This window comes from Geotrypetes seraphini, chromosome 10 (assembly GCF_902459505.1).
Source record: "Geotrypetes seraphini chromosome 10, aGeoSer1.1, whole genome shotgun sequence".
NCBI classification, from domain to species: Eukaryota; Metazoa; Chordata; class Amphibia; order Gymnophiona; family Dermophiidae; genus Geotrypetes; species Geotrypetes seraphini.
Genome location: NC_047093.1, coordinates 141,423,864 through 141,491,442, shown reverse-complemented (window position 1 = coordinate 141,491,442; position 67,579 = coordinate 141,423,864). Strand labels below are relative to the sequence as shown.

At 44.7% G+C, this 67,579-nt stretch overlaps 1 protein-coding gene across 1 annotated transcript; it reads right to left on the bottom strand.

The window, feature by feature from the left end:
- Positions 1–13,317: 13,317 nt before the first annotated feature.
- Positions 13,318–62,722, bottom strand: LMTK3 (lemur tyrosine kinase 3). The gene is made up of 15 exons (XM_033962398.1): positions 62,632–62,722; positions 59,659–59,792; positions 57,117–57,267; positions 42,793–42,869; positions 42,373–42,491; positions 39,685–39,772; positions 37,671–37,819; positions 37,086–37,170; positions 32,335–32,456; positions 23,588–23,737; positions 18,541–21,752; positions 16,287–16,636; positions 14,867–14,978; positions 13,445–13,699; positions 13,318–13,334 (listed from the first exon to the last, which is right to left on the bottom strand). The coding sequence occupies exons 1-15, from the start codon at positions 62,720–62,722 to the stop codon at positions 13,318–13,320; spliced, it is 5,112 nt and encodes a 1,703-aa protein (XP_033818289.1).
- Between the last annotated feature and the right edge of the window lie 4,857 nt (positions 62,723–67,579).

Below are 67,579 nucleotides of genomic sequence, written 5' to 3'. Positions count from 1 at the left end.
AGACGCGTGACACCTAGACGCGTGCACCTAGACGCGTGCAAATGCGCACAAGCAAACGGGTCCCAATTTACACCAATAAATGGTTGAAAGCGCCTGTTTGACTAATTAGTTTATGCCTGGGCTGTGCCCCCAATTTTAACCAACCGATACAGAATCAGGGGTTAGCATGCAAAGTTACACACATAAGTTATAGAACGCTTCACTTAATAATTAGCTACTAATTGGTGTTGACAAACTATTACTGGCTCTAATTGGTGTTAATTAGCAGTTACGTGCATGACCGCCTTTATCTGGGATTCTACAAATGGAGTACGCAACTGCGAGGAGGCATGGACCCAGGATGGATTGGGGGGCGCATCTAGGACCCATGCACACAGGTTACAGATTTGTAGCAGTTTCATGAGAACGTTTGCAGCAGCCAATTAACTTGCATAAACGCTCGCACCTAAAGTTAGAAGCGCAACTGGAGACTTACACTAGTATTCCATGGCAATGATTACGTTCGTAATCGCTGATATAGAATTTGTCCATAGCTCACATCATCCCAGCATCTAACTTTAGGCAGTCTGTACCCCCTAATTGTATGGGAGCAACCAGCAGTGTAGCCAACTCTCCAATTTTGGGGGTGGACTGGAGAAGCAAAATATTCTCTCCCCCCACCGCGCACATTAAACAGGTACCTGGAATGCAAGTCATAGATGGTTGAGGGGAGATATGATTGAAGTCTATAGAATCGTGAGTGGAATATAACGGGTACAAGTGGATCGATTTTTCACTCCGTCAAAAATTACAAAGACTAGGGGACACTCGAAGTTACAGGGAAATTTTTTTCACTCATAGAATATTTAAGCTCTGGAACGCATTGCTAGAGTTTGTGGTAAGACCAGATAGTGTAGCTGGTTTTAAGAAAGGTTTGGACAAGTTCTTGGAGGAAAAGTCCATAGTCTGTTATTGAGAAAGACATGGGGGAAGCCACTGCTTGCCCTGGATCGGTAGCATGGAATGTTGTTATTCATTGGGAATTCCGCATGGAATGTTGCCACTCTTTGGGGTTCTGGAATCTTGCTATTCTTTGAGATTCTGCATGGAATCTTTGATACTCTTTGGGGTTCTAGAATCTTTTGTTACTCTTTGGGTTTTTGGAATATTGCTACTCCTTGGGTCTTGACCAGGTACTAGTGTCCTGGATTGGCCACCATGTGAATGGGCTACTGGACTTGATGGACCGTTGGTTTGACCCAGTAAGGCTATTCTTATGTTCTGATGTTACTGCAAGGATGCCAAGGCCCCGCCAGCCAAGGAATACATTTCCTGGGCCACTCACTCCCTTCCTCCTTGTGCTGCTGCTTCTTTAATGCAGAAGCCAGTGGTATGCCGCCAACTGCCTGAGCATGCTCAGTTCTTGGGTGAACTGAGCATGTGCAAGAAGTCCCAGTGTTGGTGGTTGGAAGCAGTGCAAGAAGGAGGGGAGCAGCTCAGGAGATGTATTTCTGTGACTGCCATCCCTACTAGCCTTTTAAAGGGGTGCTTCAATTATGGAGAGGGCCTGATCCCAAAGTGCATGGGGGGGGGGTGGTTCCAGGCCCCCCTGTGACTATGCCTCTGGGTGCATCTGGGAAGAGGGGAGGGAAAGAGGATTCATCAAGTCAACATAATGAAGCAAAAAGGGAAGGGGGGAAGTGGAAGAGATACTGAGGGGAGAAAGAGGAGGGAGAAGAGTGCAGGGTGACAAAAGAAGACTATCTGACCAGGTCTAAAGCAGTCAAAGCGGCAGTCAGAGAGGCCAAGACTCAAACAGAAGAACAACTAGCGAAAAACATTAAAAAAGGGGATAAATCCTTCTTCAGATACATTAGCGACAGGAAACGAAACACAGATGGAATAGTACGTCTCAGGAAAACAGACGGGACCTATGCAGAAACGGATTCTGATAAAGCCAAACTACTAAATGAATACTTTTGCTCAGTCTTTACTTGTGAGGCGCCGGGGACCGGTCCACAACTGCAAGCAAGGCAAACCTCGGAAGACCCGTTTCAAAACTTCAAGTTTACACCCAGCAGCGTCCATGGCGAACTATCAAAACTCAAGATGAACAAAGCCATGGGACCGGACAATCTACACCCCAGGATTCTTAGGGAGTTGTGTGATGTCCTGACGGAGCCGCTATCCGTGCTGTTCAATCTTTCCCTAAGTACCGGAAAAGTCCCCATGGACTGGAAAACAGCTAACGTCATTCCATTGCACAAAAAAGGTTGCAGAACGGAAGCTGCAAATTACAGACCGGTCAGTCTCACCTCAATAGTGAGCAAACTCATGGAAAGACTTATTAAACAAGAATTAGATACGATCCTGACCGAGGAAAATCTACAGGATCCCCAGCAGCATGGATTCACAAAGGGAAGGTCCTGTCAATCCAGTCTGATCAGCTTCTTTGACTGGGTTACAAGGAAACTGGATATGGGGAAGTCTCTAGACGTCGTGTACTTGGACTTCAGCAAAGCTTTTGATAGCGTCCCGCACCGCAGATTGTTGAGCAAGATGACTTCGATGGGATTGGGAGTGATATTGACGACATGGGTCAATGACTGGTTAAGCGGTAGAATCCAGAGGGTGGTGGTTAACGGTACCCCCTCCAATACATCGGAGGTGACCAGTGGAGTGCCACAGGGATCGGTCTTGGGACCGATCCTTTTCAACATATACATAAGAGACCTGACTCAAGGGCTTCAAGGTAAAATAACACTATTCGCCGACGACACCAAACTATGCAACATAGTAGATAACAGCACCTTACCCGACAGTATGGAGCAGGACCTGCTCTTATTGGAACATTGGTCCTCGACTTGGCAGCTGGGCTTTAATGCCAAAAAATGTAAGGTCATGCACCTTGGCAGCAAAAACCCATGCAGAACTTACACTCTGAATGGTAAGACCTTAGCTAGGACTAGGGCAGAACGTGATTTGGGAGTAATCATTAGTGAAGACATGAAAACTGCCAAGCAGGTGGAGAAAGCTGCATCCAAGGCTAGACAAATGGTGGGATGCATCCATAGAGGTTTCGTCAGCCGGAGGCCCGAAGTTATAATGCCCCTGTACAGATCCATGGTGAGACCTCATCTTGAATATTGTGTTCAATTCTGGAGACCACATTATCAAAAAGATGTGCGGAGAATCGAGTCGGTTCAGCGAATTACCACCAGGATGGTCTCGGGACTCAAGAACCTCCCATATGAGGAAAGACTGAATAAACTGCAACTATACTCGCTCGAGGAACGTAGAGAGAGGGGGGACATGATTGAGACTTTTAAATATATCACGGGCCGCATTGAGGTAGAAGACGATATATTCTTTCTTAAAGGACCTTCAACCACAAGAGGTCATCCGCTGAAAATCAAAGGTGGGCAATTTCATGGCGACGCCAGGAAGTATTTCTTCACCGAAAGGGTAGTCGATCATTGGAATGAACTTCCATTGCAGGTGATTAACGCCAGCAGCGTGCTCGATTTCAAAAAGAAATGGGATATGTATGTGGGATCTCTAGCCGGGTGAAGTCTGGGGGTGGGTCATTAGCGTGGGCAGACTTGATGGGCTACAGCCCTTTTCTGCCGCCATATTCTATGTTTCTATGTTTCTATGTTAAGAGAGGCAGGAAGTGACGATGAAAGTAGGTGAGAATGTGATGAAATGTTACAGAGAGAGATGAGGGAGTAGAAGAAAGACATGGAAGACACCAGTAGTCTACTAGCTACTGGTAGAAGAGAAGTGAACTGGGACAGATGCATTTGGAGCAATGTTGAGGAGAGCGACTTGGAAAGCAAAGGGGGGGAGGCACCTAACGTCCCAGACATTTCTCTTCTCTCTGCTGCCAGTTTTTGAGTGGAAAAGGGAAAAGGGTGAGAGAGGAGAATGAAAGGATAGAAATGAGGAGAAAGAGGGAAAAGGAGGAGAGAGGACTGAAAGAAGTGGAAAGAAGGAGAGAAGAGATTGAAAGGGAAGGATAGGGTGGAGGAATTGAGAAAGAAAAATGATGGAGGAATTGGAAGGAAAATCATAAGATTAGAGGTGGAGAAGAAGGGAATGAGGAAAGGAGAGAAGAGAAGGCAGGGAAATAGACATGAAGAAAAAAGGGGAGAGATGGGAGAGAGGGAAGGAGAAAGCTTTTAAAAGAGAAAGGGATAGAAGGATCAGAAAGTCCCTAGGGCCCATTCGTAGTGTCATACCAGATGGGGCTGGATGTGTAGAGGACGTGGGCATCTAGAAGCCAAGAGGATCAGGAGGTCCCCAGTGACTGGGCATAAGGAGGTTCCCAGGACCCAATGACTGTGTGATCACACAGGACGGGACACCAAGAGATCCTCAGGGCCCAGCAGACACTGGAGCAGGAGATCCTCTATTAACCTAGAGAGACACGAATGTCTAGAAATGACTGACATACCCTTTGAGGATCACACGGCGTGACACCCCATGGAACTCCAATGAATATTCATGCTTTACATGTTTTGATGCCATGCCTCCTTGGGGCTCTGTTGAAGACCTGTTCTTCAGTTCTCCATGCTGTATTCACACTTTACATGGGACTCTGAGCCCCCTTAACCAAGAGGACACATTGAAACCCTGAAACATGAAATCCGTCTCCAGAAATCAAGCCAGACTGATAATCATCCCTGTTTTTTCTTCCAGTTTCTGCTGAGAACTGGGTGAAATTCCAGAGATTAACATGTCGTCTTCTTCTTGCTCCTTTGGGGAAGGCCAGTCCTCCATGAAATTCTAAAAAGAACTGTATTGCATGTGTGTGACTCTCCCACCCATCTCCTGTGCCAAACTTTTAATAAATGTCTAATTTAAACTAGGTTTTGTGAACATTTTCATTGGCAATCCTTTCAAGAGGTGATTTATGTTTGAATGTGGAAGCAAAAATGATTTGGGACCAATAGGGGACGCTCACGCCACGCTGAGGGAGTCACAGATTGGATGAGAGGACCCAGAGCTGGGACTACAGAGTGAAGTTGCTTACCTAAAGCAGGGGTTCTCTGTAAACAGGATAAGTCAGCCAAACAACTAGGTGATGTCATCCAATGGCACCAACACAGGCCAGCTCTCTTCGAACTCAGAAAGATCTAGAAAATGTTTACATGCATTGCTGGTGTTTTTAAGCAAGCTCCCTTCACATAGTACAAGGGTGTAGGCATAGGAGCCAGCTCTGTGGGTGCCAATAGCTGCTGAGTACCCCCAATATTGAACAAGTTCCTTCACTATGTCCGAAGAGGGGAAATTGGTATACTGTTTGGCATCCCCGGTCATTTTTAGTGAAGATTTGCAGTGTGTAGTGACGGTTCCCAAGAGTGTTAATAGGAACTGGGCAAATGATCTTTCTGTGCTGAAGACATGTTGGCCTATAGCTTTCAACTCAACTGTCTTCTGGATGGAAGGTCTTCCCTAGAGGTGTCTAGAACACCTACAAATTGATGGATTGAAGTTGAAAACTGGATCATTGATCACAGATCCTCAGGACTAATCTAAGGAAATACTTTTTTACAGAAAGGGTGATAGATAAGTAGAACAGTCTCCCGAAAGAGGTGGTGGAGACAGAGACTGTCTGAATTCAAGAAAGCGTGGGACAGGTATTTGGTATCTTTTAGGTGTAGGAGGAGATAGTGGATGCTGTGGATGGGCAGACTGGATGGCCATTTGGCCTTTAGCTGCTGTCATGTTTCTATAACCATAAATCTCTATGACATCACAATGCAAGTGTAGAGCCTTAGCTTATAACAATGATGCTCTATGACATCACAATGCAGGTGTAAAGAACCTTAGCCTATAGGGAGAGGAGAAGATAGTGGATGCTGCAGATGGACAGACTGGATGGATCATTTGGCCTTTATCTGTCATCATATTTCTATTACCATAAAGCTCTATGACCTCAGAATGTAGGTCTATAGCAGTGGTTCCCAAACCTGTACTGGAGGACCCCCAGGCCAGTCGGGTTTTCAAGATAACCCTAATGAATATGCATGACAGAGATTTGCATAAAATGGAGATGCCAGGAATGCAGATCTGCTCCATGCATATTCATTAGGGCTATCTTGAAAACCCCACTGGCCTGGGGGTCCTCCAGGACAGGTTTGGGAACCACTGGTCTATAGGAAGAGAAGATGCAAATGTTGAGCCTTAGCCAATAGGAAAAGGAGGAGATAGTGGATGCTGCGGATGGACAGACTGGATGGGCCATTTGGCCTTTATTTGCCATCATGGTTCTATAACCATAAAGATCTATGACAGGGGTCCCCAAAGTCTTTTGGAGGAATCTGATTTGTTCTTGAAAGGAAAGGAATATTTTTTTCAAAATCGACTACAACAGCCAAAGGGCAGAGACCTTCTTCACAAAAGTCATTGTCTTTACTGGGTGCAGATTTTGGCTGTGCAGATGAAGATGATTCGTCAGTCTCAGGAATAAAAACTGACAAGATTGAACTTGCAGATGTTTTTGGCACAGTATGTATTCTTGGTTGTTGTGTTTTGTTTTAATAAGAATAGTTTGAAAAGGTTTTTGAGAGACAAGGCAGCGAGATATCCTTGGGTACTCAAAAAGATTTTCTAGATCTGAGCTCTGAGAACTGGTTTGTGTCATCGCCGTTGGGTAATGCCACACACTTGGATGGTCAATTCATGCTGTCTGTCAAAGAATGGAAATATCCCCAGAGAACCTGCGGATGGCACTCTGATGGTGGGGTGTGGAGAGACATTGACAAGGCAGCGGGAGATGTGTCTCTGTAACTGGGAGAGCAAGCAGAAGGCACTCTCACCGGATTGGGAGAGTAATTGATAGCACAAGAAGAATCCCAAGGCAACCCCAGGCAAGAGATATAACATAACACATTTAGTAGACCTTTAAGAGACATCACAATTCTGCAATTATTCAGATCCAGATTTTTACTTTTTTTATTTTCTGGTAGACAAGTCTTTTGGCACTGTTACACACCATTTTCTTTTTAATGAAAAACTTTTAGTGTGTTTTTTTTTTTTTAACTTTAATTTGCGCTTAGCACAGCAAAATGTAAATTTATTTTTTTTTCATATGTACAGGCAACATTGGCAAAATACATCCGCCTTCAACCATGTAAAAAATAAGCGGCAGAGGGCGGAGAATCATGACCACAACCATTCCCTCACCCTCATGATGCATTCCTGCTTTGCTGTACTGACATGCTTCCTGTGGGCTGGGGGTAAACAGCCCCCCGATGCCATTATTTTCAGGCATTTTCTACCACCCCAGAGGCCCTTATTTTGTTTCTGTACAAAAATGCATTAAAAAAAAAAAAAAATTCACAGCAACTCCCCCCCCTCCCTTTTTTGGCACGCTTCCCTGTAATTGGCACGGCACTGGCCCTTGGTTCTCGGCTTTATATACAGATTAAAGTTTTGTGTGTCTCTCCCCCCTTGAAGTGTCCTTTCCCAGGCTTTACATCACGTCCAGTTTATTGCTGTTTGATGGTTGGAAACCACCCGACGAATCTGCCCAGCAAGATTTGCAAAAGTGCCTTTCCTGGCATTAAAAGCAGGAAAGACCCCAGTCCTTCTTCCTCTCTGGCCCTCCACCACTTTGAGTAGATGAGCCACTAAAAATGTCTATTTGTACGCCAAGATTAGCTTCCCCCCCCCCCCAACACACATCCCAACATGTCTTATACTCAGCATTATCAGCCCTGTTCCTACTGTTGTCCCAAGCATGCTTTAATGTCCTTTACAGAGCTAGCCTCCAAACTTTGCTTCTCACAAGTCTCAAAGGTAGTCCAAAATCCAAGCCCTCAGCCAGCCACGGATCAGCTTGCCCGGCCTGCTTGTACATCCATTTGCCACGAGTCGAAGCAAGCATGGCATCTGTTTCCCCTTTGCCCAGTGCAAAGGTTACAAGTGATGAAAACACAATTAGGAGATGCACTCCACAACATTATCAGAAGGCAGACGGTCCATGCTGGATTCCCATCGACTGCATGTAACAGCGGGGGAGAGAGGTGGCTCATTATAACCTACGGTTCTGGTGCCTGGGACTCTCTCAGTCCTTCTTTGCAGCATGTAAGGAAATTATAGCCTTTATCTTGAAGGATTGAAGAAGGGAAAAGGTGGAACACACAGCGGGAGAACGATGTGCAGGCTGCTGTCCATTTCATGTGGTTCTTGCAAAACCCACAATCAATTTGAAAACAAAACAAAACAAACAATTCAAAATTGGGTGGACAGAAGAAACCAAAGCAGCTGTGTTCTATATGTAGAGAACAATCCATGGATGGAACAGGTTCAAAGTGCTTACATTTCTTGGATAAGAGTCTTGAGTCCACAATTCTCCTTGGAGAATATCCTGACCCCACCCACAAGTGACAGAATCCGTCTAGCGGGTGACATAAATTATGTGATAATTATGCCTTGGCTTGAATCCATTTCATGACATCTCTCTGTTGGAAAGAGTGCCTAGCGAGGAAGGGATACCTAGATTTCCACCTCGGATGCACCGATCGCAACTTCCATACTCTTCTCCACCCCCCTTCCTTGATCACGTCAGAGAGCATACACTCCTCGGGCAGGGGATATGTGAAGGGCGTTACCGCCCATAGCTAGATTTCAGCCTTTCTAATCTTAACGCAGAGATTTTGGGAGGAGGGAGCATTCTCTCTGGCTCTTCAGTTGCCTGGGTGTTAGCAGTTAGTCTGATCTTGGCAGTCTGGTTTGATATGGTGAGCAGCGGGGATAAACCCTCCGTGCCCCACATCACACCAGAGAGAGAGACATGCAAAGACACTAAGGCAGGTCATATGTACCACACACATACTCTATAACACTTAAGGGTAATTCTATAACTTGATGCCACGAGGCAGACATCACAATGGGCCTCGCTTAGTCAATTCTTTAAAGGCTTCAGAGCACATCTAGGCCTTTACAGCACAAAGCCACACTGATGCTCCAAAATTAGGTATGCTCACTTCCAACATATCAATGGCAGGCCTAAGTGTGTCATGCGTTGTGCACAACCACAGCCTGCCTAGGTCTATGCCTCCCTCACAATCACTAATCCTTGTCTTTTGTAAAGGTCACTGAAATTTGCACACGATCCTGAGATGTGCTCGCAAAACAATTACTTAACAAGCCAAGTAGCATCAATTACCGGCGATAATTGGTAATTATTTGGATTTGGGAGCTCTATTATATGAGGGTGGTTTGAAAAGTTCGATAAAAGAACCCAAGTGAAAAGAATATTTTTAAAATATTTCTCAGCATAGTCTCCATCGAGGGCTGTACGCTTAGTCCAGCGAGTGTTCAGTTTTTCCATCTCATCGGAAAAATAGGTTTTGTCAAATTAAAAAAAAATATATGTGTTTAACTTGTTTTATTACTGAACTTTTCAAAGCGCCCTCGTATAAAGTGGCAGACTGAAATTTGTCTGGTGTGCAACCCCAAAAGGAGCATTCCAATAATCGAGTCACAATGGTACAGAATTCCTGGATCGCTCCCTCAACCCGAGCGCCAGGATTTACACTGAGTGAAACCTGGCGTGAGTCCGTACACAATAGTGTAAAACAGGAGAACAGATTAACCACTATCGAAGAGATCCACAAAAAAGGTTAATCTATTGAAAACAACAAACCATAAATTCTAATGGTGATCTTATAGCTTTAGAGTAAGTGAAGGAAACGATCTCAGAGTTGCCACTCCCAGGATAATATTGTTATTGTCCAAAAGGGAATTGTGGCATGTGGTTTCTTTCATTGATCAAACCTTCATCCTTAATTTTTATATTGTATTAAATATTCAAACTGATTTTTTATAAAACGTTGTAAATATTACCACTCAAAACTGAATAACTCGTTATAGTTAAAGAGTATTAATCTAGTATTATCTAGTCTTATTTTTTATAAGTAATAAAAGATTGAAAAAAGATAAAAAAATTTTATAAAAAATAAGACTAGATAATACTAGATTAATACTCTTTAACTATAACGAGTTATTCAGTTTTGAGTGGTAATATTTACAACAATGTTTTATAAAAAATCAGTTTGAATATTTAATACAATATAAAAATTAAGGATGAAGGTTTGATCAATGAAAGAAACCACATGCCACAATTCCCTTTTGGACAATAACAATATTATCCTGGGAGTGGCAACTCTGAGATCGTTTCCTTCACTTACTCTAAAGCTATAAGATCACCATTAGAATTTATGGTTTGTTGTTTTCAATAGATTAACCTTTTTTGTGAGTCCGTACACACCCAGAGTTGGTCATGGGAGCTGTCGTTGAGCATTGCTTTCTAAAGAATGCTTGATGTAGAGCAGTGTTCTTCAACCTTTTTACACCTAAGGACCGGAAGAAATAAAAGAATTATTTTGTCGACCGGCATCAGTCCGCGGACCGGCGGTTGAAGAACACTGGGCCAGACCCTGCCCATCTCTATCCAATCTCCACCCCGGACCCTGCCCCCATAGTCCTTATTCTAACACTATTTTTTCCATTCATTTTTCATATATACACATAATATAATCTTATTAACAATGCAACGATCGCACCGCGGACCGGCAGTTGAAGAACACTGGGCCAGACCCTGCCCATCTCTATCCAATCTCCACCCCGGACCCTGCCCCCATAGTCCTTATTCTAACACTATTTTTTCCATTCATTTTTCATATATACACATAATATAATCTTATTAACAATGCAACGATCGCACCGCGGACCGGCAGTTGAAGAACACAGTTTTGGGCCTGATGCGCATGCCGGCCCTGTGGACTGGCAGGAAATTTCTGTGGACCGGCACCGGTCCATGGACCCGGTGGTTGAAGAACACTGATGTAGAGCACCCTTGACAGATTGTAAGCTCTTTCGAGCAGGGACTGTTTTCTTACTCTTTGTGACTCTATGTAGCGCTGCATGTGTCTTGTAGCACTATAAAAATAATTAATAGTAGTAGGAATGCCATTTCAGCATGGATTTTTCCAGCGCTAACTTTCCATGCCATTTACTGGCGCATATCTTGTGGACCAACGGTAGCAGTTAACGCGCCCCTGCGTGCATTACACATGCGTTAAGTGTTAGTATTCTACAACGTAGGAGAAACTCAGGCCTACCTTCAGGCATCAAGTTAAAGAATAAAAGGTAGAGGGCGCACACGCACAATCCATCTGGCCCATGCAAGCTCAGACACATCCACAGCCGGCTCTCTGCACGCATGCTGATGCGTAAGAGGCCCCCCCTCCCCTTTTAAATGACGTTATAACAACGATGATCTGCTCTCCAAGCAGTGCGAGTGGGCTAAGGAAGGTGGGGGAGTCCCTGGAGAAGGCTTAGCAAACTAGATTACTGACTGTGCGCCTTGGCTGCAGTTTCACCTCCATCCTCCTCCTCCCTCCCCCCAGACCTCTCAATAAATAATAACAACAGTTTATATACCGCAGGACCGTGAAGTTCTATGCGGTTTACAATGAATTAGAAAGATTCTACAAATTGAATGGAACATTCATAGTTGGAGATTAGTGGTTAACAGTTTACGAGATCAGATTTGGGGGGTGGGATTGTGATGGGGTCTTTTGTACAGATTCGTTACCTAGGTATTTCAAGAACAGGTATGTTTTTAGGCGTTTCCTAAATTCACCATAATCGTTTGTGTGTGTAATTAGTTTTTCCAGGTCTTTGCCCCATAAGGCCGCTTGATACGATAGAAGTTGTTGATGATGTCTCTTAAATTTGCATCCTCTAGCAGGTGGGGAAACGAACTTCAGGTGTGTTCTTCTCTTATGTCTATTGGTTGAGAAGGAGAAGAGGTCAGTTATATATTTAGGGGCTAGACCAGATAGTACCTTGAAGCAGAGAGCCAGAGAGAAGTCACTACCATGCCTCCACCAAGAGCGTTCCCACCCCAAATCCCAGCAAGCTCCACCCTACCCGCTCGGACTATCGACAATATTCTGGGGTCCAAGCAGCTTTCCCATCCATGGGCGCCGATTATAATGTGTCCACCAGTACCCCAAATCTCCCGTTTCTGCTGCGGTCCGAGTTTGTTCCCCAAGCAAATATCGCTCAGGGGCTGCAGGCTGTAAGGTGGGTCCTCCTGAGCCGTGGGCATGTTGGGCCGCCATCCGGGCACAACGCTGTCACGGGCGCTGCTCAGAGCTCCAGCTTCAGGACACTTGGCACAACCGGTTTGTGGGAGGGTATGGGATGCTGGGAGAAGGGGACGAGAAAGCAGGGACAGGGAAACAGGGGAGAGATAACATGATGGTGAGTTTAGTGGGCTCTCGAGTCCTAAGGAAACTGCAGTATAGAGAAGGGTGTTTTGCTCTCTCCTTACCACCCATAAATAAAACTGGGAAAAAAAATCAATCCTCAAAGCACAGACACGTCATGAAGCTGGAGACGCGTCTTCACACTCTACTCCACACCCTGAACACAAAAGGTTTCTACGGTTCTTTCTAGACTTTTTTTTTTTTAAATACAATGTTTAATTTGAGAAAGGGGGGCCTGCTGAGATCCCCTAGCCCTGTTCTAGATGTCTATCTACACACCTCACTGTAGTGCAGGCTGGTGGCCATCATTAATCTGGATTTCCAAAACTTCCCAGGAAAATAGTGGCAGTAGACCAAAGAAAATGCCAGAAGGGGGGTCTGTAGGTCGAACTTCCCATCCTGTACTGTCTCTGCCCTGGGATACACAGGGGGTTTCAGTCATGGGGTCTGTTTATCTTGTACCACCCTCCCCAAGTCTTTGAGGGGTTCACTGCCCCCCCCCCCCTTTAGGGAGAGGTCTAAAGTAGTCCAGAAGGAAGAGGACTGGGACTGGAGGGTGGTATTGCTCGCCTACATGACCCAGTCAACTCATTTGTTGCATATACCAGAAATGTATCAACTTCTGTCTCGTCTCTTCTGTACCTACATACTGGCCTGTGTGATGCTGTTTTGCTGAAATCTCTTCCAAGCCCTCGGGCTGCGTTGCTGGTCCCTATGGTTGCCTTTGGAGCCAAAACATCTCCCGGTTGAGCAGCAGAACTTTCACATGTTCCCTAGTGTTACTAACAGTTCAACTCTCCTTCCCCCTGCAAGCCCTGCCAGCCTACTGAGTCCCCTTAATTCTTCAGGCTTGACCGAGTGGAGATGAAGGGAAGAAGAGGGGAGGACAGGTGGGAGGGGATTAGAAGGTTGAGTGTCTCTTGGAGGTGTTCGATCAGGTGAAGAGACCCCCCCCCCTCCACACACACATATGAGATGGAGAAAGAGAGAAATGAGGAGAGATGTGGCACCAGGACTGGCCAACGCACCCGTCCTCCCCCAATCCCGTTCACTTTTCGACAGTGCCTGAAAGAGAGCAGAGGAAAAGTATATTACTGAGGGAGCCAGAGAGAAACAGCCAGATAGTGTGCTATCACTCACTTCCCCTACTCTTCAGGGAACAGAGCTGCACCTACCTGCAGCAGGCACCATGCCAGCCTGGGAGCTGGGGAGATGGGGGTCCACCGCAGGGGAAACCGTAAACCGTGAGAACCGCAGGGGATCCAGCAAGCTGGACTCTGCCCCTTTGCCCAGGAGCAGGGGAGGTGGTGTGGACGGAGGCCCCGGGGAGGTGAGTCGGGGTTTGCTCGGGGGTGTTTCAGTCACCGCCGGGAGGAACGAGGCATTCTGAGCCATCAGTGGAAAGTCATCCTCCCATTCAAAGCTCCCACCTGAGACATGGAAAAAAGAACAGGAAACGCTTTTTAATCCTCACTCGTCACAGACACCAGGAACAGCGGGATTGGGGCATTCACTTCTAACAACTACCCCACGCACAGAGCAAGAGGAGCTGGGGGATTCCTTCCTTCACGGCAGTAAGTTGTAGAGATGGGGGGACTCAGAAAACTTTAGTTGTTGTTTTGAATCTTTTAGGTTTCGGTGCCACATGAAAATTGACGAGTACGTGCTACGTGGCCATCCCCTCAAATTCTACAAATGGCGTCCGATCTTTGGCACGCAGTTATATAATAGAGCAAGGTAAGCATGTAACAAGTGGCGATAAATTCCAGTCATTTCCAAGGACTAGTGCTAGTTTGCCGTTGCTTGCACAACTGCCTTACGTCCCTATTCTATAACTGGCGCCTCGCTTCTCTCATGTGCTAATGCAAAGGGGGGGGGGGGCAGAGGGATTACAACTATTCTTGCGCACCTTATAGATGAGTCGCATTTACTCATCCAGCTGCTGTATTTAGGCACTAGATATGGCTTAAGTGGTCACACCTAAAGTTTAGGCCCCCTTTTATGAAGCCATGTTAGCGCTTTTCATCGCCATCCGCAGTGGTAAACGCTCTAATGCTCACAGAATTCCTATGAGTGTCGGAACCTTTACCGCCGCAGCCGGCAATAAAAAACGTTAACGCAGCTTTATAAAAAGGGGGGGGGGGGGGGAGTTAGTGCGTAACTGGATTTAAGCTAGTATTCTATGAGGATTCGGCGAGATTTAAGATCAGACATAATTTTGGCGTGGAACTTTGCCGTTGTAGAATACTGGCTTAGACGTCCTGGTTGTTTGGAGCCTCAATTTCAGCAGTCGTGGAGACTCTTTTCCCGATAAGGCATGCATGCACAAACCATTCAGCGTGCCCATGCGAGCGCCATCAGGAAACGGCATGTGCTGTGTGTAAATAGCGCGCAACATTCCTTTGAAAGACTGCCTATCTCTAGTAGGTTGTGAAGAGCAAATTCTCAGTGAGTTAGGTGAGGGAGAACTCAACTGGTCTCTAAACCATCCTCTCGTACACACCCTATCTGGATCCAGGAGTCACGGCCTCAATGAACAGTGAGATAAAGAGGCGTAGAGAGAGAGAGGGGAGAGGGGAAAGAGGAAGAGCACTCACTGAAGCCATCGGACGAGGGGAACATCTGAATTCCTAGCTCCGTTGAGGGCCCAGGGCCCATCTGTTCACTCTCTGTGGCGCTCTGGGTGCCGAGTTCATTGGTTGGTGTCTCCTGGCAATAGGAAACACCAAGTGAGAACATAACATTAAAAAATGGATTTATGTAATGTAATTTATTTCTTATATACCGCTACATCCGTTAGGTTCTAAGCGGTTTGAAGAAAATATACACTAAGATTATAAATGAGAAGTAAGAAGGTACTTAAAAAATTCCCTTACTGTCCCGAAGGCTCACAATCTAACTAAAGTACCTGGAAATTAATAAAGAAGAGAAAATAAAGATGGTTGAAAAAAGAAAAATTCTATGTGAACTTATAGGATGGAAATTAAACTGACAGTGAAGAACTGTATGAAAAATACATATGGAATTCAGTTAGAGAGGGTAGGTTACAATCTATTTATGGTATTTGTTTAATTGGAAGGTGTTAAGGTGGGTAAAAACTGAACAACCTCAGCGAAACACAAGACATTAAACTTCTAAGAATTTAATAAAACAAGTAGGTTTTTTTAACAATTTTCTAAAAACAGAATCTGCAAAGGGATTGCCTCAGGACCTGCAGACAGTGGCAAAGCCTCCATACCTCTCGTGGTTCACCGCCGTGAGCAGCAAGAACTTCAACCTGCTCCTCGTGACCCCGTCGTCTCTCCCACTGACATCACTCTCTATCACATCACTTCCTATGCAGGGCCGCGAGGAGCACGTTAAAGTTGTTGCTCACGGCGGTGAACAACTAGAAGTACAGGGGAAGGGGGAGGGGCGTGTGTGGCGAGGAGAGGAGTGGGAAGAGGCAGGGACGGAGAGGAGAAGGTCGTGCCGCCCCCCTCCCCTGCAGATGCCTATCACACATTCCTTTTTGAGAGAGCCTTTTAGAGAGTAAAAAAAGAAAAAGATAAAAGAAAAGAGGGTTAGATTTGAAGCAAAAGTAATGGTGAGCACATGTTATGTTATGACATGTTGTTATTTTATTCTGTACTATCTTTTTGCTCCTATCTAATAATTAGTGCTTCTGTCCTATAATTAATGGCGTTCTATTTCTATTTTGCAAATGGCTTTTATTGTACACCACTTTGAACGGTGTAGCAACTAAGGTGGTATATCAAGTTTTAATCAACGATAAGACTCTTCCAACCCCTGCTACAAACCTCTTCTTTTCCTAACGCTAGCAGCCTTTTGAAATTTTATTCCACTCGGTATCCTAATTTTGAAAACCAATGGCATCTGGATTAATACCTCGCTTTTTGAATAAAAGCTGTACTCTTACATTTTAACACCCTTTCCGTGCAGTATTTGTGCGCCTGCATGGGGATGAGGGGGCGCTCTGATTTTGAGTGAAGAAGACCACGGCACCAGCGGCCTCACCTGGTCAAATAAGTAGACCGTAACATCATCGAAGAAAGACACCATCTTCCTCTTCCGGTCCAGTTCATCACCCACCTCATCGGCGGAGCGTGGTGACTTCAGGAGGCTGCGCAGGTGCCGCCCGTCATCTGCCTCTGTCATCACCACAATGGGGACCCCGCCCGACTCTTCCTCGCCTGGTCGGAGTCCCGGACCATCATCTTCCTCCTCCTGAGAGAAGGTGGGATCCCGTTGTTGTCGCTTACCAATCTCCTCTTCCGCGTCGTCCCAGAAGACCTTACGCCCGACTGGGCTCGGAAACGTCTGCAGGGCCAGCGGAGGGAGGGACAGAGAAAGCCTGGCTGCTTTTGCTATGGAAAGGAGAAGACAACTACATTATTATTTCCCCGGGTCCAAGCCCAGAGAGCTAACCTCACGGTCAAAAGGTGACATGGCAAAAGCACTCATCCTAGCCACGGTGAATACTGTGGGAACGAAGGAGGCTGAGCTTCACCCACCAAAATCAAGAAAGTAAGGATCTGATCCCTTATTTGATCCTTTAAAAGAAGGGATAGCTGATGACCAATTTTTTAAATTTATTTTTATGTTGGTTTTATACTTTGAAATTATTTTTTATTATATTAGTTAATTTGCATTTTATTAATTGTAATATATTGTAAACCATCTTGAATGGCATTGCCAAGAAGAGGGTATAGAAATTTTTATTAAAAGAAAGAAGAAATAAATAACAAGTTAGTTCTCTTACTGGTTTGCCAGCAGGTGAGATACTTGTATATTAACAGATTGGCAATCTGTGCTCCCTACCCTTTAAGTCTCCTAGGCCCCGATGCTCAAAAGATTTCCTTGTCAGTAAGATTCATTAAAGCAGTCTTACTCTCCTACTGATGTTCCAAAGGGCTCTCTGTGGCTGCTACCGATCCTCGTAGCAGCCACCAAGGACCCTATTCAAATGCACCTCACCCCCATTTATGCTGAAATTTTTCTGGCAGCTCTGGAGCTGACAGTAGCTCACATAACACACGCAGATATGCCGAACCCCTTTACAAAAAAACTGGAGCCTGCAAGCCGCCATTCTTCCTTCTGCCCAGCTTATGACGGCTGCAGAGCCAGCAGGGGAAGCCCCAATCAGCTGATCACAACTAGCCAGCGGGGGAAGCCCCGATCAGCCGATCGTGGTTCCGCAGCAGCAGGAGAAGCCGCAAATCATTTGAACCAGCAGCTGCCGCTCTCCCCTCTGCCGGCTTTTAGCTGACTGCGGCTCCAGAACTGGGCAGCGGGGAACGGCGGCTGCAGGCAAGAAGATGAGCTGTGCCTAGCGATTGCTCTTCTGAGCAAGCGCCAGGCACATTTCTTCCCCCTTTTACTGGGGCTGCTCCACATACAGTCTGAATGCTATTGTGCCGAGCATCACCCGATAAAAAAAATAATCATTACCAACATGATATTTAATACCATGTTGTCAGAACTTTGAGCATCAGGGCTCTAGTTTTTCTCTGTTAGTTCTCCAAAGTTCTTCTCTTTTAACATCTTTTTTTTAATTATTATTGTTGTCTGCATTGATATTTTAAATGAATAGCGGTAAATCAAATTATTAAATGAAACATAACTTGCCCTGCTGTGCATTGATCAGGCAGAAACCAGCGAGAACGGAAGGTCTATACGGGACACTATTGAAAGCGACCAGAGCCTAACGAGATTCAGGTGGTTGTTAATAGCGCAAGGGATGGAAATGACAGAAAATCCATGCACGCACACTGCTTTCATTTCCTCCCCTGTTAAAAATGACACAGTCACCCCCAAGGGGATATTTCAGCATCCTCCGCGTTTAGGGTTATGAGATGGCTCCCTGTCTTCAGAGCTCAGGCTGATCGAAGCCTGGATGCATCCCTGTTCTCTGCACGTTTGATTTTCTGAAGGAAATCAATACAGGGGGAGAGGTGTAACAAGACAGCTGTCAGCCACTCATCTTTCAATTCAGTGCCCCTTTTAGTAGATACTGAGGGTAAGGCTTGCTGAAACATGGGAAGGGTCGTGTTTTGACTGACTCAAATGTTTAATGGAGAAATTAGGTCTTACCTGCTAATTTTATTTCCTTGTGTCCTACCAGACCAATCCAAAACATGCGGGTTATGCTATGCAGGTCTGGTGAGGACAATAAGGAAGAAAATTTTAAGAACTGTCAGTGGGGTACATCATATTATGTCACCATGACCAATAGTTGCAATAGCAGAAAATAGGCTTTTATTTTTTTTACCTTTGATGTTTTCACTTCCTTGATTCCCTCGTGCACTGAAATCTAGAAAAAGTTTTGACTGTTCCTGTAATCCTTCTGTCACTGGACAGGGGGCTCCAGCTTCCAGCCCTTTCAGGCTGCTGCTCCTAATTGTCTCAGAGCAGTCTCTTGGGTGGCTCTCACTGCATGTCCCATGGCCACTCAGTAACTCCTGTCTCTCCTCCTCTATCAGCTGCCTCTCTCCTCCTGCTTCCTCCTCATTCTTGCTGGATCCCTCAGAGTCATGGTGTGGAGGGGCAACAATGCAATCATTACTGGAGAAATTGGTATGCTCCAGGCCTACCAAGTTTGAGGTTTCAGCTGTATCTGTGATGCCTTGCAAAGGTCCCCCAGATGCTGGGGGCCAAAACATCAACACAGCTTGGTCCTTTATGCAGCTGGGGGGACCACCAGCTCCCAAAGAGTCTGTGCCAGTGAGGAGGTTCCTGGTGATATTTTCCCTCAGAGAGACCACGAGCTCCTCTTTGCAGACTTGCACCAAAAATCCCCCTTCAGTTTGTTGTGGTGTTGTTTTTTCAAAGATGGCAGCAACAGCAGATATACTGGACTGGAACTCATTATTCATCCCATCTTGCCCTCTTGTACTGACCTCCTCGAGAGCCATGCTGTCTTCTTGGCTCCAAGCTCCATCTATATCAGCAAGCTCTCTGCTCTTTCTAGTAGATTGGGACTCTTGGTTGATGTCCACTCTTGTAATTAGTTCATCTTTGTCTTTGTTCCTTGATGTAATATCCTCAGCATCTACTATATGTTCTTCCATAAGTTCTGTGCTATCCCTAGCAGTTGGGTTCTCCTGGTTGACGTCCGCTCTTGTAATTAATTCATCTTTGTCTTTTTTCCTGGAAGCGTCTTCCTCGGCATCTCCTGTATGCTCTTCTGTAAGCTCTCTGCTTTCCCTGACGGTCTGGTTCTCCAGGTTGACTTCCGCTCTCCTAACTAGTTCATCTTTTTCCTTTTTCCTGAATGGAACTTCTTCTGTATCTCCCATAAACGCTTCAACTGTATCCACACTTTTGTGATGACAGACTTCAATTTGTTCTGGCTGCACCACCACTGATGCCACCTCAAGTTGTTTTTCCTCCTCCCGAAATGAACTTTCATCATTCTCTTGGCTGGATTCTGACCAGTGTTTGTCGATCTCATTATCACCATCAGAAAAATAAGCAGAGTCCCGATACGGGGTTCCTGGTGTCAGGGGTCGGAGATATCCCTCGTCGGTTGGCGTGGTCTGTACCTCTGACATATCTTCTGTCAGCGTCAGGTCACTCGTTGACTCTGAGATAGGTGTCAATGGCAGCTTGGCCAATCTTGTTTCTGTCTCATCAACATCCTTGAAAATGAACTCTGGGGAAAAGGTGTTCTCTGTTTCATAGCCGCTGTCTCCAAACTTCTGGCCTGGTGAAGAGTAGTGTGAGGCTGGGCTCCACACATCAGAGGAGCTAGCATTGGAAGGTATATCTAGAGAGTCCACAGAATCCAAGGTACCCCTCTGCCTTTGATATGAGCTCTCCATTGGCCGCAGAGTACCATGGACCACAGGAGATCCCTCGAGAATGTCTGGTAGTATCTCTATGGTTTCCTCCTCCAGAGCCTCTGCCAGAGTGGAAAGTGGAGGAATTTCAATGGGAATAATGGCACTGCAATTGGATATAGCCTTGGAAATGCCAATAAAGGGTGAAGGTGGATGTTGCCCTATGTTCTTATTCAGTACCTCGAGGGCTGCTGGTTGACTTCTCTTTGAGTAGTGCTGGATGTCATAGCTCTTCACTGCTGCACCCATCAACGGGTCAAAGAACTCCTGGTGCCCCATAGACCCCAAGCCATTACCAAAAGTTGCCGGTATGGTATCCCCCTCACCGAATGACCGGATTTGAATAGAACAGTCAGAAAGTGACCCCTGCTCAACCTTCAGTGACGAGTTGTCATCCAACCTGTAACTCTCTTGGCGCATGGTAGCATGGTGTGTCCAATCCATCACCACATCTCCACGCAGCATGGCACATGTACACCGCTGGAGGCCACCTCTGTTGCACAATGGGCAGGAAAGGAGACTACGGTGGCCGCTGCGGTCAGTTCCGATGCTTCCACCACTGCTGCTGCTGCTTTCAGTACTCCGGTCCTCCATCAGTGAAGGCTCACAGTCCCATGGGGAAGCCCGGTCATCCAAAAATTCCACTAGAGAGGATGGATCTCCTGCAAGGGTCTCCCCAGCACCTCTTTCTTCCAAGGTGTCAGAATCCCAGCTCCTCTGTTGATCTTCAATATCTTGATACACATTCAACAGAGAACCTCCTGAGAACACATCCCCCATCAGAGATGTCTCTTGAACCTGCCTTGGCAAGTCTCGCTCTGCTGGTGTCCGGAAGGGGTTGGTGTAACGAGGAAGGTCCCGGGCTATGGTGATAAAGGGATTGGTGCCACTTGGATTCCACACAGGCTTCAGGGGTGGTGCGTCCTGCAGGATCAAGTGAGTCTCAGGACTCTCCCTGTCACTTTCGAGGGTGTCCCAGTTTGAAGAAAACAGTGGCTGTAATGGTGAGTTGGAGCCACCCAGAGACAAGCGCCGATGGCAGCCCCGCAGTGGCTCCTTTATGTCATACTGGCGCTCAAAGACTGGGCTTGGTGCACATACAGTACAGTCCATACTGGTGCCCCTGTCGGTGTGTTCTTCTAGACGAATATAATATTCACTGCTCACGGAAGGGCTTCGGGCACTGATAACAGGGACTACGCTTGGGGTCTCCAAGTTCTGGTGGCAGTGATGGTGACCAGGGTCGTAAAAGGGGTTGGCAGGGACTGTCAAGCTACCGTTGCTGGTGGGGTACTCCAGGGACTGACTGGCTACTTTCCAGCGGCTCTGACGGGCCTTCTCCCACATGTATTCGAAGTTCAGCCCCCGGCTGCTCTCGGTGACTGTCAGGATGTCGTCCACATCAGCGTGGAAGCCGTCCCCACCGGCAAAGCTGTCCAGCAATGGAAAAGCCGAGATCTCATCAGCATGGCGCAGTGAGCCCGCAGGCACCCGGGTAGGCTTCAGTGTGTTCCAGCGCCACTCAAAGCTCTCCTCTGCCTGGTCAGAGCTCTCGCTGAGCAGGTAAGTCAACTGCAGGTGGAGCTCATCTGCCGTGGGCCTCTGCTCTAGGGGCAACCAGCAAGACTGCATCACTTCATACCTAAAGAGAGAGGCAGAAAGAGCAGGGTTATCCATACAGAGACCACATGGCTGACAGGAGTATGCATTTGAAGCTTAAAATCATTAGTCTTGGCTTATCCAAACACTTCAGAAAACATTTGAAAACTTGGCTTTTCTCCAAAATGTAACTACTCCCTCCCTCTCCATTATTCTAAGTCCCCTCTTTCCTTCCTGTTTGCCAAGCCCTTCTTCTTTCCATTGGAGTTCCTTTCTTTTTTAATTCCTGTAAACCGTGTCGAGCTCCACTTCTGTGGAGATGATGCGGTATATAAACTTAAGATTTAGTTTAGTTTAATCCTTAACTCTCGCCTGCTTTTCATAAGAGATTTTGCTCTTGTCATGTCCCCGACCTATTATTATTATTTTTTTTTTTTTATTTATTCAAGTTTTATAACATTATTACATATACATAATAATAAGGTAAGGAACATAAATAAAATTAATACATTATTACAATCAAAAGGCTATCACAAAAATTCCTCTAGTCCTCATAACTATGGGAAGGCAAGTACTATATATTCGTAACAAAAATCAAATAAACATGATCATATAGACCAAACAGTGTAGTGTTTAGAAATTCAAACTCCAAATAATTAATTATGTGGTAACAGAAGAAATACTAATGGATTCTTGATGTTGCAAAAATTGTTCTAATTGAGTTGAGTCCCAATAAACATAATCATTTTCCTTAAATTTAATCAAGCATTTACAAGGAAATTTTAAATAAAATGTGGCTCCTAAAGCCAACACCCTAGTTTTCAAAGCCAAAAAGGATTTTCTTCTCAATTGTGTTGCTTGGGCCACATCTGGAAAAATCAATACATTATCTCCACAAAATTTAGTCTGCTTATTTTTAAAATAAGCTTTCATTATCAAGGATTTATCTATCTCTCTAGAACAAGTTATAAGAAGTGTAGATCTAGTTTGAATTATATCCTGTGAGTCTTCTAAAAAACCAGTTAAGTCAAAGTCAATTTGTTCCAACTGATCTATACCTGATTCTGTGGGAACTTTTTTCCTCTGAGGGATATAATACAAATTTGTCAAAGGCAAATTTTCTACGTCCATCATCCCCAAAATTTCCTTAAAATATTTTTTAACCAATATTTCTGGAGATAATAAGTGTGTTTTGGGGAAATTAACTAGACGTGGAGATGATGCGGTATATAAACTTAAGATTTAGTTTAGTTTAGTTTAGTTTAATCCTTAACTCTCGCCTGCTTTTCATAAGAGATTTTGCTCTTGTCATGTCCCCGACCTATTATTTTTTATTTTAAACTATTATAATTCTACCCCTTTTTTCCATCTTGTTCCTGTCCATTTGTTGTTCAATCATATTTTTATAACTGTCACTCATCCCCTAATTTTATTATGTACATCGCTTAGAAATTTTTATAAGCGTTTTTATCAAATTTTAAATAAACTTGAAATAGAGACAGAAACTGCAAGACTGCCTTTATCAACAGCAGCGTATCGCAAACAGTGTGCCATGGCAGATTCCAGGCGCCAGCAAGGAGGAGAGGCACCGGCTTTACAGTACGTGCCTCTCGTGGCGAGAGGCACGTCCTATAGGCTGTCAGCCGGCGCCGACGACTGTCCTGCTCGCCGGCACCTCTTCTCCTCTCCCCAACCAGCAAAGGGACAGGTTCAAGGTCTGGCCAGAGGGCCTCCGTGCATGCGCGGACATCGACGTGATGATGTCACGTGCCCGCGCACTTCCGGGTGCCTCGGCCGCGGCACCGGTGCCGAAAAGTTTGCGGGTCACTGATCTACAGCACCACCCGCCTCCTCCCCCTTGCCTGTTCTCTGACGCACCAGTAATCAGAGTGGGGCAGCTTGAGACGAGGCTTGGCCGGTTTCATCTGCTGTTCCTTGATGACGAAAGTGAGGACCTCCTCGTCCGACAGGTGCCTGTATGGCTGGCTCCCAAATTCAAACAGCTCCCAGATAGTTACCCCGAGTGACCTGCAACAAAAATAAAAGGAAAAAAAAAAAAAATCACCGCCCACACACGAGCATAAGATCATAGTAACATAGTAGATGACGGCAGATAAAGACCCGAATAGTCCATCCAGTCTGCCCAACCTGATTCAATTTAAATTTTTTAATTTTTTCTTAGCTATTTCTGGGCAAGAATCCAAAGCTCTACCTGGTACTGTACTTGGGTTCCTACTGCCGAAATCTCCGTTAAAACCTACTCCAGCCCATGTACACCCTCCCAGCCATTGAAGCCCTCCCCAGCCCATCCTATAGTAAGGAAGGACGGGTAGCCCGTGTCTTCGAAGCAGTAGTTAATTGACCTCAAAACTATCAGGTCTTTGGTATTTACTGTGCACTTCTAATCTATACAGCCTGTGGCAACACTTTTTCTAATCTTAAATTTCTGCATTTGCTTTCTTTTGATATAAAACTGAGGAGCAAGATTGTAGCATTTGAAGCTGAGTTTAAATCCTAACCCTACCAACGTATCCGTCTGTCATCCCCTCTATTGTCTCCTACCACTACTACTACTACTTATCACATACATAGTGCTGAAAGGTGTACGCAGCGCTGTACAATTTGACATTTAATAGACGGTCCCTGCTCAGAAGAGCTTACAATCTAACTTGGACAGACAGACATGCATGGGGATGCAGAACCCAAGGTGAGAGGAGTTAGGAGATGAAAGCAGTCTCAAAGAGGTGGGCTTTTAACTGGGCCTTGAACACTGCCAGGGACAGAGCCCGCCAGAGAGATTCATGCAGCTTGTTCCAAGCACATGGCGCAGCGAGGTAGAAGGGACAGAGTCTGGAGTTGGCGGAGGAAGAGAAGGGCACAGACAAGAGGGACTTAGCAGCTGAGTGGAGCTCACGAGGGGGGGGCAGACACAGGGGGAGATAAGCAATGAGAGATAGTGAGGGGCAGCTGAGTGAGTGCATTTGTAGGTCAGTAAGAGGAGTTTGAATAGTATTCAGAATTGGATGGGAAGCCAATGCAGTAACTTTAAGAGAGGGGTAACATGAGTATAGCGGCTCTCAGAGATGAGTCGTGCAGCCGAATTCTGGACAGATTGTAGGGGAGCGAGATGTCTAAGCGGAAGGCCTGAGAGTAGCGAGTTGCAGTAGTCTAAGCACGAGGCAATGAGAGCGTGGAGAAGGATTTTGGTAGTATGCTCAGAGAGGAAGGGTCGGATCTTGATCATATTATAGAGGAAGAAGCACCATTTCAGCTCTTCTAGATTCAAACAGTTTTATTGATGCAAACATCATCAGATACAACATCAGGGCACTGTTTACAACATTGGGGAGTGCAGTTTGCATGTATACAAGTGGAACATTATGTGAGATCCCTTGACGGAGCACAGTTGAGTTTGCATTTGGGGGCTAGTTTGAGAGAGTTGTTTGCTCAGGAGGAGAGGATGTCTCTTTCGGTGTCTAGTATTCATGCTATTTTGCAAAAACTACAACCAGACAAGGACTATCAGAAAATTCGGGAGAAATGGGAGAAAGATTTACAGCTTAATTTGAGACATTGGGATGTTGCCCGAACTTTAAGAGCGACACCTGGGGTGACACCCTGTACTTGGTTAAGAGAAACGTATTATAGGGTTACATTACGTGCCTATTATACGTGTACACAATTGTTTTATAGTGGAGGTCCTCCTACACCATTATGTCACAAATGTGGGAGGGATATGGCGATACTCGAAAGGGTTCAGAGGAGAGCGACACGTTTGATAAAGGGTATGGAAAACCTTTCATACGCTGAGAGATTGGAGAAACTGGGTCTCTTTTCCCTGGAGAAGAGGAGACTTAGAGGGGATATGATAGAGACTTACAAGATCATGAAGGGCATAGAGAGAGTAGAGAGGGACAGAAAGAGAGAGAGAAAGGGAGACAGAGAGAAAGAGAAAGATTGGAGGAACTGGGACTCTTTTCCCTGGAGAAGAGGAGACTTAGAGGGGATATGATAAGAGTCTTACAAGATCATGAAGGGCATAGAGAGAGTAGAAAGGGACAGATTCTTCAAACTTTCGAAAAATAAAAGAACAAGAGGGCATTTGGAAAAGTTGAAAGGGGACAGATTCAAAACGAATGCTAGGAAGTTCTTTTTTACCCAACGTGTGGTGGACACCTGGAATGCGCTTCCAGAGGGCGTAATAGGGCAGAGTATGGTACTGGGGTTCAAGAAAGGATTGAACAATTTCCTGCTGGAAAAGGGGATAGAGGGGTATAGATAGAGGATTATTGCCCAGGTCCTGGACCTGTTGGGCCACCACGTGAGTGGACTGCTGGGCACGATGGACCTCAGGTCTGACCCAGCAGAGGCATTGCTTATGTTCTTTTGAGGGTCATACTTTAGGACATGCATTCAGCTCTTCTAATTCCTTACACGAACACTAGGTTCTAACTCCCCCTTTTGTCCTGTGGGTCATAATTACATTGCAAGCTCTTTTGAGCAGGGACTGCCTCTTGCATGTCCAATGTACAGCACTGCATAGGGTTACCAGGTTTTGCATCTGGAAAAAGAGGACACGTGGCCCCACCCCATTCCACCTCAGCCCCAAACCCCAGCCCCAAGTAAACCTCGTCTCTACGGGACGACTCTGGAATGCATTTGCGCCGATGCGACATGATTATGTCGCATGCATGCGTGCTTGCGTGTGATGTCACCACGTCATATGCAGAGATGCACTCCGGATTCGGCCCCAATCTCAACAGCTTTTCTAAACTCAGGTTTTGGAAAAGCCATCCGGATGTTCGGACAGTCCTCTAAAGAGAGGACATATCTGTGTAAATCCGGACGTCTGGTAGCCCTAGCGCTGGGTGCACCTGGTAGCACTATAGAAATAAAAAATTGTTGTTGTTGTAGCAAAGATATGCAAGGTAGATTCTGAACAAATTTCATTTTTTGGCACCAAACCGGTCCAAAATTGGTATACAATAGAGAATGACACGGTAACAAAATTCATTACCGTCCCCGTCCCCGCGGATAACCGCGGGAAATAATCCCATGTCATTTTCTATTGTCTATTTCAACCTCGGTCCTTCTACACCAGCATTCTTCAAAGTGGTTGTGCCCAATTATACTCTGATTCTTCCCTCTCTCCTTAAAGAATGACATGAAGATGGTTTCCCGCGGGGACGGGGACGGTGATGAATTTTGTCACCGTGTCATTCTCTATTATACAACCTTTTTTCGGTCTCGGGAAAAAAAGGCAGGTGTGTTTTCAACTGAAAAAACGAAACCTTGTGCTGTGTCCCCATAGTGGAAAAGCGGAGACTTAGAGGGGTTATGATAGAAACTCATAAGATCATGAAGGGTATAGTGAAGGTAGAAAGGGACAGATTCTTCAGACTAGCGGGGGCAACAAAAACTAGAGGACACTCAAAAAAATTGAAGGGAGATAGGTTCAGAACAAATGCTAGGAAGTTCTTCTTCACGCAGAGGGTGGTGAACACCTGGAATACGCTTACAGAGGAGGTGGTAGAGCAGAGTACGACTTTGGGGTTCAAAAGGGGATTGGACGAGTTCATGAAGGAAAAGGAGATCCAGGGGTACAATTAGAGGGTTACTATACAGTACAGAAGGCTGTAAAGTAATAGAGTAGTAGAGTAATAGATCACTACAGGTCATTGACCTGGGGGGCCACCGCGGGAGCGGACTGCTGGGCGTGATGGACCTATGGTCTGACTCAGCAGAGGCAATGCTTATGTGCTCCTCCTCCTCCTTTATGATCTATGACCAGAGACATCTTCTCTTGGACCCACCCACCAAAGCCCCTCCCCCCAGGTGCACCTTACAAGTCTTGCGGTCTAGTGGCATAGTTAGGCCATAAATATGCCACAAGGCCACCAAGTATGAGTAGGGTTACCAGACGTCCGGATTTACCCAGATGGCTTTCCAAAATCCGGCACGTTGTCTGGGTTTTGAAAAGCTTCCACCTCGGGAGGGCATCTGCGGATGCAATGTGTTGCCGTCTCGCGCATGCGTATGACATCGTCGGGTCGTCCCTGCGCATGCGCAGATGCCCTCCCGGGATTGGCTCCAAATGTGAGAATAGGTTGAGGGGGCGGGACTATGGGTCTGGATTTTATAACCGTAAAATCTGGTAATCCTACTTATGAGGTAGGCCGGGGGTGGTGGTGGTGGGAAGCCATTCTTGTTTGGGATTGGCATGGAGAGGGCTGTTGTATCTGGTTTCAGTTTGAACGGAAACCGAGCTGTGAATTTCGGCCATAGATTTGGTTTCAGCCAAAAATGACTAAAAACATTTTTGGTCGCCCTCCAGGGACGCAAAGGAGGGAAACTATACCTCTATATGTCAAACTGACAGAAGGACTAGCATTCAAACACCTCACCAACTATCTAGATGACCATAATATACTTCACCCCACACAATCTGGCTTCAGATCTAACTTCAGCACAGAGACATTACTAGGTTCCCTCATTGACACAGCCAGACAACACCTCAGCACAGGAAAAAAAATGCTTCTCATACAACTAGACCTTATTGCAGCATTTGACCTAGTAGATCATAACATCCTACTGCAAATCTTGGATGCAATAGGCATCTCAGATAAAGTATACTCTTGGTTTGAAGGCTTCCTAAAATCCAAAACATACAGAGTAAAATCAGATAAAGAAAAATCTGAACCTTGCTCCAACCCTTGCGGCGTACCACAAGGATCCCCACTATCCCCTACTCTCTTCAACCTATACACTGCATCTCTCGGAACATACCTAGATAATCTAGGCATCACCACCTAGTTATGCAGATGACATTACCATTCTCATACCTTTTGATCAACCAAAGACCGCCATGACAAACATACTACACCGAACACTAAAAACAGTAGCAACCTGGATGAAAGATCACAAACTGAAACTCAACACAGACAAAACTAAATTCATCCTCCTTGAAAACGACAAAGTCCCAACCATAACCAATACAGAAATTAACACAATCAACTATCCCATTCAAACTACCATAAAACTACTAGGAATGACTATAGACCGATGCTGCACCATGCAACCACAAATAAATAAAACAATGCAGAAATCCTTTGCAGTGATGATAAACCTAACACAAGTCAGGAAATTCTTCGAAAAAACACAATTCCAGCTTATAGTACAATCCCTAATCCTAAATCTACTAGATTACTGCAACATCCTCTACCTCCCCTGCCCTGGTACAATGACTAAACAACTACAAACAATCCAAAATACAGCTCTGAGACTCATCTACTCATTGAGAAAACATGACCATATTACAGAAGCATACATCAATTCACATTGGCTACCAATCCAAGAAAGAATACTATTTAAATTCTACTGTAGGTTATTTAAAGCCTTAAACGGAGATAGCCCAACCTACCTGAACAACCGCCTCATCCAAACTACCTCAATCAGACATAGAAAAACACAACCCTCGATCAAAGAAGTAAAACGGAAAAAACTATACGATGGCCTCCTGGCCACTCAAGCAGCTAAACTAGATAACCAAATCTCCAGTCTACTGATAACGACGCCAGACTACAAGACGTTCAGAAAAGAAATAAAAACTATACTCTTCAAGAAATTCCTGAAATAGCCATAACTTCAGAAAAGAAATAAAAACTACAATCTTCAAGAAATTCCTGAAACAGCCCTAACTTCAAACTTACCGTCCTTCCCCCCTCCCTCTTCCCACCACACAGAAACTACATAACCTACTCTTTACCTCTCTAGAAAGGACAAATGTTCTTCCATTGTAACCCTCCGTTTTTTTATCTCTTTAGAGAATGACAAGGTGACAAAATTCATTACCGTTCCCATCCCCGCGGATAACCCCGGGAAATAATCCCATGTCATTTTTTAGTGTCTATTTCAACCTCAATCCTTCTATACCAGCATTCTTCAAAGCAAAGCTTGAGGGTCAGTGGTTGTGGCCATTCATATTCTGATTCTTCCTTCGCTCCTTAAAAAATGATATGAAGATGGTTTCCCGCGGTTATCCGCGGGAACGAGAATGGTGATGAATTTTGTCACCGTGTCATTCTCTATTTTGTAACCCGCCTTGAACCGCAAGGTAATGGCAGAATAGAAATCTCTAATGCAGGGGTGCCCACACTTTTTGGGCTTGCGAGCTACTTTTTAAATGACCAAGTCAAAATGATCTACCAACAATAAAATTTTTAAAAAAACACAAAGCACACTGTATGCATAGAAAATGTTAATCATCATTCCTATTCCAGGGTTTTTCAAAGAGGTCAAAGCAGATGACTCTAAGCACTATCACCTCAGTAACAACCATACAAAAATAGACAAATATAACCCCTCCCTTTTTACTAAACCACGATAGCAGTTTTTAGCGCAGGGAGCTGCGCTGAATGCCCAGCGCTGCTCTCGACACTCATAGGCTCCCTGCGCTAAAAACCTCTATTGCGGTTTAGTAAAAGGGGACCTTAGTGTAAAATATAGACAGCAGATATAAATTCAGACACATTTTGATCACTAAATTTAAAATAAAATCATTTTCCCTACCTTGTCTGGTGATTTCATGAGTCTCTGGTTGCACTTTCTTCTTCTGACTGTGCATACAATCTTTCTTCCCTTCTTTTAGCCTGTATGCTTCTTCTCCTCCAGACCTCATTCCTTCCCCCCAACTTTTCCTTCCTCTTCCCTGCCCTTTCTTTCTCTCTGCCTCCCTTTCATTTTTTTCTGTTTCTCTTCTTTCCTTCTGTATCCCTGCCTGCCCTTTTTCTTTCTTTCTCCCTGCCCTTCCCCAAGCCACTGCCACTGCCATTACCATCGGGGACCAGGACCCAAACACCACCAATAACAGGCCCCAAGCTCTCCCTGCTTCGGCCAACCAGCATTCCTCTCCCCGACGTCAATTCTGCCGTCGGGAAGAGGAAGGCTGATCAGCCCAAGATCGTGATCAACCTATTGGGGGAAATGCTGCCGGGTCCTGCCTTCGCGGAAACAGAAAGTAGGCAGGACCCGGCAGGAACAAGAACAAATGCTTCACTAACCTGTCTCCCGCATTAGCCCGTAGCGAACGCTTGCTTCAGGGCTCTCAACATGTGCATGCCGGCTTCCCTTCTACACCCCCCCCCCCGGACATAACTTCCGGTTTCGGAGGGAAGAGAAGAGAAGCCGGCACACACACGTTAGAGCCCGGAGCATAAGTTCGCTAGGGGCTGAAATCTCCAAGCCGGTTTTTTGGTTTTTTTTTTTAAATGTTCAGCAGCGGCAGATGACAGCTGGGCGGACCGCCCAGCTAAAAGGCCCTAGGGAGAACACTGGAGAGGAAGGCTGATCGGCCCGTAGATCAGGATGGCAACACGAGTGCGATCGACTCGAGTTGCCTTCCTGAGCTACTGGTCGATCGCGATCGACGCGTTGGGCACCCCTGCTCTAATGTAATGTAATGTAAAACTACATTTTTAGTGCTAGCTGAAATGAGAAACTATCTCATTCAAGACTGCCTGGCCCAGGATGGCACACAACAAAGGAGTCGTGAGGATAAGATGTCAAGTAATCAGCCAAGGGTGTATGGTTCAAAAAGTCACTTTATTTGTAGATATGCCACAATGGCTCAAGGACTCGACACTGACAGTGTTCGGCGTCTGTGCCTTTATCAAGAGTCTAAGGCAGTGATTCCCAACCCTGTCCTGGAGGAACACCAGGCCAATCGGGTTTTCAGGCTAGCCCTAATGAATATGCATGAGAGAGATTTGCATATGATGGAAGTGATAGGCATGCAAATTTGCTTCATGCATATTCATTAGGGCTAGCCTGAAAACCCAATTGGCCTGGTGTTCCTCCAGGACAGGGTTGGGAACCACTGGTCTAAGGGACCATGTTAAAACAAAATATAACACAATTACAAATAGAACATAAATTGGAAAGCAGAATTCATAGCATAATTAAAAACACTATTGAAAAACATAATTGGAACCATATAAATAAAGACAAAAAAACTTATTATAAATTGAAAAGATATAAAACAATAAGAAGCAATAAAGCACAATGATTAAAATACATATTAAAAAATCATTTGATAAAGCTAGAAATCAAATAGGTGATCTGATAAAATATTAAACAAACCAATAGTATATCACATGCTTGTGACACATGACCCCGCCCAATTTCATCCCAAGCCCTACCCCCACAAAGCCTCCTTTCTTCTGTGACGAGCTCCAGTCGCGTCTGGAGGGCCTGGAGCTTGCGCAGATGTGTGTGAGGTCATTTGCGCACGCTCAGAGGCCCTCCAGATGCAGCTGGAGCTCGTCGGGGTTTTCCAAAACCCAGACAAATTCTGGGTTTTTAGAAAGTCTGTCCGGGAGCCCAGACAGTCCTCTAAAAAGAAGATCTGTCTGGGCTTTTCCGGACTTCTGGTAACCCTAATCATGGGATAGTGGAAGGTGCTGAAAAGTGGAAGATTAACTGGGACACCCTGTGGAGGCTGGAGCTCAAACATTGGGGGGGGGGGAACCCAAAACAAAACCCAGCTCATTTCCAGATATCAGGTTGCTTTGTATAGCGCCAACCCCCAGTTGTTTTCCCAAAAAGAAGAGATAATCTTAAGGCCTCACCAGATGTTGCTTTCCTTGCTCTGATCTACCACCACCAGATTCCCATGGACTTCGTCCAACAGCTCTGGAGCCACCCAGCGCAAAGGGATCCAGAGGCGATCGGAGGTGATGTAATAATCCTCCTGAAAGACAGACGGTGGAGATCAGATCAGATTGATTTCTGGGTTGAAGAAGTTTGACCATATAACACCTTTTCTTCATGAGTTGCACTGGTTGCCGACGTAGAGGCACGAGTGAAGTTCAAGCTTGGTTGCTTTTGCTACAAAGTTTTGCTTGGACTCACCCCTAAATATTTAACTGATCTCTTTTCTACTGCCACTAATAAACACAAGAGATGCTCGCATTTGAACTTTATCTTCCCACCTGTAAAAGGTTGCAAACTTTAGAAAAAATCACCAACGCTTAGGCAGCTTTAGATCGACTGATTGTGACTTCTAGTATTTAGAATTTAGGGAACATTTAATTTTGTAAACCAAGTTTCAAGTTTTAAGTTTATTCATGTTTTTTGATTGAATGCTTATCCGAAGGTACTAAGCGTTGTACAACGATTAAAAAATAAAAAGGACATTAACACTTTTTGGTGGAATTCAATTTGTCATATATATAAAATGGAAAAAGTATTGGCATTACAACAAGGTTATATTAAAAAATTTAATAAAATATGGGGACCATTGACAAATTATTCTACTGATCAGATATAATAACACATGTATAGAATATATAGAAGGGGTAGGGAGGGAAAACTATTGTAATATTAATATGATATAAAATTCTGATAAAGGGTTTATTTAATTCACATTGTAAGAACATTTAATAATAATTTCAAGTGTTTTTTCATAATTGAATGTATTACATGTATTTCACTTGATGTAAGAATTTAAAAAAAGAATAAAAAATATTTATTAAAAAAAAACAACATTTTAAGAGATTAAACGTACATGATTCATTATGGGACATACTTGGGTAACTACTTTATTAAGCCACAAGAAACAGTAGGAAAAAGGGGGAGAACTACAATTTTGAAGAAAAAGTACATAGAAGGTAACTACATAAGGGGGTGGGAAGAGAAGGATTGCTGGCAAAGATATATGTCAATTTTGGAGACTGCTAAAATTATCAGTTTTAGAAACTGCTAAAAATGATATGTATTGTATTTTCAGTTAAAGGCATCTCCTTTTTTTGTATTTTGATAAAATTTTCAATAAATTTTCAAGAGAAAAAAAAAAAAAAGCACTTTAAACTGCTTTTAAACTTCTGCAGATTTCGTTCAGTTCTTAAATATAGGGGAAGAGAATTCCAAGTCATTGGAGATGTTATAGAGAAAATAAGAGCACGACGAGTTCCGCATAGAGCTTTACAGTGTATAAGCAGTGTATAAGCTGATTGGAGTCTCTGTATTTTGTCATGTCTTACACGATTACTTGTATCCCCCTATTTTAATTGTAAATCGCTTAGAACAGTGGTTCCCAACCCTGTCCTGGAGGAACACCAGGCCAATCGGGTTTTCAGGCTAGCCCTAATGAATATGCATGAGAGAGATTTGCATATGATGGAAGTGAGAGGCATGCAAATTTGCTTCATGCATATTCATTAGGGCTAGCCTGAAAACCCAATTGGCCTGGTGTTCCTCCAGGACAGGGTTGGGAACCACTGGCTTAGAATTTTATGTAAAGCGATTAATCAGATTTTAATAAACTTGAAACTTATCAGGCCCAGAGGGAATCACAGCAGGAACTAGGGAGTGGCTGCCAGAAAATCTTCATTTTGTGTCGTTTCTGGGAATGTTCATTAACGATCATTTCTGTAGGCCATTTTCTTGTCTCGCAAGCAAAGTCACTGAGCCTGTACTCTTTTGAAAGAAGACAGAGGGTTTGGAAAAAGGTTGCACTCTTTCTAAAAAAAAAAAAAAAAAAAAAAAGCGTGCGCGCCTTCCTCAACGGATGCGCATATGCAGCGCTCACTCGTGCAAAATGGTGCATTCACTAGGTTTTACATCATTCTCATATGCAGATGATATTCAACTTCTGCACCCTTTTGACCCGGAAAATGATGAAGAAATAACGGCTATCAATAAAAAATTAGACTTGATAAAAAATTGTTCTAGGAGTAGTGGTTGATGTTGACTTATCATTTCATAATCACATCAGTCAAATAGTTAAATCTTGTTTCCATAAACTACATCTGATTCGTTCAATCTCTACATTTTTAGACCCTAAATCTGTTAATATATTAATCCATTCCGTGATCATAGCTAAAATCGATTATTGTAACTCCCTTCTAATCAACATAACACAAAAAGAAAAAAGACGGCTTCAGATAATCCAAAATACGGCAATTAAACTTATTCATAAAGTGAAAAAATATGATCATGTTACACCACTAATGATTAAATCACACTGGCTTCCTATTTCCCACCGTATTAACTTTAAGATATTATTTTTAGTATTCAAAGTTCTAACCTTCAATGAATGTAATGTAATTTATTTCTTATATACCGCTACATCCGTTAGGTTCTAAGCGGTTTGAAGAAAATATACATTAAGATTATAAATGAGAAGTAAGAAGGTACTTAAAAAATTCCTTTACTGTCCCGAAGGCTCACAATCTAACTAAAGTACCTGGAAATTAATAAAGAAGAGAAAATAAAGATGGTTGAAAAAAGAAAAATTCTATGTGAATTTATAGGATGGAAATTAAACTGACAGTGAAGAACTGTATGAAAAATACATATGGAATTCAGTTAGAGAGGGTAGGTTACAATCTATTTATGGTATTTGTTTAATTGGAAGGGGTTAAGGTGGGTCATTTGGGGGAAGGTTATCTGAAGGTAGGTGAATCTTCTGGAGGTAAAAGAGGAGGGGTTAAGATATTTGGATGAATTTTTTGAAAAGCAGGGTTTTGATTTCTTTTCTGAATGTTTTGAAGTTGTCTGATATTGTCATAAGATTGGAGATGGAATGGTTGATTTTTGCTGCTTGTGTTGCTAGAAGGATGTACTGAGGCTTGAGTCGGTCCAGCGAATGGCCACCCGGATGGTCTCCGGACTCAAGGATCTCCCGTACGAGGAACGGCTGGACAAATTACGGCTATACTCACTCGAGGAACGCAGAGAGAGGGGAGACATGATCGAGACGTTCAAATACCTCACGGGCCGTATCGAGGTAGAAGAAGATATCTTCTTCTTCAGGGGTCCGACGGCAACAAGAGGACATCCATGGAAAATCAGGGGGGGGAAATTGCATGGCGACACCAGGAAATACTTTTTCACCGAAAGAGTGGTTGATCGCTGGAATAGACTTCCACTTCAGGTGATCGAGGCAAGCAGCGTGCCTGATTTTAAGAAGAAATGGGATCGTCACATGGGATCTCTGCACAGAGTTAAATAGGGGAGGGTTATTAGGGTGGGCAGACTAGATGGGCCGCGGCCCTTATCTGCCGTCTTTTTCTATGTTTCTATGTTTCTAAACATTTTCTTGCGTTGTGTGCCTTTGAGTGGGGGGAAGGCGAAAGGGTTCGAGGTTCTTCTGTGTCTTGAGGTGGAGATTTGGTTTAAGCGGTTATTTAGATAGGAGGGGGAAGAGCCATGTAATGCTTTGAATATCAGGTAGTAGAATTTGAATTGGATTCGTGCTTGTATGGGTAGCCAGTGAGAGTCTAAGAAGGCAGTTGTTATGTGAACCGCAATTTATGACAAGAATGATTATTCCTTACAATGCCCCTCGCTCTCTTCGGTCATCTTCTTTAAACTTATTAACTGTCCCCTCTTTGAAAATCGTGGGCACAAGAAGAAGTGACATGTTTTCTGTTATGGCTCCTAAACGGTGGAATTCATTGCCACATTATATCAGAAATGAAAAAGATCTTTCCTCTTTTAAAAAGCTTTTGAAAACTTTTTTGTTTCAAGACGCTTTTAATACTTAATATGTTTTATTTTGGTCCCTTCATACTTTGTTACAGATATTAACCCTTTTCCCTCCCTCTCGTTTTTTTCCTTTTTATGTAATTTTCAATATAAAATGGATTGTAACTTTTCCCCCCTTTCCCCCTTTGATCATGTCTGTCTTTAATCTGACTGCAAAAATTGTTAGTCGGTTTATTTATTTTGTACGTTGTCTTTTATACCCAATTATCTGTGGGACCACTAACTAGTGGCTTTTTAAGTTGTTCATCGCTTAGAAAGTTGTATAAGCGATTCATCAAATGGTAATAAAACTTGAAACTTATTCTAAGCAAATGAAAAACATGAATTTTCGTGAGTTTTTTTCTGCTCATTTTTGGACTTTAACGACATGTAGGGTTACCAGACGTCCGGATTTCCCCGGACATGTCCTCGTTTTCGAGGACATGTCTGGGGGTCCAGACGGCTTTTCAAAGCCTGGCACTTTGTCTGGGTCTTGAAAAGCTTTGAAGAAATCAGGGCATCCTCACATGCCATGTGATGATGTCACACGCACGTGCGCTAATCCTCCTGCCCGACAAGCGCAGGCAGCGGTGGGGGGGGGGGGCTGGAGTGGGGCTAGGGTGGGATTGGGGGCGGGGTTGGGGCATTACAGGGCGGGGATGGGTGGAACTGGGCGGGCCTGGGGAGCGGGCCGGATTTTCTGATTGGAAAATCTGGCAACCCTAACGACATGGGATGTGTGGTTGACATTTCCCGTGCTGTTACAAATGGCAGTCTGTCCCTACCAATGTCCCCTTTCCTCTGCTTCCTGCCCCCTCCCCCCCATCCTCGGTCCATCCCACAGCCTCACCTTGTAATTGTTATGGGAGATCCCATAGTCACCAATGCGAACAGTCAGATCTGAGGTGAGGAGACAGTTTCTCAGGGCTAGATCGCTGCAGGAAGAGGTGGGGAGAGAGGTGGAGACCAGATGGCATTAAGAACAGAACATGGCAAAACGTGATGACAAAACTCAACAAAATACAGGACATGCCCAGAGGATGGGAACCAAGCGTTAACATCCCTTTTTGGACAGGTGCTTCTATAGGGGTGGGGGGAGGATGTGGAATCAGTCCCAGTCTGCCATCTTTCGATGCCAAATCTCAGATGGTTCTGGTGGAGCTCCGACACCAGCCATGGGGAGCCAGTGGGGTACTAAAACCCCCCAGGGAGGAGAGGTTGACTGCAGTGACCTGGTCTGGAACTTGTACTTCTCACTCACAAAGCCAAAGCGGCCCCTTTCAGTACCAAGCCACAGTGATTCTGGCAGATCAGCAATTACCTTCCCCCACAAGGGAGGTCAGTCCAGGTCTCCACCTGTCTGTCACCCTGTGGAGGCAGAGGGAGCGAGCGCTCCCCATATTCCCCACCCTTATGGGGCTCCCAGTCGCTCAACCTGTGTATGTAGTCGTTATTGTGCAGGTGTAATAGGCCCAGTGTGATCTCGTATGCCATCCTCTGCAAGGTGGTGAGGTCGCGGGTCAGCAGGTCCGGGGTCATGCTATCTGCCTTGCGCTGCGCCCTCAGGTATCGCTTCAAATCCCCCTGTAAGACACAATGGAGTTGCATGTTTTAATCAGAGGCAAATGCATGAAGCACCCCCCCCCCCCGCTCTAGTGGTCTGGAGTAAGATTAATTTATGATGATGAGGAGAAACCAGCACAAGGCTGAAGGTGGTGGACTAATATCATTATTCCAGCTAGAAAAGAAATGTCTTCATTAGGAACATGCATAGTTGGGTGAAGGACAGAAACCTGTTTCCTATTGCACCCCACACCCCAGTCTGATTTCGGGAGAGTCACTAACTAGGCATGTGCAGACACACCCATCTTGTACACATAAATGGAACCTTCTGGACGTGTGAATGCACAATGAGCTGTTCTGTATCAAAGGACATACACACTAAGGCATATAAGTTCAAGGGGAGCGTCCACCTGGGTTGAGCATGTACTTGTCAATCACGATCCCCCACATGACCTCAATCAGTTACTGAATCCCTACCCCCCTCCTATCTCGAACTCTCTGATCCCCAAAACAAAATTTGCTGCTCGTCCCATCTTAGACAGATCGCCTACACATCTACCCGAGGTAGCATTTTCTCAGGAACAGGCCCCTCCCATAGGGTAGATGTGTAGGTGATCTGCCTAAGACGGGACGATGAGCAAATTTTGTTTTGGGGGGGATCGGAGAGTTCAAGATGGGGGATAGGGAATCAGTAACTGATCGATGTAAGGCGGGGATTGTTTCTCTGTTTAGGAAGTGCTACGAGCTCTTGCATTATGGACAAGCTAACAGATTAGCATAGCGGCAATATTAGCACGCTAGTTGATTACAGTATCCACATCCATTCTCTGCCCCTGACAAGCTCCCTCCCCACACTTAACGCACACGGATGTTAAAACTAACAGAGAATGCTTTAATGCAGTGTTCTTCAACCACCGGTCCATGGACCAGTGCCGGTCCACAGAAATTTCCTGCCGGTCCACAGGGCCAGCACGTGCATCAGGCCCAAAACAGTGTTCTTCAAGTTCAAGTTTATTTGATCTTGATGAATCGCCTATTTAAATTGCTAGGCGATGTACAACATAAAAAAAATATACAAATAAAAATATACAAGTGAAAAAATGCTAGTATTAACATATAAAATAACTTTTGTTATGGGATAAAACTTAAACATACTAAACACGTACTTTTAAAATAATGTTTATGGGTTAACACTTACAAGAATTGTGATGGTAGGAGGGGAAAAAGTTACAATGTTTGGATAGAGGAGAGGAAAAAACATAAAAGGGAAGAACAAAAAGGAGGGTAAAGTTAGCTGCTTTAAAAAAAATCGATATTTAGTATACTAGAAGTCTTCAACCGCCAGTCCACGGTGCGATCGATGCGGCGTTATCTTCGAGCCAGCTTCCTCTTCCTGATTCAGTGCACAAAGCCTCGGGTAGTGGCTCCTACGGGCATCCTGCACCTGAACTGGAAGCCTTCGCTCTGACGTTGCAACGTCAGATGAGGCAAGGGACGTGCAAGGTGCAATTAGTACTATTATGGGGGTGGGGGCTGGGGTGGAGATTGGGTAGAGATGGGTGGGGTCTGGCCCACGACTTAGCCCAGGGTTCTTCAATCGCCGGTCCACGGACCGATGCTGGTCCACAGAATAATTATTTTATTTCTGCCGGTCCATAGGTGTAAAAAGGTTGAAAAACACTGCTTTAATGCACACCTGTGTTAGATCATTTCTCCCCACTAGGTGTGCCTTAGCATCTAATGCAGTTTGGTATAAAGGCCCCTCAGTCTCTTGACCTGACAAGGGTTATGTACCCATCATACACAAGTGAATACCCCATTTCTCCCCCCTCCCCTTCCCTGCAGGTCACTAACTACCCCAGATCCCATCCCGGTAGGCCACTTACCAGCTGACAGAACTCCATGATAAGCAGGAACGGGATGGTCTCGGTACAGAGCCCCAGACATTGAAGAATGTTCGGATGCTGGAGACTTCTTGAGAGAAGAAAAGGCAGAAGAGAGGGGGAATGATTAGTGACAGGGGCACGGAGACCTGCCTCCCAAGGAGGGATTCCGTGTGCAGTGCGTGAAGAAGACCTGCTTTTATTGGAGCGCTGGGAGGCGATTCCAACCCCAAGAATGAGGCAGGTCTCCTTTACACACCACAAACACTGACCCCGGCCCTCAGCTCTCTCATGCTCGGCATGTAGGCGAAGCTACGTAACATAACATAAATGTTTATTTATATACCGCATTAGAATTTCGGTTCAAGGCGGTGTAAAGGATAGCAAAAAACATCAAGGAATAGTAATTTTTAACAAGTTAGAATAATACAGTTTTATATACGCATAAAAAACAATAAACAAAATATTGAGGTTAGTGATGGGGTAAGATGATGAGTGAAAGTTCTAGTCTTGGGTCAACAAGGATTAATTTAAAACTCGGTCGTCAGGTTTGGGGAAGAGGTGAGTTTTCAGGAGCTTCCTAAAATGCATGTATGATGTAGAAGAACGGACCAGATGAGTCCATTCTGGATCTTTAGAAGCTGCTTGGAAGGATAAGAATTTATTGAAGAATCTCTTATGTGAGAAACCTTTAATAGATGGGAAGGAAAAGAGTGATTGGGGTCGACAGGTCTGCCCGGGTTTGGAAAATAAGAAATGATTGGTAAGGTAATCAGGCAATAAACTATATAGGGCCTTATAGAAGAGACAGCCAAACTTAAAAAATGCCCGATTATTATATTATTGTCCCTTGATACATCAATTTTGGAGATCCATTTGGGATCAGGTAAACAAAATAATGGAAAATCCAGTGGCACTAATATACGTCACTGTGCTATTTGGCACTATGATGAGAGCTAAAAGCCAAATATCATCTCACAATATTAAACTTCTCTTTATTATGACAGGGGTTGCCATACAGCTTATTTTAAGGAACTGGAAAAACTGGGATAGATTGAACTATACCTTTTGGTGGGAGTCTCTCTGTCACGTTTTTAAAATGGAACGTATTATGGCTATACAACAGGGACATTACAAAAAGTTTCTGAAGATTTGGGAGCCATTGGCAAAGTTTTGCAAAGAGTGATCGTTGATTTTGCTCTTTGGTCATACACGTCCAGGGTGGGTTGGAACATATTTTTAACTTCTTAATTTGAGTGTACTTTTTGAATATAATTATGGGGGGGGGGGATATATCTATTTGTCATAGATTACAATTTTAATTGTATTTAAGTGTTTTTATAGTGTAATATGATTGTATTATATGTTGCACTTACTTATGGCTTCAAAATGAATAAAGATATTAAAAAAAAAAAAAAAATGCACGATTCTCGATTTTTAGCCAGTGGAGTTTGTCGTAGACACTCTGCCCTCCATCTTTTTCCAAAGACAGGAATGGTCTGGATACAGCAATAGCAAATAGACAAGGGTGTGCATATCCAAGCACTTTATAACATTTCGCCTAATTTCTGTGCACCATGAAATGTAGGCAATTGTATTAAAGAATAGGGCGTAGGGAGATCCATGTGTAACTCGTAATTACTGCCAATAAACTCAAACAATTGATTGTCATTTGCATACAAGGAGGCAGTGGGGGAATACGGCCATTAAAATAATCTCGGGAGCAAAAAAATATGACCATGTTACCCCTTTGCTCCAAAAGGCCCACTGGTTACCAGTTTCACACAGGGTAACTTACAAAATCGCTCTTTTGGCATTTAAAACAATGCAGACCAACTCACCAGCTTTCATAGATAGACTTCTGATCCCATACGACCCCCCAAGAACTCTAAGATCCATCTCTCAATATAACCTTCATATTCCCTCCTTAAAAATCATTGGTACACGTCGCACCACTACGTTTTCTGTTACAGCCCCTACAATCTGGAACACTGCCTTTGTATATAAAAATGGAAAAAAACTTAAAAACTTTTAAAAGCAATTTAAAGTGCTTTCTTTTTAACGACGCTTTTAATTGAACCACTTCTTCTTAACTATTAATTTTTTACTGTTCCCCTGGTCCTAAGTGTTTTTCCCTTAAATGTTCCTCACTTTTCTATTACAAGTGTATTTCTTCCCACTTATCCTTATGTTTCTATGGCAAATAGGTCAACATTTACCCAGTTTGTACGGTCTGTATTCCTGTAGTTTACTATAGGAAAGTATGTTTAATCGTCATTTTTGTGAAATGTTAATACTTTTTACTCTGTACAACGCTTTGAAGTATCGAAAAGGCGTTTAATCAAAAATTGAATAAACTATAAACTATAAACTATAAAACTAGGTTGAAGCCCTTAAGGACCCAGGTTGCCTATGTCTGGCCTATACGTTCCACTGTCACCGACAACCTGTACTGTCTCTTAAAATGTGTTATTGTGTATTGTGTTTTGATTGTAAGTAGCAGACGATGGCTTAACGGATACTGTTAGTTGAACATTTTTAATTCTGGAATTATAAACCGCCTATGTTCAGACTGATCTTGTTGTAAATAACCTTGGGTGAATTTTTTCCCCCACAAAAAAGCAACTCCTAGAAAATAAATTTGTGAAGAAATAAACCTCCAGGCGGGCATTAGCTTTTTGGACACCTTACCTATAGGGCTGAGCCTCAGAGAGAAACTTGCGCTGCTCAAGGGGGCTGGCGCTAACCCGCAGTTCCTTCACTACCACCTGGGCTGGGGTGAAATCCGAGAAGATCTCCCCCAGGATGACCTGTAAGAGAAAGAGAGAAGGGTGGGAGCGAGGTGGCACAGGGAACGCTCAGGGTCCACCTGTGAGTGCCAGAAAGAAAGCCAGCGGAGAAGAGGGAGGAAGGTTGAAAGAACGACAGGAAGCGAGAAAGGCAGAAGATGGATGGAGAGAGCGAGTGAGGGAGTCTGGGCATGTAAAAGAGATGAAAAATGTACTAGAGGGTCCTCGGCAGAGAAAGCAAACTTGAGAAACATTAAAAAGACTGGGAGAGAAAGGTGGAGAGGTGGAGACAGAAGTGAGGATGAAGGACGTCTTCACACACCTTCCCAAACCAGCCAGTGCCTATTTCCTGCAGGTAGCTCAGATCCTGTCGACTGAAACCAGGCTGCTTCACCAGATCTGAAAGAGACACACCGGAGTCACATCAGCTGGCGTCCCTTTTTCCGCCATGGTGTACCATGCCGTCTCCCCTCCTCATTCCCCGGATCTGGCCGAGGGGGAGGGTCCGAATGTGCCAGATACCTACCCATCAGGTGCAGCCACGGAGAGCAGAGCACCCAGGCAACCTGGAATGGGAAGAAGCCCTGCCACACACAGTATCAACTGTTGCGCAAGGGATTGCTTGGTCCACGCAACCTGTCTAGGTCTTATGTCAACTACTACTATTTATCATTTCAATAGCATTGGAAGGTGTACATTTAACATGTAAATAGACGGTCACTGCTCAGAAGAGCTTACAATCTAGTTTTGACAAGACAGACAGAAGATTTAGGAGTCGGGGAGTTTCTTCTATTCTCTTCCCGATCTCATAAGCCCAGTTTCTTTCATCCCATGTACGCTTCCTTTCTGTCACTCCCAGCTGCCCTTCTTACAACCTGCACCGGACATCCAGTCCTGGTGAATCCTGGGATTCAAGTTCAATTCCTACCACCCCTGACTGTGTGCGTGGCTCAGAGAAACATCCCTTTTTCTCCCTGCCTTCCCGGCTCTGACCCTGATCCCAGCGGCACATAAGACTCTGACCGTTTCATTCTGTAATCTAGCGCATTGATTTTAAATTAAACTAAACTAAACTAACTAAACTAAACCTTAGGTTTGTATACCGCATCTTCTCCACAATCGTAGAGCTCGGCACGGTTTACAGGAGCTGGGATAGAAAAGGAACTCCAATGAAGGGTTATAGGCCTTAGTATAAAGAATGTTTAGAGGGGCTTAGTATACCAGAGAGGGAGGAAGTATTACATTTTTGAGAATAGTCAAGTTTTCAGATGTTTGCGGAAAAGTTGGAGGGAGCTCAGATTCTGAAGTGGGGAGGTAAGGTTGTTCCAGAGTAGAGAATGACATGGTGACAAAATTCATCACCGTTTCCGTCCCCGCGGATAACCGCGGGAAATAAACCAATGTCATTTTTTAGTGTCTATTTCAACCTCAGTCCTTCTACACCAGCATTCTTCAAAGCAAAGCTTGAGGGTCAGTAGTTGTGGCCATTCATATTCTGATTCTTCCCTCTCTCCTTAAAGAATGACATGAAGATGGTTTCCCGCGGTTATCCGCGGGGACGGGAACGGTGATGAATTTTGTCACCGTGTCATTCTCTATTCCAGAGCTCAGTGATTCTGAAGGGGAGAGAGGTCCCTAGTTTTCCAGCATGTGAAATGCCTTTTAATGAGGAGAAGGATAGTTTTAATTTTTGGGTAGATCTGGTGGTATTAGGATTTGAGGAATTCCAAGAAATTGGAATAAAGGGAGGAAGGATGCCATGTAGGATCTTGAAAGTTAGGCAGGCGCATTTAAAGTGGACCCTGGAGATTACTGGAAGCCAGTGAAGCTTGGAAAGGAGCAGTGAGACACGGTCAAATTTACTTTTTGCGAAGATAAGCTTAGCCGCAGCATTCTGAATCCGCTGAAGTCTTTGAAGACTTTTCTTTGTTAGGCTTAAGTAGATAGAGTTGCAATAGTCCAGTCTGAAAAGGATGGTGGATTGAACAAGAACAGCAAAGTGTTTTTGATGGAAGCAGGATCTCACTTTCCTCAGTGTGTGAAGGCTGAAAAAGTATTTTTTTTACCAAGGAATTGAGGTGGTTATTGAAGGACAATGTAGAATCAATGATGATGCCCAGAACTTTGCTGGAGAACTCAAGCTGCAGTGTGGAGCCAGAGGACAGTGGGATGAAAGTGGGTAGATGGTCTAATTTTGGGCCGAGCCAAAGTAGTTTTGTTTTGGACTCTGTCAATTTCATTTGTACAGTGAGGGCCCAGGATTGGAGGTTCGTTATACATGAGGATATGTTCTCAGAGAGGTTAGTGAGGTTCAAGTCGGTCTCGAGGAGGACAAGGATGTCATCAGCATAAGTGTAAAGTGTTTCTAGGGGGGATAGATGGAGGAGTTTCAGGGAGGACATATAGATGTTGAAAAGAATAGGAGATAGAGGTGAGCCCTGTGGGACTCCACATATCGGTTTCCAGGGGGAGGATGAGGTGCCATTCATGTTGACAGTGTAAGAGCGGGAACGTAAGAATTTCGAGAACAAGTCTAGGACTGTGGAGTTAATGCCTATCTTGGAGAGTTGGTAAACTAGAATATCATGATGGACAATGTCAAAAGCTGCAGAAAGGTCGAATTGTAGAAGAACTGCGAACTTATTACGAGAATGAAGTTGATGAACCTTTGAGATTAAAGAGGTCAATAGGGATTCGGTGCTGAAGTTGGGACGAAAGCCATATTGGTAAGGTAGGAGAATAGAGAATCTCTCTAAATAGGATGAAAGTTGGGTAGATATGATAGACTCTAGCATCTTGGTTAGGAGAGGGATATTTGCTATTGGGCGATAGCTGGATGGTGTGGAAGGGTCTAGGTCAGCTTTTTTCAGTAGTGGGGTCAAGGCAATATGACCCATTTCTGGGGAAAATAGGCCCGATTGTAGGGCAGAGTTTATAAGTTTGGTAAGAGATGAGATGGCCTGTGCGAGAATTTTCTCGTATAGGTAGGAGGGGAATGGGTCCAAGGTATAGTTGCAGGATTTCAGTTTGAGGCAGAGTTTAAAGACCAGGGATTCGGATACGTGCTCAAAGGTAGTACAGGATCTGTCGACTGGGATAAGGTTGGAGACTGTTAGGGTAGGGCACCGGGGAGTTGTAGGAGACTGCAGATGGGAAGGAGCATCTTAAGGTAGTGACCTTTTCATTGAAGAATTTTGCTAGAACATCGGCTGAAGGAGAGGAGGGGAGCAAGGTAGAGTCGATTTTGGAAGTTAAGGAGCGCCAGATGTTGAACAATGTACTACTCTGGTTGTTGGATCTGGAGATTTTATCACCATAGAAGTTCTTCCTTCCTTTTTTTAGTACTGTATTGTAAAACTTAATATTGGCCCTCCAGGACTGTCTATCTGTAGGGGATTTAGATTTTTTTCCATTTTCGCTCCAGAGCTCGACATTTCTGCTTCAGTTCTTTGTGATATGGGAGGTACCAAGGGGCCTTACGGGAGTAGGAGACAGTTTTAGTGGATAGTGGAGCGAGGGAGTGGTAGGTGGACTCGGAGAGGGCGACCCAGTTATGCCAATTGATTTCTGAATCTACAGGCTTAGGAGCGGAGGAAAATTGGATGAGAAATTTGGTCCAGAATGATTCGCTCATAATTTTTTTGTGGAAGGTAATGGAATTTGAGGTACGGGGTGGGGCCCCAAGATGCGACATGAAAATGGGGAGACAGAAAGCCCCTAAGAAGTGGTCGGACCAAGGGACGTGTTCCTAGCAAGTGTCATCGGCTGAAGTTTTGTAAGCGGTAAGATCAAGGAAACTAATGATGTCTAGTGTGTGCCCCTTTTCATGGGTTGGAGAGGATGCAGGGGGGGGGAACCTAGAGTGGTAAGGAAGTTATTAAATTCAGTCGCATCCTTGCTGGTGATGTAATCATCAGGGGTCACACTAACTCAGGAGGGAAACTCTGTACAGGGACTTAGCAAACACAAGGTATGGAGAGCTATGTATGTCAATGCACACAGTTTGGGCAATAAAATTCTAAATTTAGAGACGGAAATAATGAACGCCGACCTAGACGTAGTGGCGATATCCGAAACTTGGTTCACGGACTCACAAGGGTGGGATATGGTTATACCGGGTTACAACTTACTCCGTCGAGACAGGGAGGGCAAGTTAGGAGGAGGGGTAGCTCTATACACTAGAGAAGACATCAAAACTACCATAATCACAGATGTCAAGTATACCGGGGAATCCCTCTGGGTGAACCTGGCTAGAGGAAATGAAAAATGCCTGTATCTTGGTGTGATTTACAGACCTCCAAGACAACAGGTAGACAAGGATATGGAATTAATCGAAGACATTGAAAACATCACCTTGCGTGGGGACACAGTACTGTTAGGGGTTTTTAATACGCCCGATACAGATTGGAATGCACTTACCGCACAAACTAGCGGCAGCAGAAGGTTGTTAACCTCCATAAAGGGTGCACGGCTCAAACAATTGGTATTGGAGCCCACTAGGGACCAGGCGTTACTAGACCTGGTACTCACCAACGGAGACAGCGTATCGGAAGTTTCGGTAGGTGATACGCTGGCCTCCAGCGACCATAACATGGTTTGGTTCAACCTTCGGAAGGGTTTCTCCAGATCGACCACAACAACAAAGGTCCTAAATTTTCGTGGCACTGACTTCAAACGCATGGGAGACTTCGTCCATCGGGCACTGCAAGACCATGCCGAAACCAATAATGTAGAGGCTATGTGGGCAAACCTGAAATCTACCCTACATGAAGCAATAAATCGCTATATAAAAACAACAAGCAAACGACGGAGGAATAACAGACCCCAGTGGTTCACTACAGAAATCTCGGACCTCGTTAAGAAAAAGAAAAAAGCATTTGTTTCCTACAAACACTCAGGAAGAGGAGCAGTAAAAGAAGACTATCTGGCCAAGTCCAAAGCTGTCAAAACGGCAGTCAGAGAGGCCAAGCTTCGGATAGAAGATAATCTAGCAAAGGACATTAAGAAAAGGGATAAATCCTTCTTCAGGTACATCAGTGATAGGAAAAGAATCACAAATGGGATAGTACGCCTTAGGAAAGCAGACGGGACTTATGCAGAATCAGATTCCGATAAAGCCGAACTACTAAACGAATACTTCTGCTCAGTCTTTACCTGCGAGGCGCCAGGGTCCGGTCCACAGTTGCAAGCAAGGCATAGCTCAGATGACCCGTTCTGGAATTTCGAGTTTACACCCAGCAGCGTCTACTCTGAACTATTAAGACTCAAAGTGAACAAAGCCATGGGACCGGACAATCTACACCCCAGGGTGCTTAGAGAGCTGTGTGATGTCCTGGCAGAGCCATTGTCTGTGCTCTTCAATCTTTCCTTGAAGGCGGGAAGAGTCCCCTTGGACTGGAAAACAGCCAATGTAATCCCACTCCACAAAAAGGGCTGCAGGACAGAGGCTGAGAATTACAGACCGGTGAGTCTCACATCCATAGTGAGTAAACTCATGGAAACACTAATTAAGCATAAATTAGATACGATCCTAGACGAGAAGAATCTACGGGATCCCCGCCAACATGGATTTACCAAGGGCAGGTCCTGCCAATCCAATCTAATTAGTTTCTTTGACTGGATAACAAGGAAACTGGATGTGGGTGAGTCCCTAGACATCGTTTACTTGGACTTTAGTAAAGCTTTTGATAGCATTCCGCACCGCAGACTATTGAACAAGATGAAATCAATGGGACTGGGAGAGACGTTAACTACATGGGTCGGTAATTGGCTAAACAGTAGACTTCAGAGAGTGGTGGTAAATGGTGCCCCTTCAAAAACGTCGGAGGTGATCAGTGGAGTGCCTCAGGGCTCGGTCTTGGGCCCAATCCTCTTCAACATATTTGTGGGAGATCTGACTCAGGGGCTTCAGGGTAAAATCACATTATTCGCCGATGACGCCAAACTATGCAACATAGTAAGTGAGAACACTTTACCAGACAGTATGACGCAGGACCTACTTCTATTGGAACACTGGTCCTCGACTTGGCAGCTAAACTTCAATGCTAGAAAATGTAAGGTCATGCACCTCGGCAGCAGGAATCCATGCAAAACTTACACACTAAATGGTGAAACCTTAGTTAGGACCAAGGCGGAACGTGATTTGGGGGTGATCATTAGCGAAGACATGAAGACTGCCAATCAAGTGGAGAAGGCTTCATCAAAGGCAAGACAAATGATGGGTTGTATCCGAAGAAGTTTTATCAGCCGGAAGCCCGAAGTTATAATGCCATTGTACAGATCCATGGTGAGGCCTCATCTGGAATATTGTGTACAATTCTGGAGGCCACATTACCAAAAAGATGTGCTGAGAGTTGAGTCGGTTCAAAGAATGGCCACCAGAATGGTCTCGGGACTCAAAGACCTCCCGTATGAAGAAAGGCTGAATAAATTGCAGCTATATTCACTCGAAGAACGTAGAGAGAGAGGAGACATGATAGAGACGTTTAAATATATCACCGGCCGTATTGAGGTGGAGGATGATATCTTCTTTTTTAAAGGTCCCTCTGCAACAAGAGGACATCCGCTGAAAATCAGGGGTGGGAAATTTCATGGCGACACCAGGAAGTTCTTCTTCACCGAAAGGGTGGCCGATCGTTGGAATGAACTTCCACTTCAGGTGATTCAGGCCAGCAGCGTGAAGGATTTTAAAAGGAAATGGGATACACATGTGGGATCTCTAGGGGGTAAATTCAAGGGGGTAGGGTTGTTGGAGTGGGCAGACTTGATGGGCTGTGGCCCTTTTCTGCCGTCATCTTCTATGTTTCTATGTTAGGTGGAGATTGATATCCCCAATGATCAGTAATCTTTGAAATTTGAGGAAGGCATTTGTTATGGTCTCGAGGACGAGTTTGGAGGATTTGTACCAAGTGGTAGGTGGGCGATATAAAAGCAGGATACCCAGTGGGTGAAGGTGGAGTTCATCGTTGACTGAGGCTAGCATATATTCTATTTTGAGGAGCTGGACATCGAAGAACGATTTGTAGAGAAGTGCCAGGCCACTTCCTTTTCGGTTAGTTCTGGGTGAGAAGAGGCCTTGGTAGTCGTGGGAGCAGAGTTCATTTTGTGTAAATAGGTCATCTTTTGTAATCCATGATGTATAGGAATCCAGGGTCAAAATCCTCGAGTAGGTCCTTCAAAATTTGAGTCTTGTTGCATGCGGATCTGGCGTTGCAATAAAGTATCGGGACTGGGGTGAGAGAGTCAGAGGCATGGTTGGGAAGATTGGCAGGGGGAACAGGCTTTAAAGAAGCGTGGTTGACTCTTTGAGGTTTTTTTTTTGAAGGGATGATTTCTGGTGCGTATCAGCATGGGGATTCTGAGGCCAGGGCAGATATTACTGACATTTGTGGAGTCGAGTAGGTTGGGAGAAGGAGGTTTCAAGCAGAGGGTGGTGTTGAAGGATGAGCAGAGTAGGAGAAGAAAGAGCCACGAAGGTGGCTTCATGATGAGAATTAGGGAAGCCTTTGGGGGGGGTAATTTTGGAGCAGAGGAAAGGCTTACTCTCAACTCAGGGAGAAAGCTAGGGACTTATTTAATCTCTGAGAGATGGTTTAAAACAGGAGGGCAACTCGGTACCTAACTGAGGCTAGTAAGACAAGAACGGAGGTATGACTTAAGCGTCAATTAGTTTTTTGGGAGAGCTTAATCAGAGGAAGAGCTAGGCAACTTGGCATCTAAACAAGTAGAAACTTAGCACATAGCCCGATCCTTAGCAGTGAGTACAGCTTAGCATCTCTAGTGTTTTCATGTGGGAACCTAAACTGGGCATCTAATCAGGGTAAAACTTAGCACTATGCTCAACTAATATCTGTTAGTTTCATTGAGAGCAAAATCAGGGTGGAACTTAGCATCTAGATAAGGAGAAAACTTAGCACTGAGTCTGATCATTAACACTGAGCACAACTTAGCAACTGGATAGTATCGTGTAAGAACTTAGACAAGGTAAAGTTTAGCATTAGGTCCAGTCGGGCTAAGAGAAAGCAATCCTTCATGCATAAGAGGTGTCAGGCAGAGGAAGGAGGGAACAAGATGGAGGAGAGCTTCCTCCTTCCTCTGCCTTGAAGAGTCGCTGGGGAGAAAACTTTCGGCGGCCCTCAATGGGCTGAAGAGGAGTCAGACGCTGCAGTGGGCAGAATCAGCCCAATCAATCCTGCACAGGCAGGAAGCTTTTCTGCGGCCCTCAATGGGCTGGAGGGAAGCAGGGGCACAAAGTGAGCAGAGGCAGGGCCGATCCCTCCTGGGGTAGGTGAATTCTATAAACGATGCTTAAAAATGGGAGCCGTAAAAAAATCAGCGCTATGCCGACTCCCGCACCTGCTGCTGACCACGTGAGCCACTTTATTGAAATGCTCCTGACACACCCTTAGCTCCCCTTTTGAGATAAGTGCTATGGGATGTCATAATAACATAAGAATTGCCATACTGGGACAGACCGGAAGGTCCATGAAGCCCAGTATCCTGTTTCCAACAGTGGCCAACCCAGGTCCCAAGTACCAGGCAGAAACCCAAAGAGTAGCAACATTCCAGAGTTCAGATTGTGATGCCATAATGCCTCATTCCACCAATGCCTAAGAGCCAACCTTATCAGTGATGTCACAATACTTGCCTCACATAAGAGCTGACATACTGGGACAGACCGAAGGTCCCTCAAGCCCAGTATATTGTTTCGGCAGTGGTCAACCCAGGTCCCAAGTACCAGGCAGAAACCCAAAGAGTAGCAACATTCCAGAGCTGAGATTGTGATATCATAATGCCTCATTCCACCAATGCCTAAGAGCCAATCTCATTGGTGATGTCACAATAGCTTGGCTCACATAAGAGCTGCTGTACTGGGACAGACCAAAGGTCCATCAAGCCCAAAAGTGGCCAACCCAGGTCCCAAGTGTCTAGCTAGATCCCAAGTAGTAAAACAGATTCTATGCTGTTTATCCTAGGAATAAGCAATGAATTTCCCCAAGCCATCTCAATAATGGCCTATGGACTTCTTTTTAAGGAAATTATCCAAATCTTTTATAAACCCTGCTAAGCTAACTGATTTCACCACATTCTCTGGCAAAGAATTCCAGAGTTTAATTACATGTTGTGTGAAGAGATATTTTCTCCGGTTTGTTTTAAATCTACTACATAGTAGCTTCATTTCATGCCCCCCTAGTATTTTGTATACGTTGGAGTCCAGTGTTATAGAATAGCGCAAAGCAGGATGCACACGCAGATTCTAATGGATGCCAATGAACTTCAATGACTGGTTATTCATACCCAATTATTGATGGTCCAGAGCTTGTTATTCAATTAATTTTGTGTGTACACATCTCAGGTGCATGCAGAAAGCTGGGGTTAGGGCACAAAATTGCGTCTTACCAGTTATAGAATACCTAGTTACATGCACAACGTAATTCAAGTTTCAAGTTCAAGTTTTTATTAGTATTTGATGAATCGCTTATTCAAGTTGCTAAGCAATTTACAACTACATAAAATAGTGTTAAATAATTTAAGTAACTTAAAACTTACAAATCTAAGACAGACACGAAACATGAGGGATAGAGGGACAAAGTTACATGTTCTAGGTTTAAGAAAAAAGATAAAAACAATAGGATGGGTAAAAGACTGAGCCAAAAATCTTCGTCTAAAATTAGATATTAAATGTGTCTTTAAAAAGATAACTTTTAAGAAATTTTTTAAATTGGTTGAAGTCTATTTCCTCTCTAATATACTGGGGAAGTGAGTTCCATAGCTGGGGGGCCATTACTGAGAACATATCCTGTCTTCTAATACCTATAATTTCCAATGAAGGGACCGTTAGGAGATTTTGTGATGTCGAACGAAGGGACCGGGAAGTATTATGGGGGATGAGCATTCTGTCAATAAATTGAGGTTCTTTAAAGATTAAAGTTTTAAATACTAAAAGTAGTATTTTGAATGTAATGTGGTGACTAATTGGGAGCCAATGGGGGTTGATCAGCAGAGGGATGACATGATCATATTTTTTATCGTTGTGGATGAGTTTAACGGCCGTGTTTTATATTATTTGGAGACGTCTTTTTTCCTTTTGTGTAATTGACAAAATTAGCTTCCAGTTGGCATTAATTCGTAGTTATGTGTTTTGCTGCACTTAGGGCCAGATTATATAAATGGTGCCTAAGTGTGCCTTTACTGCAGGGGCTTGCCTAGCACTTGCGCTCTAAGCAGGGCTGTGGAGTCGGTAGATAAATGTTCCGACTCCGACTCTTCAGTTTTTTGTATTTCAGACTCCGACTCCGACTCCAGGTACCCGAAATTTCCTCCGACTCCGACTCCACAGCACTGGTTAATTTTCAGATCGTTAAAATGGAATGTCAGGTTGAGAGAAATGAGCATTTTCGACACCACCTTCTTTTTGCTTTCAATCAAGGTTCTAAGGCCACAGAAGCTGCTCGCAACATTTGTGCTGTGTATATAATGGGTGCTATAGCTGAAAGAATCGCTCGCGATTGGTATGCCAAGTTCAAAAATGGAGTCGGTAGATAAATGTTCTGACTCCGACTCCTCAGTTTTTTGTACTTCTGACTCCGACTCCGACTCCAGGTACCCGAAATTTCCTCTGACTCCGACTCCACAGCACTGGTTAATTTTCAGATCGTTAAAATGGAATGTCAGGTTGAGAGAAATGAGCATTTTCGACACCACCTTCTTTTTGCTTTCAATCAAGGTTCTAAGGCCGCAGAAGCTGCTCGCAACATTTGTGCTGTGTATATAGTGGGTGCTATAGCTCAAAGAATCGCTCGTGATTGGTATGCCAAGTTCAAAAATGGAGTCGGTAGATAAATGTTCCGACTCCGACTCCTCAGTTTTTTGTACTTCAGACTCCGACTCCGACTCCAGGTGCCCGAAATTTCCTCCGACTCCGACTCCACAGCACTGGTTAATTTTCAGATCGTTAAAATGGAATGTCAGGTTGAGAGAAATGAGCATTTTCGACACCACCTTCTTTTTGTTTTCAATCAAGGTTCTAAGGCCGCAGAAGCTGCTCGCAACATTTGTGCTGTGTATATAGTGGGTGCTATAGCTGAAAGAATCGCTGGCGATTGGTATGCCAAGTTCAAAAATGGAGTCGGTAGATAAATGTTCCGACTCCGACTCCTCAGTTTTTTGTACTTCAGACTCCGACTCCGACTCCAGGTGCCCGAAATTTCCTCCGACTCCGACTCCACAGCACTGGTTAATTTTCAGATCGTTAAAATGGAATGTCAGGTTGAGAGAAATGAGCATTTTCGACACCACCTTCTTTTTGCTTTCAATCAAGGTTCTAAGGCCGCAGAAGCTGCTCGCAACATTTGTGCTGTGTATATAATGGGTGCTATAGCTGAAAGAATCGCTCGCGATTGGTATGCCAAGTTCAAAAATGGAGTCGGTAGATAAATGTTCTGACTCCGACTCCTCAGTTTTTTGTACTTCTGACTCCGACTCCGACTCCAGGTACCCGAAATTTCCTCCGACTCTGACTCCACAGCACTGGTTAATTTTCAGATCGTTAAAATGGAATGTCAAGTTGAGAGAAATGAGCATTTTCGACACCACCTTCTTTTTGCTTTCAATCAAGGTTCTAAGGCCGCAGAAGCTGCTCGCAACATTTGTGCTGTGTATATAGTGGGTGCTATAGCTGAAAGAATCGCTCGCGATTGGTATGCCAAGTTCAAAAATGGAGTCGGTAGATAAATGTTCCGACTCCGACTCCTCAGTTTTTTGTACTTCTGACTCCGACTCCGACTCCAGGTACCCGAAATTTCCTCTGACTCCGACTCCACAGCACTGGTTAATTTTCAGATCGTTAAAATGGAATGTCAGGTTGAGAGAAATGAGCATTTTCGACACCACCTTCTTTTTGCTTTCAATCAAGGTTCTAAGGCCGCAGAAGCTGCTCGCAACATTTGTGCTGTGTATATAGTGGGTGCTATAGCTCAAAGAATCGCTCGTGATTGGTATGCCAAGTTCAAAAATGGAGTCGGTAGATAAATGTTCCGACTCCGACTCCTCAGTTTTTTGTACTTCAGACTCCCACTCCGACTCCAGGTGCCCGAAATTTCCTCCGACTCCGACTCCACAGCACTGGTTAATTTTCAGATCGTTAAAATGGAATGTCAGGTTGAGAGAAATGAGCATTTTCGACACCACCTTCTTTTTGTTTTCAATCAAGGTTCTAAGGCCGCAGAAGCTGCTCGCAACATTTGTGCTGTGTATATAGTGGGTGCTATAGCTGAAAGAATCGCTCGCGATTGGTATGCCAAGTTCAAAAATGGAGTCGGTAGATAAATGTTCCGACTCCGACTCCTCAGTTTTTTGTACTTCAGACTCCGACTCCGACTCCAGGTGCCCGAAATTTCCTCCGACTCCGACTCCACAGCACTGGTTAATTTTCAGATCGTTAAAATGGAATGTCAGGTTGAGAGAAATGAGCATTTTCGACACCACCTTCTTTTTGCTTTCAATCAAGGTTCTAAGGCCGCAGAAGCTGCTCGCAACATTTGTGCTGTGTATATAGGGGGTGCTATAGCTGAAAGAATCGCTCGCGATCGGTATGCCAAGTTCAAAAATGGAGTCGGTAGATAAATGTTCCGACTCCGACTCCTCAGTTTTTTGTACTTCTGACTCCGACTCCGACTCCAGGTACCCGAAATTTCCTCCGACTCCGACTCCACAGCACTGGTTAATTTTCAGATCGTTAAAATGGAATGTCAGGTTGAGAGAAATGAGCATTTTCGACACCACCTTCTTTTTGCTTTTAATCAAGGTTCTAAGGCCGCAGAAGCTGCTCGCAACATTTGTGCTGTGTATATAGTGGGTGCTATAGCTCAAAGAATCGCTTGTGATTGGTATGCCAAGTTCAAAAATGGAGTCGGTAGATAAATGTTCTGACTCCGACTCATCAGTTTTTTGTACTTCTGACTCCGACTCCGACTCCAGGTACCCGAAATTTCCTCCGACTCCGACTCCACAGCCCTGGCTCTAAGGTTATAGAACACTGTTAATTATACACCTAACAAGTTTCAAGTTTATTAAGATTTGTTATCTACGCAATATCATATATTTCAATGTGTATAACAATTAAAAAAAATAAAAATAAAAAAGGGGGAGAACAAAACAAGACATTGTATACAAATTATATACGTTCTAATACAAACTGGTACAAAAGGCAAGGGGGATGAACTACAATCTTTAAAGAAAGAAAAATAAACATTTAGGGAAGAACACATATGGTGGGAGCACATAAGAAGAAAATAAAGAATAATTTGGCGACCTTCTCATAAGATTCATTAAGGTCTAAAGATTCAGTACTTGGTAAGTTATGCTTTCTATGTTTTGAAACAAGAAAAAACCTCCCAAACCCCAAGAATAAAAAATGGATTAGGGGGAGAGACAAAGGCAAACGAAGGCCTCAGTTAACTTTAACCAAAATTTGTTAGAACGGGAGAGCCCTCAGTCACACAGCCACCAAATTTTGGTTAAAGTTAGCTGAGGTCTTCGTTTGCCTTTGTCTCTCCCCCTTATCCATTTTTTATTCTTGGGGTTTGGGAGGTTTTTTCTTGTTTCGTGATTTTTTACCTCCCTCATATTAGGGTTTCATTTTTGTTCTTCTATGTTTTGAAAGCATCCTTGTACAGAAAGCTTTTTAAGGAGCGCTTGAATTTTTCTAAGGAAGGTTCATTACGTAGATATAGTGGTAAATTGTTCTAAAGCTGGGGTGCTATGACCGAGAAAATAGTAGATCTCCTGGTCCCTATTATTTTTAGAGAAGGAATAGTTAATAAATGTTGTTTGTTGATCTGAGTGCCCTAAATGAAGAATACGGTATCAAAAGACGATCCAAAAATAGCGGCGCATGTGATTGTTGAATTTTTAAAGTTAACAGTAAGATTTTTAAAAGTTACTCTATGTGTGATTGGTGTGGTGTAACGTGGTCATTTAGGAGCGAGCATTTACGCCAAACTTTGGTGTGCTGGTCGCGGGTAAAGTTTGGCACAATGGCAGTCACGCGGGTAAAGATTTCCACAATGGCAGTTACGCGAGAGAACATGCACGTAGGGCCAGATTCAGTAAATAAAGCTGAAAATCAGGGGCTCAGGGAAAACCGGCGCTCTGGGACGAGCGCTCTTTATAGAACAGCTGGTCGCACCGACTCCCAGTTGCGCCAACTGAAATCTGGTGAATATCCTGGAGCACAAGTTGAGTGAGCATCTCTGGAATTCTATAAACACTACACTCAATTTTTCAGGTCACCTCTGAACCCGCCTATGCCCTTCCCGTGGCCCTGCCCTCCTTGGGGTGCACAGTGTTATAATGTCAACGACTGATGGTTAGCATCCCATTATTGACTCTTAATGCCTCGTTAACCTATTAAGTGGCACATCCATCTTAGGATCACATTCAAATATCGTTACACAACCCTGGCCAATATTTATAGAATCCAGCAACTAATTTTTGGTAACCTATCAGGGATTAACCCCAGTATGACTACAGAATTACAAATAGAGAGGGTCGTTAGCCAGGCATAACCTCGGAGAATCGAGCTGGCGAGCAGGGCACGACACATGCGGGATGGGGCTGGGAGGAAAGGGGACCTTTTGGGTGTACCTGTCTTCGGGAGCTGCGGATTGGTGACTGGAAGCGACACCTCGGAGAGTGGGAGAATGTAGACATCTGGGACGGACTGGGAAGAGGATGATTCCTCAGCGGGTGGGGTGTACTCCCCTGAGTAATCGTCCCCGTCTGCATTTTCAAATTCCTGCAAACGAGAGAGTGAGAAATGGGTAAGGATGTGTGGAAATCAAATACGGTTTGGCAAGAATGCACCAGTTTCTCATCTCACTGTGAAGATTCTGACTGAAGAATACAAGGACAGAGTCTTTTGGATAGCCAGAGATCGAATGGATTTTTCCTACCCAAAGACATGGTCTTATGGACAAATGGGATAAACTTCAACCTTGCCAATTTTCAGTTTTTTGGATCTAGTGCAGGGGTAGGGAACTCCGGTCCTCGAGAGCCGTATTCCAGTCGGGTTTCCAGGATTTCCCCAATGAATATGCATGAGATCTATTTGCATGCACTGCTTTCAATGCATATTCATTGAGGAAATCCTGAAAACCCGACTGGAATACAGCTCTCGAAGCCCGGAATTCCCTACCCTTGATCTAGTGCATCAAGACTTTAATATTTACTATGGATGAATGGACCAGTGGCGAAGTAAGGGTGAGGAGGGGGGCAGTCCGCCTCGGGCGCCATGTTGATAGGGGCACTGGCACCCCTCCTCCTCTCTGCCCTGCTTCTTCCCACTCCTCCCCTCGTCCTCTTCCCTTTAACATGCTCTTTGTGAACGCATCATCTCTCCCACTGATGTCACTTCCGGGTGCCGTGCATTAGAAGTGATGTCAGCAGGAGAGACGACTGGGTCATGAGGAGCACGTTGAAGTTCATGTTGCGGTGAACAAATAGAGGTACAGGGGAAGGGATGGGGAGGGTGTGCGTATGGCAGAGGGGAGCGGGGGGGGGGAGTGGGGGAGGGGCACCAACACCCTGGGCGCCTGTAACCCTTGCTTCGCCACTGGAGTGGACAAAACTAAAAGCCAATGAATTTCGCAGATTTTTGTACCATCTCCATTGGCCTCATGTACAAATGGGCCAACCATCTGCATTAAGCCTCCTATCTCAACCAACGGGAATTCTTTGCTACATGTTTCAGAGATGTCCAAGGAGGGAGATTTTCTGTCTGAGTCTGGATTCTTGGCGGCCCCTATTGTGATGCAGTTTAGAACATAAGCATTGCCTCTGCCGGGTCAGACCAGGGATCCATCATACCCAGCAGTCCGCTTCCGCCGCGGCCCCCAGGTTCGTGACCTGTAAGTCATTACCTAAATTCTTTATTCCCTATTCATTAGTACTCGTATACCCTTCAATCCCCTTCTCCTTCAGGAAGTCATCCAATCCCTTTTTGAAGCCCAATATTGTACTCTTCCCTATCACCTCCACTGGGAGAGCATTCCATGTGTCCATCACCCTCTGAGTGAAGAAGAACTTCCTAGCATTTGTTTTGAATCTGTCTCCCTTCAATTTTTCTGAATGCCCTGTTGTTTTTGTTGGCCCTGTATGTCTGAAGAATCTGTCCTTCTCCACCTTCTCTATGCCTTTCATGATTTTATAAGTCTCTATCGTGTTCCCTCTAAGTCTCCACTTCTCTAGGGTAAAGAGTCCCAGCTTCTCCAACCTTTCAGCATATGAAAGGTTTTCCATGCCCTTAATCATCCTTGTCGCCCTTCTCTGGACCCTCTCGAGTTTAGTATCTGCAGTACTGATGTCAAAAGACAACAAATCCCACAATGCACTGGAGCTCTATGTACAAAAAAAACAGAGTGGCTAGAAGTTTCCCTCCTTCAGTTGGGTCATTCAGCTGTTTCCCTGTGATCACCCTAGTGGCTTTAGGTTTAACTTAGAGAATGACACAGTGACAGAATTTGTCCCCGTCCCTGCGGATAACTGTGGGGAACTACCCCCATTTCATTCTTTATGGAGAGAGGGAAGAATCAGAGTATGACTGGGCACTGACCCACTGACCCTCAAGCCTTACAATAAAGAATGCTAGTTGAGATAGACATTAAAGAATGACGCAGGATGGTTTCCAGCCACTGACCCTCAAGCTTTGCATTGAAGAATGCTGGTGTAGGACTGAGGTTGAGATAGACACCAGAGAATGACACGGTGACAAAATTCATCACCGTCCCCGTCCCCGCGGATAACCGCGGGAAATAATCCCATGTCATTTTCTAATGTCTATTTCAACCTCGGTCCTTCTACACCAGCATTCTTCAAAGCAAAGCTTGCGGGTCAGTGATTGTGCCCAATTATACTCTGATTCTTTCCTCTCTCCTTAAAGAATGACATGAAGATTGGGGACGGGAACGGTGATGAATTCTGTCACCGTGTCATTCTCTAATAGACACTAAAGAATGACACGGGATGGTTTCCTACAGTTATCCATAAGGACGGTGACAAATTCTGTCACCATGTCACCTGTTCCTTGTTCATCTAGCTCAATCCAAACAGACCAACATGGTCCAGTTTCACTTGTCTCCATGGAGGGGCAGCTCCCTGACTTTTCCTCCATCTCCCCCACATCACTCACCTTGAACCCGACATCTCCTCGCTTGCAGCACAGACAGGTGAGGAGGAGGAAGACGAAGGCCAGAAGCCCCGAGCAGGAAATTAGGACCACAGCATAGGGCGGTGCCAGAGGCAATCGTCCTTGGGAAGTACCATCTGACAGGAAAGAGGAAAAGAGCCAGTAGTCAGGATCAGAACTTTCACCACAAGATGGACGTAACGCATCTCCTACATTCGCTCCTTCAGTGTTTGTCAGTGTTTACGCTATCTGTGCGTGTGTAGGGTTATAATATGGCTCCAGAAAAAATTAGAACAGTCTTCTGGAAGAGATGGCTGAGACAAAGATTGTGTCTGAATTCAAGAAAGCCTCTTAGAGAGAGGAAGAGATAATGGTTACTGCGGATGGGCAGACTGGATGGGCCATTTGGCCTTTATCTGCCATCATGTTTCTAGAAAGGATTGAGACATCCGGATTTTACTTCCATTGAAATATGTCCTCCTTATTCTGGAGCCATATGGTAACCCTACGTATGTGAATATGGACCTTTGTCTGGCATTCATCCGACTCAGATTAGAAGGAACCAGATTTAAAACAGCTTTTTATTGTACTGTAGGGGTCACCAGCTGGCTCTTTTTTTGTAGAACAGGCTAATTGTATGATCCTAGTTTCATTTTAGTAATTCTCCATTTCCCCAACAAAAACGGGGGAATAAAAACCCCATGGGACTCCATGTCCATGCCTGGGGTGGGAGCCCATAAAACCAAGTGTGGATCAGCCCCATCCTGCAAAACTGGAGGCAGTCACTCCCTTTGCCAACCAGCTCCATTCACCTGACAGGGTCGATCCAGTCTTGGGTTTACCCCATAGCATACAGGAACTTGTAGTTCTGATTGCTACATGTCCTAGCATGCCCTGCGGTAAACCCAGGACTGAATCAACACTGAATCTGAAGCCAGTTGTCAACCTTGATCTTGCTGTTACAGAGATGATTGAAAGTTGAATGTTTAAGTACGTTAATACTGCCCATCCTAAAATTCTAAGTGTTTTACAAAAACAGGTCATAAGAACTTAAGAATAACTGCTGCTGGGTCAGACTAGCAGACCATCATGCCCAGCAGGCCGCTCCCTTGACAGCCCTTAGGTCAAAGACCAGTAACCTAACTAAGTCTAGTCTTACCTGAGTACGTTCTGGTTCAGCAGGAACTTGTCTAACTTTGTCTTGAATCCCTGGAGGGTGTTTTCCCCTATAACAGCCTCTGGAAGAGCGTTCCAGATTTCTACCACTCTCTGGGTGAAGAAGAACTTCCTTAAGTTTGTACGGAATCTATCCCCTTTCAATTTTAGAGAGTGACCTCTCGTTCTCTCTACCTTGGAGAGGGTGAACAACTTGTCTTTATCTATTAAGTCTAGTCCCTTCATTATCTTGAATGTTTCGATCATGTCCCCTCTCAGGGGAGGAGTCCCAGTTTCTCTAATCTCTCACTGTACGGCAACTCCTCCAGCCCCTTAACCATTTTAGTCACTCTTCTCTGGACCCTTTTGAGTAGTACTATGTCCTTCTTCATTTACGGTGACCAGTGCTGGACGCAGTATTCCAGGTGGGGGCGTACCCATAAATTGAACAATATAAAACAAAATGACTTCTCAAACATAGAAATCTAGTACGCGGCCACTCTTACAAAAGAGCAAACAGCACTAACAATAAAAATACACTGCATCGATTGATACAATCTTCAGATTCATGCTCTGAAAACATCCTTCAGTTTCTCTTAAAATCTCTAAGCAGAGCAAATCTGGCATTCATCATTTAAGTGATGCCATCTACAGGGCTCCACTACTGATCCCGCAGGCAATGCCAAGGAACAGATTCGAGGGCGCCTGCTCCAGTGCTGGGGTTCCCATATGGCTCCAGAAAAAGGAGGACAGGTTTCAATGGAAGTAAAACTCGGATGCCTCAATCCACCCTCCTTTTTCTGGAGCCAAATGGTAACTCTACTCCAGCCAAACTCCTTGCAAAGAGGGTTGTCAAAAAGACAGTTCCAGTTTGGTCTGTGTTTTCCTGGATTTAGCAAGACTAACAGACTCTGAGTTCAGGGTGCACCTGTATCCAGATATCCTTGTGCACTTCCACACCTGTGGAATTATACAACATCCGTGCTGTGTGTCGTGTTCTGCACTGCATTTCAAGGCAGTATAGGGAGAGCCTGGTACTTCACTGGCATAACAATAATAAGGGACTTACTTCCCACATACACACAGAAGTGGAAGCTGACATAGCAAATGCATAAAAATCATGGATACACGAGGGATCCCCTCTACCATCAAACCATGTGATTCAGCCAGGAGGTGGTGGTGGGCTTTGGGCCCATCACATGTGGATGCCAAAGCACAAATATTTCCACCAGTTCCTCTCCTTTCCTTAAGAAAATCAGAACTATTCAGTGCATGGGGGGGGGGGAGGGGGGAGGAGGAGGACAAACCCAGAGAATGCACCAGCCTCTTTGGTTAACCTGGCACAAGGCTGTGACCCTTCGCTGTGCAAAAGCTGCGTCCTTCCTCCCAAAAATCGACAGCCTCTTCCTTAAACTGTTTTTTAGTGCATGGATGGCAAGATAAGTCACACACGGGATGGGGGTGGTCAGCTGGAAGGAGAGGGACCCGAGAAGAGTCCGGACAAAGTTTTCTGCTGTAACTCTAGCTTACGTGTGAATAGTGTGTAGAACTTCCCTCCCGGGTCAAGGAAGGGATGATGTGAGAGATGGATTTGGTGGAGGGCAGCAGGCAAAGAGAGAAACGAAGGAAGGTTAAAAAGGAAGCGAGGGCATGCACGCCTAAAGGGGGGGGGGGGGGGAAGAAAGTTGCATGAAAACAAAACAGAGGGCAGAAAAGTGGGTGAAAAAGATGGATGGGTAGCAAAGGAAGAGGGGAAAAGGCACAAGGAGAAGATGCTGTTCTTTCTCCAACAATTTTAACCTCTTTCCAGCTGGAACTCACCGCTCTCCGCAGGTGCGGCCAAGGCCTTCTCGGGGCTGAAGTACGACATGTGAACCAGCAGCAGGGAGAGGAGAGACCCCAGTGTCAGCATTTTAGGGAGCCAGCCTTCGAGTTCAGGGAGGGATCAGTCCCTACTGGAACACAGGGAGTTGCAGCAGCCGGCGGGAAGGGTTGAAAATTAAAAGGAAAACAAAATTAAGTGCACACAAGAACAGACAGACAGCAGTCATAGGCAGCAAGCCAGGCTGAGCTGAGGTTGAGAATTAAACACCAGCCACTGGGACAGTAAAAGGGCTAAGGGTGGCAGGGAAGGTGAGGGTGTGTTGAGGGTGCCAAGGCCTCTCACTTACCAATCTCCCCATCGATCCCACGGTGATACACAGGCTAGGCACAGATATCTGCTCATGTCTGAGGGTTTCTCACACCCGAAGGAATGAATCCTAAAGCAACAATAAAAAATAAAACAAAACAAGATATGTATATATATCTCAGCAAGCGACAGATCTTCCTCAGCTGCCTTAGTCCAACGGCACGCACAAAAGGCAGCGGTAGTATATTTTTTCCCCCATGGGTGTTTTTTTCTTCTTCCTTTTTTTTGTTTCCAGAGGGACCCTGGGATGTGGCATGAAAGACTTAAATCCTTCCAGCCTCCTCCCACCCTGTCAAAAATGTTGAAAATAATGATTTAGGAAGCATCATTAAAGAAAAAAAAAAAAGCATTTTAAAAGGATGCTGGGAAATGGATTGGTTTCTATTTTCCTTGTATGTATGTGTGTGTGTGTGTGTTTTGCAGGGCCCGGACAAGTGATGGAGACAAGCGCCACCCCTAGTGCCTCTCCCTCCCCCCACAGCCATCCGCTTGTGCCCGCCTGCCTCTGACTGCGAAGATACTGACTGGATGCTGGACCCGTCTGTTGGGAACCAGAAACGTGTGTGTGTGTGAGTGCATTAGGCGGGGAGAGGGATCTGGAAAGATGGCAGCGGATGGGGAGGGGAGGAGAGGGAGGGGGCAGGGGGTTTCCATGGAGACCTTCTCCATGGTAACAACCTCAGCACCAGCAGCATCGAGGGAATAGGGAGAAGGGAGGGGGGGGAGGGCAGGGAGAAGGTACCACTAGGATCCTCCTCTGGAAAGGGAAAAATCTGTTCCAGATCGCGAAGCAGCCCCTGAACAGAGAAACGCCGGTCTGATTCCTGCTGCTGAAGTGCAAGCAATGTTAAAAGCCTTCCCGAGCTCTTTTCCCCAGCGATGCCCATGTGTCACTCACTCACCCAGCAGGGAGGAGTGTTTATTTCACTTTTAAGAATGACAGAACGACTGTCAAAACCGCAATAAAGACAATCTACCTGATGCTACAAAGAAGTAATCCGCTCCGTCAGTTCAAAAGTCCCGATCATTAAGGATCTCAACTTACAAACATCACATCAATATGCATAAAGTGTAAACACAGCATAGACAGCTGAAAAGCCAATGGCAAGTGTCACATTGAAACGTTAAAGCATGAATACAGCACAGGCAGCTGAAGAGCAGACTTTCATCAGAGTGCCATGCAGACATAGTAACACAGTAAATGACAGCAGACAAAGACCTGAACGGTCCATCCAGTCTGCCCAAGTCACACGCATTATAAATTCACTGATACAAGCAAAGCATGAAAACAGCATGGACAGCTGAAATGTGGCTCTTCATCAGAGCCTCATGCAGAATTAATTGACACACATAAAGCATGAATACAGCACAGATAGCTGAAGGTCATACCTTCATAAGAGCACGAATATAACACAGATTGCTGAAGAGCAGACACAGGGAAGAACATTTTTTTTTTTTTAAAGTTATCTAAAAACTCTTAAAACAAGTGAGAAATAAAATTTATTAAACCAAAAGGTAAAGGGACTAGCAATAAAACGACCTAGGACCACAGCTGCAAGAGCTGCCTTCATTTGAATGAATCAGGATTCTCTGATACTTAGCTCAGTAAGAGTATTTCTCCTGTGCCATGCTTGCTGGCTGGCCGGAATCTCTGTTAATACAAAAATTTAAAAAAAGTAAATCCTTCATGAAAACGCATTCTGAGCTTTGTATTCTATTGCCACCATGCAGTGCCTGAGAATGGAGCAAGAGAGGAAAAGAAATTAACCTGGGTAAACATTAGCTCTCTCCCACCCTCTTTATGTCTTAATATACAGAAGAACAAAAACAACTGGATTTGAGATCACAGCTTTAATAGATGCATATGCCAAAATCATTTCCTGAGATCTTCTCTGAAATACCACCATTCCAACCAGCCAGGCCGATGCCCTGATCGGCGTGGCCCTTCCCCCCAGCCCAAAGGTTTGTGTCTCCACCCAGCCGCCTGGGCGGAGTTGCCCGTCCACCTCTCAGTTGCCCACACAGTGCATTACAACCACGGGAAGAACTTACTGGCTCAAGGAACCCCACCACGGCCTAAGGAAAGCAGTTGCCCTCCCTTAGCCCCCCCCCCGCCCCCACCGAAGCCGCAACCTTGGGCTCCTTTTACTAAGGTGCGTTTTTAGCGCATGCAGCAGAATAGCGCGTGCTAACCCCGCGCTACGCGGCTAGAACTAACGCCAGCTCAATGCATCTAGCGTAATGCGTCTAGCGTGCATTATTCCGCGCGTTAATGCCCTAACACAGCTTAATAAAAGGAGCCCCTTATTAAAACAGATTTAATATTTTTTCGATTCCGTCCTGCAAGGTCATGTTGAAAATATGTCCAGTGTCCAAGTTTTATTAAAAACTAGCTGATGGCCCGGCGTTGCACGGGTATTTAATTATAGCAATAACACTTACAGGTTGGCCGCGATACCCCCAGAACATATCACCCCAGGTAGTGAGGGATCTGCATACCAAGTTTCGTTCAAATCGGGCAAGCCGTTTTTGCGTTGGCAGCTGTTTTACATTTTTTCCATTAACATGAATGGGTGAAATCTGATTTTATGTTTGTAGCTCCGCCCACATGTGCAGGTGGGCCGTGAGACCCACAGAACATATCACCCCAGGTAGTGAGGGATCCGCATACCAAGTTTCGTTCAAATCGGGCAAGCCGGTTTTGCGGAGGCAGTTTTTACATTTTTTCCATTGACATGAATGGGTGAAATATGATTTTCTGTTTGTAGCTCCGCCCAGGTGTGCAGGTTGGCCGCGATACCCCCAGAACATATCACCCCAGGTAGTGAGGGATCTGCATACCAAGTTTCGTTCAAATCGGGCAAGCCGTTTTTGCGTTGGCAGCTGTTTTACATTTTTTCCATTGACATGAATGGGTGAAATCTGATTTTATGTTTGTAGCTCCGCCCACATGTGCAGGTGGGCCGTGAGACCCCCAGAACATATCACCCCAGGTAGTGAGGGATCGGCATACCAATTTTCGTCCAAATCGGGCAAGCCGTTTTTGCGTTGGCAGCTCTTTACATTTTTTCCATTGACATGAATGGGTGAAATCCGATTATCTGTTTGTAGCTCCGCCCACATGTGTAGGTGGGCCGCGAGACCCCCAGAACATATCATCCCGGGTAGTGAGGGATCTGCATACCAAGTTTCGTTCAAATCGGTCAAGCCGTTTTTGCGTGATCGCAGCACATACACACATACATACCTCCGATTTTATATATATAGATTTGATGAAACGCTTATAAACATTTCTAAGTGATTTACATTAAAAAGTTAGGCTAAAACACAAACTGTACCAAAGCATAAAAGTCACTTACTGGAAAATTAAGGAAAGAGGGTAGAACTACAATTGTGATAGGAAAACACAGTAACATAACAAAGTAAATGACGTCAGATAAAGATCTGAACGGTCCATCCAGTTTGCCCATAAGTGATACTCATTTAAAAAATACATGATTAGATTAACTTGTCTCATCTTTGATATTTCTGGGTCATAGACTGTAAAGTCCACCTGGTATTGTCCTAGGTTCCAACTGCTGAAGTTGCCATCTAATCAAGCCATTGTGACATCACTGCTGAGGTTGGCTCTTAGGCATTGGTGGAATGAGGCATTATGACATCACAATCTCAGTTCTGGAAAGTTGCTACTCTTTGGGTTTCTGCCAGGTAACATAGTAAATGACGGCAGATAAATGACCCAAACAGTCCATCCAGTCTGACCATTAGTTATACCCATTGAAAAATACATGATTAAATTAACTTGTCTCTTTTTTGATATTTCTGGGTCATAGACTGTAAAGTCCACCTGGTATTGTCCTAGGTTCCAAATGCTGAAGTTGCCATCTAAGCCCAGGGGTGTCAAACTGAAATCACATAGGGGGCCGAAATCTGAAACACAGGCTAAGTCGTGGGCTGGATTTTTTATTAAGATACTGACCCCCTATTTAACATGGTCCTTTTCCCTAAGTTGCTCTAGTCCAGTGGTCTCAAACTCAAGCCCTCTGCAGGGCCACATTTTGAATTTGTAGGTACTTGGAGGGCCTCAGAAAAAATAGTCAATGTCTTATTACAGAAATGACAATTTTGCATGAGGTAAAACTAATAGTTTATAAATCTTTCCTTTTGGCTAAGTCTTAATAATAATATTGTCATTTATAGCTAAAGAGACATTTGATCAAGAAACTGTTTTATTTTACTTTTGTGATTATGATAAATATACCAAAGGCCTCAAAATAGTACCTGGCGGGCCGCATGTGGCCCCCCGGGCCGCAAGTTTGAGACCACTGCTCTCGTCTATATCATGCAGCTACTACCTTTATGGCTCTTGAACAGGGATATCGACAGCCTGCAGTCCATGCTCTCTCACTTTTGTTGGAGGGTGGGAAGAGGCCGCGGGTCGCATTTTGGTTTTTGATGGGGTCTTGGGCTAGAGGGGGGTCTGGGGCTCCCAAACTTCCGGTTGTATAAAGCTGCTTTTGCTTGATGCGATATCTCAGGGAATGGCTTTTGGATCACCAGGACTTCACCCCTAAGGCC

Bases quoted from the DNA above. Each gene is read 5' to 3' on its own strand.
- LMTK3 (XM_033962398.1), bottom strand. From the start codon at position 62,722: ATGCTGACACTGGGGTCTCTCCTCTCCCTGCTGCTGGTTCACATGTCG. The intron at 14,979-16,286 runs GTGAGGCCGCTG...TCCTATTGCCAG, and splicing joins CGGTCTACTTATTTGACCAG to GAGACACCAACCAATGAACT. The intron at 13,700-14,866 runs GTGAGTGCTCTT...TCCATGTCTCAG, and splicing joins CCCCTCGTCCGATGGCTTCA to GTGGGAGCTTTGAATGGGAG.